The sequence below is a fragment of the Elaeis guineensis genome, chromosome 9 (genome assembly GCF_000442705.2).
Source record: "Elaeis guineensis isolate ETL-2024a chromosome 9, EG11, whole genome shotgun sequence".
In the NCBI taxonomy this organism is placed as follows: Eukaryota; Viridiplantae; Streptophyta; class Magnoliopsida; order Arecales; family Arecaceae; genus Elaeis; species Elaeis guineensis.
In genome coordinates, this window is record NC_026001.2 from 17,704,962 (window position 1) to 17,777,050 (window position 72,089).

General features: G+C 37.6%; 1 protein-coding gene across 7 annotated transcripts; it reads left to right on the forward strand.

Annotated features, from left to right (window-relative positions):
- The first annotated feature begins 5,096 nt into the window (after positions 1-5,096).
- Positions 5,097-43,901, forward strand: LOC105051395 (protoporphyrinogen oxidase, mitochondrial). 7 transcript variants are annotated; one of them, XM_019852931.3, is made up of 20 exons: positions 5,099-5,260; positions 9,063-9,102; positions 9,937-10,072; positions 10,275-10,340; positions 12,126-12,176; positions 12,292-12,348; positions 18,153-18,238; positions 27,346-27,382; positions 27,562-27,627; positions 27,936-27,976; positions 28,634-28,766; positions 29,593-29,781; positions 30,057-30,131; positions 32,209-32,332; positions 32,489-32,597; positions 32,736-32,810; positions 33,022-33,128; positions 43,068-43,132; positions 43,379-43,431; positions 43,511-43,901. In XM_019852931.3, exons 1-19 carry the CDS (start codon positions 5,224-5,226, stop codon positions 43,397-43,399), a joined length of 1,515 nt encoding a protein of 504 aa, XP_019708490.1. In that variant the 5' UTR covers positions 5,099-5,223; the 3' UTR covers positions 43,400-43,431; positions 43,511-43,901. The 7 variants fall into 7 exon arrangements, with proteins under 7 accessions (XP_073099154.1, XP_073099150.1, XP_019708490.1 ...); XM_073243050.1 differs by having other exon boundaries at positions 43,527-43,901; XM_073243051.1 differs by having other exon boundaries at positions 5,100-5,260; positions 43,400-43,431.
- Positions 43,902-72,089: the final 28,188 nt, after the last annotated feature.

Below are 72,089 nucleotides of genomic sequence, written 5' to 3' on the forward strand. Positions count from 1 at the left end.
TCAGACCATCTACTAATAAAATATTTTTAATATACTTGGAGGGAGTGATACCAATGTTACCTATATCGATGATCTTTCCTTTGTCATTGTCTCCAAAGGTGACCATCCCTCCATATTTTGCATCAAGTGTGATAAATTAAGATTCATCACCGGTCATATGTCTTGAGCACCCGCTATCAAGATACCATTTTCAATTTATTTCTTGAGATGCAAGACACACCTACATACAAAAATCAAGTTTTGACTTTAGGTACCTAAGTTTTCTTGAATCTTTTTTGGTTAGTCACAATAGTTCCTTTTGGAACCCATATTTTTTTCACATTAGAGTTTTCAGATTTGCTACAGAAACATGTATAGTATTTGTGTCATACTTTATCATAATTAAAAGAAATAATATTTAAAAATTTATTGCTTGATGAGTTCACAAAGATATTTTTCTAAAAATTTTATTTCTTTAAGAGATTATAGCCAAGACCAGCTTTGTCATAAAAAGGCCTTTTGATTGTCAAATATCATTTAAAGTTTATTTTAACTTAGAGTGAACTTTTCTACCATAGATTTTAACTTAGCAATTTCATTTTTCAAGTTCAAAATTTTTTGTGTCAAAACCAATTTTTCATTTGAAATAATCTCATTTTTTTTAGTAAAAATTAATTTTTTGATTTCAATTCTTTATTCTTTACCCCTAACTTCTTTAGATCATTAACTAGATCATAAAATACCTCTAGAAGTTCTTCAAAAGTAAAGTTATCAGGGGTTTCAGCGTTTACCTCATTTTCATTTGCCATAAGGCACAAATTGACTTACTCTTGTGAATCTTCTTCTTCGAAGCTTGACTCATCACTGTCACTCCATGTAGCCACCATAGCCTTTTTCTTGTACTTCTTGGGGCCCTTCTTAAGTTGTGGACATTCGGACCTAAAGTACCCCGACTTCTTACATTCATAACAAATAAGGAACTGCTCCTTATCATTCTCTTTGCTATGCTCTCCTTTTGTAGGTGGTCTCTTCCTCATCCCTTGTTTTTTTTTCTTCAAAAATCTCTTAAACTTTCTAGTGATGAGGGCTAATTCTTCATCTTGCTCTTCATTTTCTGTTTCATCGGATTCCTCATCGAGTTGAGTAGTGAATTTGTGGGCGATTATCCTCTTCTTTTTGACATTTTCTTCTTGATGTTATTTCATGCTTAGCTCGTGCATCATTAGCGATCCTAGAAGCTCCTCCAAGAGTAAGACATTCAGATCTTTGACTTCTTGGATTGCAGTCACTTTAGCCTCCCAAGTCCTTAGTAAAGATCTAAGAATCTTTCTCACAAGATCGCTGTTAGTATAAGACTTACCAAGACTTTTTAGACCATTAATAATATCCGTAAAATGAGTAAACATTTCAGTTATTGATTCATCATGCTTCATTTTAAAGAGTTCATATTTGTGCACAAGCATGTTAATTTTTGATTTCTTAACTTGATTAGTATCTTCATGAGTTATTTCTAACCTATCTCATATTTTCTTAGCCGACATGCATGTTGAAATGTGATTAAACTCATTAGCATCTAAAGCACAATATAAAACATTCATGGCTTTAGCATTGAGTTGAGCCATTTTCTTGTCAACCTTATCCCATTCTCTTTCAGGTTTGGTTGATTCTACACAATCAATTATCTTAGTGGGTATGTGTGATCCATTAACTATGATACTCCACGTATCATAATCAAGTACTTGAATAAAATTTTTTATCCTAACTTTTCAATAGGTGTAGTTTGATCCATTGAAAAGTGAAGGTCGGTTTGTGGACTGCCCCTCGGTTAGTGAAGCACCAACTTGAGTTGCCATAGATCTTTAGCTCTTTGATGGTTAAATCAAAGTAGGGCTAGAGCACCGTGCTCTGATACCACTTGTTGTCTAGCTATGCAATCCAAGAGGGGGGTGAATTTGGTTTTTAAAATTTTAAAGTTAATTTAGAACCACAAGGATTAAGTAATAATAAGTAAATTATATGTAGTAAGTAATTTAAGCAAGATGTAGAGATGAGATGCAAGAGTGCAAGAAAATAAAGAAATTTAAAAAGAGAGCAAGTAAGCACAACACAAACAATCAAGATTTATAGTGGTTCGATGCCAACCTTGCACCTACATCCACTCCTCAAGCTCCTACTTGAGAATTTAAATCCAATAAAACATATTTAATCAAGAATACAACGTCGGTACCTCCGACTCTAGCTATCCTAAGCTAGAACACTTGTTTCTCGAGTACAAACCAACCCAATACAATTCGATTCAAGATTCGGACAAACTTTTCTAAGTTTTGGAACCCTTCCAAAATTAAAGATCAAGACAAAACAGAGTATATGAGTTAATCACACGAAAATACAAGTTTAGCTCCTTTAATGAGCAAATAAAACTTTAAATATACTTTACACAATACGGAGGAAGCTTTTCTGATTTTTCTCAAGATTGTTGAAGACTTGAATGAGCTCTTGAGGGGTTGGTGAACTTGAATTGAAAGCTTCTTTTGCTTGAAGAGGTCTTTTTGCTTAGGACTGAAATGAATGCTTGAATCTCTTTTTTTTTTCCCTCCTTTAAGTGTCTTTATATCTTCAATGGATGGTAGATAGTAATCTGGACAGGATTAGAGCCATTGGAGTGCATTAAATGAATATTAAATGCAGTCAAAAATGAGTTGAAAAATTAACCATTACGGAGATTTTTCATCGCTATGAGTCGACCTCTGCACAAGGGTTGACTCATAGGATCGACCTCTGTAGCGCAGAATAGAAAGTCACTGTTCTGTATCTTTGGCTTGCACAACAACAGAGGTCGACTCATAGGGTCGTTTCCTTTGGGTGTATCAGCCAAAAATAGCATGCCGTTCAGCCCTTTTGACAGGGATCGACCCTAGGAGTCGATCCTTTTCTTTAAATTTGATTTTCTCTCAACATACACATCCAAAAAATGTGAAATTGTCTCCAATAGATCACAAATCTTCTGTTCTTGCTCTTGAAGCTTTCGAATTAGAACTTAGTAAAATTATGATTTTGCCTCTGAAATACAATAAATCTTTTTCCAAGCCAAAATCATTAGTAACCCCCTCAAATATTTTGTAATCATCAAAATCAATTCAAGAAGCAACAAATACTTTTTTATCAAAGAGTAGTTTAGTAAAAATATCATTTATCCTCTCTTTCATTTCTCCTATACCAAATAGAAAAGGTAATCATTTTCATCCATCTTTCTATATTTACCAAATAGACAGATGGATGATTTTTCATCCATCCATCCTTCCTCTCTCCCATCCATTTTTCCTTTCTCATCTATCCTTCCTCCAATCCATCCTCCATACCAAACAAAGCATAAGTCAAAAATCGATCTTATTAGGTCTAATATGCCTGTCCTAAGTTCTTTGAGCCTTATTATACCGGAGTTGGGCAACATGTAAGAATTAATTTCCAACGGTTAGATTTGGAACAGAATTTCTTGATTCAACATCGTTCTACCATGTAATATATCCTGCACTTTTATGTCATGCTTTTGACGGAGCTCTTCCTGAGTTTCGTGTCTTCTAAATATTACATTTATTTCATTTCTTCTTAGCTTTTAGATTTGAGAGTAAACAGGTTAAGCCACTCTTTTCCCCAAAACCTCTCTATCTCTTTTCCTCTTCTGATTTCCTGGACTCTGCATTTGTTTTGGATCAAGTGGCATCCACCAAATCCAGTGGTTCATAGGCGCCAAAGTCTGAAATTAATTGCCTTGGTCATGGTACCTTTGAACCAACTGAAGAGTTTTCTGATGTGCTCTCAATGGGCTCAATTGGGCGTCAATTTTTTAAATATAAAGTACAAATTATATGTTTACGCTTCAACTAACTTCACATTTGACTAGACTGCTGGTCCCCCTCCGAAAAGAAGAAGAAGAAGAAGAAGACCAGACTTTTGGTCAGGCTGAGTTAGGTCATGGGCAAGTTGCTCATGCTTAGCCCAAACTTACTTAGAGCCTTAAAAATCTCACTTGTTCTGGCTCCAATATCTGCATCTCAAATTGGGTTCTAGTAAGGACCAAATCTCAATTGGTAGCAGAGCAAACTAAGACCTATTATTGCTTTATTTTTTTCAATATATATCTCTATATATATTTGGGGGTAACATTATCATTGATACCTATTGGTAATGTCTAATTGGCAATACTTCATTTCTCCTATCTTACTTTATGGTGGCAGTGGATCTTTTAAAAGTAGTGCTAAACTAGCAACTTATTGTTCATTGGAGTAGGAAATGATGTTGAGTAAACATGGAAAATAGGTATTTAATCCTAAGTAGCACCAAACCTTATAGATGAATGGTGTTGGAAACATATGAAGGCAAATTAGGCATCTAGGGCTCTCTGGGCTCCCAGTAGAAACCTTAATCTATCTTGATATGATTCCTCCATCATGGTTCTGAATGGCATATGTGTCCTATCTTCATTTCCTCTGCAGTTCTATGTCTTAGTTTATTTGACCAAACTTTCATGATCTACAAAAAGGTTGATTCAGGACATTAACCCATTGCCTGAAATTTGATTTTATAACACGCATGCATATATATATATATATATATATATATATATATATATATATATATATATATATATATATATATATATATATATGAAAAACAATCTAGATTAATATTCAAAAACATGTTTAGAAACTCAAAGCAATAAATTTTAATTAAATTTGCATTAAACAAAAAATACACATAAAAATATAATTTAAGAAAATAACAGTATCCATGATATATACTTTTTTTATCAAGTCTATACGTCTATCCATGATAATTATATCTTCATTTTATTAACAAAAAAGATTGGAGGCTCCCCAGCTACTATTTATCTAAAACTTTGAATCTCAAGCTGCTAACCAATCTGGACCAACCGCCGTCCGGTTCTTCTCCTGCCACACCAAGCGGCCCACCCAAACCCGGTCTTGGTTTTGCCCAACCCGGTTTGTGGGGTCCATCGAACAAATCCCATTTCATTAGTCATCACACGTTCCGCTCGAGCTGCTTGCTGTCTGAGACCAGACAGCCATACCGGGCGGGCACTTGGATTCTTCATCGGTGCATCCGAATTCCAAACTCTAGAATCAGCGCTGTCGTAATCTTCTTCATCTTCTACGGCCAAACCCAGCTCTCGCTCTGCACCGGCCTCACCAAACAAGTGGCCTCGTCAAGTCCGCCGCCGCCGCCATGGCCTCGCCGGCTAAAGAAACCAAGATAACACCCAGTAATCTTCTGCCTCCCGCTCGCTTGTTTCCAAAATTCTATTCTTTTCTTTCTTTAGAATAATATCTCCAAGTCTTGAAACAAAGGAGAGAACTTTTGATTTTACCCGAATTTGATGCCCTATTCTTCCAAAGAAGAAAAGGAGATCGAATTCTAACACCCGGTTTTTCCCTAAATCACTACAAACTATTCTACGTTTGATTGTTGTACTTCAATTAGACGAGTAGTCGACGCTTGGGCCTTGGAAGGAATTTGCTGCAAGTCTGCAACGAAATCTTCTAAAGAATTGATAGTTAGCCATGTAGAATAAACAGGAATCTATTAGGCATCGTTTGCGAAGAAGCAAACTATCCTTTTGTTAGGAGATGCGCAACGTAGATGGATCTGAAAGACATAATCTCATAACCATAAAGGAAATTTCTTATCTTGCTTAAAGATCGGGAGAGTTGATGTTAGTTTGATGGTTGGCATTGACAATTTTCGACGATTATTGAGATGAATCCATGAAAATTTGTAAGCATTGACTGGATGCGCATTTTGGATTCCCCATTTTTGTTTATCTTGAAAAAAGAATCTGCATATGCATCTGCATAAAACGATTTGTAGAACACTGGATGTTGCAGCCTCTCTTAACCTTGCTGAATGGGTTCTGGTGAAAGGTATTATGGACTTACAGTATTGTTTGGGTTAAAACAAAGGCATCAAACTTTTTAACCAATGGAGGTTTCAAAACCACTTATCATAGGGGAGAAATTGAGGGATTTGAAGATCAGCAAGGGAAATCTATAAAGGAAGATATATATTACTCATTTGCATTGGGTAGATGATACCTTTAAGTTTTATGTAATTGACCTTCCTGAGCTTTATAAGTTTTATTTTATCATCACTGGCTTTGAGTTGGTGACAGGATTGAGAATGAATTTTAATAAAATTAATATCATTGGTATTTCCTTGGATGACTGTGACTTGAAAAAGGTGTTAATCTATCAAGGTTCTACCTTGAAAAGTTGCATCACAGATACTGAGGCATCCATTTAACTATATAGAACTCCAAATATGCATGCTAAAGTTTTAATGTGTTGAGCTTCTAGGCAAGTTTGTATCTTTTGAGAGGAATTGTTTTTGTCAACTATGTGCTTTTGAATTTGCAAATCTTTGATCTGTCAAGTCCACTTGTGGCTCTTAAATTGTACTCAGAGAGACTCTTGTTGGAGAGAATGAGCATCTACATAGTTTTGGAGATTCATTAAATGAATTTGATACAACTTTTCTCTCCAAGGAGTGAGGTGGAGTTGTGCTTATAAGATTGAAGAACATGAAATTGGTCAGTTTATTAGTGGTGATAGAGGATTAATCCTTGAAGTATCTAAAAATTTATGATTGTCAGGTCTTTTCAACAAAGAGTAAATTAAATGGAAGAGGTGAGTGGATTGTGCTATGCATTCAAAAGAATGTCTTTTTTTCCTCTTTTCCTTTTTCCAGAGGGGTGTTGAGGTTCATTTCATGATTTCTAAAGTAATCTTCTCTTTTAAGGAAGGTAAATAAAGTGATAATTTGTGAAATGTACTTCTGGTGGTAAGATCTTGATTGGAAGATGGGAGATCAAGGGACCCTTCATCTTTTGGGGTTTTGGCACTGTAAACGGAATAATATGGCTTGAAGTCTATAAACTTTTTATGAAACCTTTGTATGGATAATTGTGACGGAAAGAAAAAAATAAATGCTCCAGTGCTGTGCTGAATGCCAAACTGTTTGTTGCTTACTTCCTTTCCGTGGCATATTGAACTTGGTGCTGCAAAGGACATTAGCATTTTCCTTGGTCTTTCACCACGCATAAAGCAACCAAGATAGTTTTGCCTTTATGTGTTCAAGAAGTTTGTTTTTATTTTTATTTATTTTAATTTTAAATAACGAGCAAATATGTATGGCTCATAATATATTTTGTCCTGCTAATCCTTACCTTTTGGTTGAGGGGTTGGCAATGCCTTCTGTTAGTATTATTTTCTTGATCATTGTTATTTTGGTCACCTTAGAAAAGATCCATTCATGCTAGCTTAAATCTTCCTTTTGTTCTTGATCTTTGATACAAACTGTGAGCTCTTATCCTAAAATGGCTTTGCCAGTACATTCCCTGTGATATAAGTATTGGTTATAACCCTATATTATTCTGCTTAGATTGTCACGAGATTGCTCAATTTGGAAGCAAGTTGAGGTCTAAGTGCAATAGGTGATATCGGGTTGTGAGAGTGTGCCACTGCAAGATAGTGGATAGTTTTCTGCTCCCTTCTCTCTTTCTCTATCTATGTGCTTGGATAACTATCTTGTGTTAAGTTCAAAGAGTTACAGCTACACAGAGGAGATTAAGCTACTATTGAGACTTGAGAGGTATGTGTAGGGTTTCGCTAGAGGATATATAGTTCAATTGGAGAAACTTTTAAAAACACCACATTGGGAAAAGCTGGGATGAAAAAATGTAGAAGAGAATTCTGGTTTTAGTCAGCGTACACTTGGGAAAGTCAACTGACAGTTATGTAGAGATGAGTAGTGAGATGTAACGGCATTTAAAGATTGTAGGCATACAAGGATGGTAAAAAAGGTCTATCTTTCTTGGTATTGAGATGAGATACTTCATGCAGTCAAAAGGAGACACGACATAGATATTTTTTGCAAGGAAAAGGGAATAGAGGATCAAGTAGGGATTGTATGAGATTTCAATAAACAAGGGGGCTGACCAGTTGAAGTATGTGCATTTTAATGATAGATTAACCTCTGCTAGAACTCTAAGAGAGATGCCAACACAGCCTGGTTTTTTGGAATAAGGTGTACAAAAGAAAAGTAGATATGGGAAGAAGAGCAATTTTCTGACAATGTAGACTACGAAAGATAGAGCAATTTTCTAACCATGTAGATTACATTTTCTTTTCTAAGAGAATAGTCAATGACATTTTTAGAAGAGATCAGGAAATGATGAATGTTAGATAAAGGATGCACGAGAACCCTCAATAACTGAATAACTATTTTAGTTCTAATGACTATGAAATTTTAATGCCAAGAAATTTATTTAAATTGGCTAGGAGATTTGATATGTTGTGTACATGAAGCAAGGACATATTACGCAAGTGGATGGGAAGAATATTGGTCATTGCTTTTCTTGATTGTGTCTTGTTAGTCACAACATATATACATGATAAGAATAAAATAAAACTTAGTAAAATGGCATTGGTTGGTTTATATTACTCCGGTGATCAGGGATTCAGAGCTCAGAAGGCTTTGTTTCTTAAAGTAACAAATAGCATAGAGTTTTTTGAGGGAAGGGTTTATTTTATGCCTCACTGAATTAGTAATTTAGTAGGAGAATTTGGATCCAGTTTGATATTGCCATACCTATTAGATATTTGTTGGCCTTTCCAAAATCCAAAGAATTTCTGTTCTTATTTATTATTATTGAAGTCAGTTCAAAGATCTTTTTGGAGTTCGGTCAGGAGTTTTTGGAAACTCAACTACAGAAGTTTTCAACCAAATTCCTGATGCACTGTGTTGATCGATAAATTTTGAAAGTCCAAGTTATAATAATTTGCAACTAACCACAATTGAGACAAGGTCTTTCTCTTTGTTTCCTCCTTTTGTTAATGTTCCTGTTTGGTTAATGGTCTAACAGAATAGTGCATAATGCTGTATTCTTAATTGCATGAATTATGCTATCTTCTGTTTCCTACTTAATGATTTTTGTTTATTATTATTAAGGTCAATTATTTCTTTTCGATTTTTGTAAATGCTTATCTACAAGGCAATTCATTTCTCAGGTTCCACAAAGTCAGTAGCAGTTGTTGGTGGTGGAGTTAGGTATGATTATTTTAATTATTGGTTTTGATGGTAGTTCATCATGCTTCTACTTGAATCCTGTCATAGATTTATTAGAGTGCAAAATGTAACAACATGAAGGCTTCAATTTGCTGACAGCTTGATGTCAATCCAGCAGTGTTGTCGGTTTGATTTTGTTTGATGATTCAAATTTACTCTTGAAATTTTCTTCAACTTAATTTTCTAGATTTTAACATGCCTTGTTGAGAGATATCCTTTTATTATTCTTGGCAAGTATCTTGTAGAATGCAGAGTATGTCTGTAATGTGCTACATTAGAGAATTTTGTTTGTTTGTTTCTTGTATAATTTCGAACTCTCCTCACACAAATGAGCAGCGACCCCTTTTGCTTGATTAGACAGTTTTGTCAATGACTGTCACTCATGTTTAATCAGATGAGTTGGAGGAGGATGATACCAGTTTCAAGTGGAATCTTAGTTTGACTCTTTTTTTGGTTTATCTATTTGATATGTAATCTACATGACTGTCTTGGCAAAAAGAAAAATTAGTGATATTTCAAGCAATATACTTTTGTATTAATGTGGTCTCATGGATTAATCACAGCTTCTTGTCCATAAATTACTGTGAGCTTTCATATATAACTGAGGGATTCTTATCTTAAACACATGGATTTGTGTACTTAAGAAGTCTTTCCATATCTGATGGTGGTTTATTTAATTGTTTGATGCATGCACATGTGGTCTATGGAAGCTTGTTGTAAGCCATTATCACAAATGATTTTCCTACTTGATCATTTACTTTTTGAATGCTCTTTTGGTAAGAATATTAATGTCAAGGATTCTGAGATGGTTTTCAGTGGGCTAGCTGCTGCCTATAAACTTAAATCAAATGGTTTGAGTGTCACCATTTTTGAAGCTGATGGAAGAGCTGGAGGCAAAATCAAAAGCAGTTCAGAGAATGGTTTTATATGGGATGAAGGGGCAAATACAATGGTGAGTTAAGAGCAACTCATGCCTTACTCTTGAACAAGAGATCATAATATCTATTTGCAGATTTATTTGGGCATCATACACAAACTAAATTAAATGTTTGTTTGCTGAGGTAAGGATGTTTGATAAGTGGTTGATGAGCATTTATTATCTGGGCATCATAACAATGGGGTCCACTTGACCCAAGATGTCTTACTATGTGCAGACAGAGAGTGAAAAGGATGTTGGAAGATTGATTGATGATCTAGGTCTTCAAGAGAAGAAACAATATGTACGCAGTTATTTCTTCTTGTACATCATAAGAATTATTCTAGCACATTCACATAATATCAAGCAAACTATTTTTATTTATTTTTCAAGCATACTGATCATTGTGCATGATGTAACTTGTACAGAGCTTCAACATCTAGAATTAATTGACTTATCTGCAACATCACTCTTTTCCATTTGTCAAATTAATTTTTTCTTTCTTTTGTTTAGTTCTCGATTAGTAAAAGTTGATTCTGAAATATGTTGATGTCAAGACATGGTGCGGCTAAGATTGTTTTAGATGACTTAATGAAGGTTTAAGGTGATTTGGCTAGTATTTTTTGAACTCTTTCTTGGTGTTATTGCAAGATTTACGTAGTCTTTTTTGAACAATCTGTAATGCAAGATTGATTTACCAAATTTCTTGTTTTCATGTGAATTTCTGAAGTTTAACCTTTTGGAAAATATAAAATTCCAATTATTTTTTTTTTGTTTATGTATCCGAGATCGATGCATCTTGATGTATGCAGGAAAGTTCCATAACATGCATGTTTTAGTAGCAAGAAACTACCACCTAGGATAGTGCATCTACTTCCTAAGTTTTTCCTTATTCAATTATTTTTATCAAAGACCCACGTCCCCATGTTGTTCCTGAATTCACACCTGCATCAGCACCTGCTTCTGGTAACTAGGATGCAAGTTCTGTGGTATGACAATTTAAAGTAACCTTAAAGAAGACTTTACAAATATTGTACTTGCAAGGGCAGAGTCCATATGAATCCAGCTTTACAAATATTGCACTTGCAAGGGCAGAGTCAATGTGAATCCAGAGTTTATGTCACTTGGAATCAATGTTTGCTGTTTCAAATATGGTGGATTTGGACTCTCCCTCATCACTGTTCCTCTCCACCAGCTTCATGAACATGTATTGATAGAAATTGAATCTTTTTGTTATAAGTAGGTGTAATTTTAGGTATTTTAGGCAAAAAAGTGGCAATTTGAATGTAAACCATTGCACTTTTCATCCCAAACCATGTCTATTTTGTCTTGAAAAATGAAACAAACATATGTCTCCAAAAAAACGAAGCAAACATGAAGTTTTTTGTTTTATTTCAATTTATGGAATATTTTGCCTGAAATTTGAACCCCTGATGTTTATTGAGTTTATCCTCAGTGGCATCTTTATATCTTTCTGTGCATTTATCTTCTCTTCCTCCATGTTAAAGCATATGCCTTTTTCCCTTCAGGCAGCTGAATATGCTATCCTGTTATTAGCTTCAAAGCAAGGTTTATTTTATTGTTGTTCTGATCCCTCTGTCAGGCACTTAGGTATCTTTAGGCATTTTCCTTTTGTCATGGCCATGCTTTATAAATTTCTTGATACTTTTGCTTTATCAGTTTTCCTTATTTTTGTCATAATTTGTTCTTTAATACGAATGGATGACAAAGCAAATTGTTTAGTCAGTTCTTAAGAGATGGTATAAAGACCTTTCGTTGTGGTGGTTATATGATTTTTGGGGGCACCACCATTGATTTTTCTTTTAAAAGAGAAGAGAAGCAAAGTTGATGTTTTTAATCCTGAAAATTGGCATGTCTAAGAGAACTATGCATTCTTGACCTGAAGCATGCCTGTGAGTCATCTTCCTTTTTGCCTCCTTGTAAATTGGAATTGACCTACTATTCGGGATCTTTTGTTTGCTTATTGTTTTCCAGAGAAAGCTCTATGTATTGATACTGCTTATATTTAATATCTTTAGCCTGATTGCATTATTTGGCTGATGTAATTGAATGTTGCCTTATGAGACAGCCTATTTCTCAAAACAAGCGATATATTGTGAGGAATGGAATGCCGCAAATGGTAACATATTTTTGTCAGAACAACTGGGCTTTTCCTTGTCTGTACATTCTGTTTTACTTTCATATGAATTAACCTATGCTGCTTATCTGATGCCTCTGCTTGCTTTGTATCTCAGATTCCATCAAATCCCATAGCTCTGATTACAAGTAGCATTCTGTCTCCACAATCAAAGGTTTCTTCTGCCATTTAATTTCAGATGAAAGCATTTTGCTACCCCTTTATGTTTGTTGGGTGAATTCTCTTATGGAATGATGGTGTAATGACCAAATATGTCTTATGTTAACTGTTATTTTTTTTTTTATTTTTTTTTAGAAGTTGTTTCAAATTAAATGCTGGTGCCAGTTCTCAAGCAACTGCCTTTTTCTCCTAATCAATTATTACTTTAGACTGGTGAACAATTTTAGATGTCTACAGAAAGTATTAGATAATGCTTGGTTCTTATTTAGATAATGTCTGGGTCAGTCAGTTTAACTAACAGAACAATTTGTTCCACTTACAGCAATAATTACCTGAAATCAACGTTTCATGTGCTGTTGGTATGGCCCGTATCAGACAGTACATATTGCCTATACTAACCCTACTGTATGGGCCATGGTAGCTAAACTGTCAGTGCAGCCATGTGCCATGTTCTGTATTGTACCATATTTAGGGGTCCATATAGTGTTTTTTTAGAACTTTTCTTAAATAATTAAAATTGCAAACAGAAAATGGATAAGTTCTTAGCATAGTCTCCCATTTTATGTGCAGATCTCTACATGCTCTACTATTTATCCCGCTTACCAACTGGAAAAGAAATATGCAAGCCTGCAACTACAACACTTGGCTTCACTTTCTTTGGAGACTGGGCTTTCCATTATCTGTTTCAAGAGAAATAACATGGTAGTAATCATGTTGTATTAAGAATAACAATAGAAATAATGTCTAGGTTCTAATTATGGTAATTTGATGGATTTGTAATATCACAATAATTGCTAAAATGAAAAAGGCACCTAACTTGGTTCTTTAATGTTTATATTAGTTTCGTCAATGTAGATCTTGTCCAAAATAGAGCTTTTTGGATTAAAAATCATTATATTTTTGGGGTGATGGAGGCTTGCAATCGATCAATTGGGGCGAACTATGGAGTACCACCTAAGCTGAAACATTGAGTCATTAAACAGGGTAACAGACCTTTGGGACAAAAATTTGTTCTGCCTTTATCCTGATAAAATTTTCCTTCAACAGTGCAGTATACTCCTTTTGTTCCCTAACTAAATTTACCACTGATTCACTGCTGCCTTGACATTGACTAGATCTGGATCTTTTTTCTGATCCCCTACTCTCTTGATAGTAGCTGATACTTGCTTATCTTAGAGCTGGATTTCCTGCTTATTCAGCTGAAACATCTCCTTCACCTTCCATTGTCTTTTGCTGGGCCTGGCCAAGCCTGGTCCTGTTTGTTATCAATAACCTCTAGAGCATACCTGTGTCACCTCCTTCAGGGTGCACTTCTTCTCTCTTCCCATCCCCTGAATATTTCTGCTACTGCTTTCTCATCCCTCGAAAAGGTCCCATGCTTATTATTCTCTCTCTAATTCCTCTCCATCTTCTTCATCCTCTGTCAGCCATAGCCAGATTGGTATCCAACTTCAATTTAGGAGTGGATATGGGGCCGTTGTTTAGGGAGCATAAGCCTTAGGTTATTGCGAAATAAATACAATCTCCTTCTTCCCCCTACATGAGCAAATCCAAGCTAGAACCTTTGCTACCCATTTCTTCTCTCTGTAAGTTTCTCTTTCACTCTCTCTTTGTTCCTGTTGACCCTCTTCCTCTTTTCTATAAGAACCCAATGCTATGATTTGGCAACAAGCGTGAAATGAGGTTGTCAGGGTTCACCTAATAAGAATCGTCATTGATCTGTAACTTAAGTGTAGGCTTGGTCCTCTCCCAAGGGAGAGAGGGATGAGGTTAGAGATGTAGGTGGAGGGAAGACAAAGCTGCTCTATTGAAGAGGTGAGGTCCCTTTTCTTATCCTTTTATTTTTTGTCTGGATAGAGATGGAAAAGATTTAAAAGGCCTGTTTGGCTTAGGAGGCACCCTGCAGTTAGCAGCATTCAGTGGACTGCATGCCATGTGATCTACTGAACCAAATTCAGATATTTGATATCTGAATGAAATGGGGTTTGGTACATATATATATCAGTTAATTCTCTTGTTTGGCCTACTTTGGAACTGGTAAGTTTAATAGTGGTCAAACCAGATAAAAATGTACGATACAAGCTTTTATTTTATTGTGTTTCATGTTTCATGTTTGTTATGTGTATTCAAGAAAGAGAAATCACCAACCAGCCCTGATTCCTCTGATTTGAATTAAAAGTCATGGATTGCAGGGAAAATAAGAGCTTGATCTTTTAGTCAACTCACTATACGCATCTGGATTTAATTGGCATATGTCTAATGCCTAGATTTTCTTAAATCTTCTAGATTTGGTTTTGTATAAATGTGAGGCCTGGGCTTAATTAAAAAAAAAAAATATTAACCAGTCTTTCTGCATTCTCTTATTTTTTATATTTTATCAACATAAATTTAGGGAGTGTTACTTTAGTCCAATTTTAACGTGATTAATGCTTCTTCATGCATAATTCATCCTAACAAGTTGACATGAGGCCACTTAGTGGGACCCAAAGGGGACAGAAATTAGGGAATAGACCAACCCACTATCTTGCTATCTTCTTATGAGAAATAAAGTAGACATGATGCTTTTCAATATTTGGGATAAAACTATTGGCTTAAAAATATCTGATTTTGGGTTTTAAAGAATCGGTAAGGATTGTAGGTAAGGATTTCCTAGGGTTTTAGGTCAAGAAAGGAAAAGTATTCATCGAACTGCCCCATACCGCCCAATACGGGACATACTGTACCATACCGTATCAGTACACCAAACCGGCTCGTACCAATATAAACGTACCATACTGTACCGTGTACCGATACTATAGTGAGATTTCATTGGTACGGGGTCGGGTACCAAGACGGCGAACCTTGAGCGCTATGTTTGACTTGTAATTAAATTCAAGCCAAAGAAATTTATTTCGGTAGATAATAAAGATAAATTGATGTTCAAAGAGTTCTAGGCTTCTAGCAGGCTGCGGTATTATATCTAGGGATGAATCTCAAGTTGGATGGCTCCTAAGGCCTTAGCAGACTACAAAGAAGGCTACAGATCAAGATTTTAAGTATGATACAGAAGATCTATGTTCAGGTTAGTTCAGGAGAATAGATAACTATCTGCAAATGAAGAACAAAAAGTAGAACACTCATGGTGATCAATTAACAGCAGAAGATTTAGGAAAATAGAGTGAGAAAGAGAGATTTATAGGAAGAAAGGGAGAGGAAAAGCAGCCAACCTGATTGAATCTTTTTGTTTTTCTCCTCTCTTCAAAAGAACTTACCATTGACTCCTATAACCGTTGGATACTCATCCTCTTTTTTGACCCTGCCATCCCCCACAATTCCTAGTTTGAGTCCATTGGGACTTTAGAATAGAAGGAATAAAACAAAAACCCTTTTGCATTGCTGCTGCACTACAGTGCTTTCTACAGTAAATAAAAGGAATTCCTTTGCTCAGGTGCCTATTACTTTTCTAATTGAGGGTTAGCAAAAGATAATGAATAAAACTATGATTCGGCTGATAAAAAATCCCCATCATACAAACTATCTTCTAAGTGATCAAAATTACCGGAAATTCAAATCAGCAAATGTTCCTGGACTGCAAGTGAATATTTGAAATGTGATTTGTTTTGACCTTGGCTTTCAAAATTTGGATATGATCCTAAATTCCCTGATTAATCAATTGGCCTCCCTGTTGAGCACATCCATCATTGAGAACTGCCAGCTAAAAGCGCTATTGGTTGTTCCTTGAGTATTTTCACCACTTTTTATGTCCATTGCTCTGGCCATTATCACAAGTAACACCCTCTTAATGTTTAATTTATTAGGAAAAAAGAACTTACCCTATATTAATGCATAATTTGTTTCCTTTGGTAGATTTTTCAGCTGACCCCATAACCTACAGCATTGTCCATCCTTTCTGTTGATCTACATTGGCCAGGATAAGATATTCCAACCAGCCTTAACAAGTGGTCTTATGGGTGACTGTCACACTTCAATTCGGTCCTCTTCATCATCTCCAGGATCATGGTGTCAATAGAATACTTCTTGGTTACCTTTTTCATCATTAGCAAATGGATTATACACACTTTTGTTTACCCATCGTTATTCATCTACATTCGAATTCTTAGGGATTCGTTTGTCATAAGTAGATATATTATTTCCTTGATTTTGCTTTAATCTTTGACTATTTGAAGCAAGGTTATGATACATTTGGTATGGTATAGTACAAACCCCATAAGGACACAAGGTGAGGAGACTTTTTTCTCAAGCCCAAACATGGTATTGCCTGAAACCAGCGATAAGGGTTGGGTCGGTGCAACACAAAACTGGGCAGAACTGGTCAGTTCCACCCAGTACAGGCTGGTTCAGCCTCTACACTGTGTCAAATGCGGGTGCCGTACTAGTACGGCATGGTATGCCCTGTATGGGGTGGCACGGATTGGTTTTATGAACCATGATTTGAAGAATTATCCATAGTGTATTTTTTAGGCAAAGGACCTAATGCCTCTACTTATGAGGCATTCAAGTTGTCTTCTCTTTCCAAAGGGTATCTTTTCTTGCATCAGGAGCACTCGTTAGACATGTTTAGTCGTGCATCTCCTAATAGGTGTATGTTGATGTGGTGCTTTATTTTGAAGCTTTGCCATTTTGGTTTTGACCCTATGGAGCTATACACAGAATTATTAGCTGCAACTGCTATTATAGACCTGAACATGGTTTCTTGCACCATATCTTATATCACTCATATTTTGCATCTTTAGGTTACCCTTCTTTACTTACCACAGGTCTTTCATGCACATTCTCTAGTCTTCAAGGGATCATCAGCTACTTCTCTTCTTTATCTCTTTGTTGGAACTTCTATTTTGTACTAAAGTAGATGGACTTCGATCCCATTAATTAACCTTCTATTAGAAGAATCTTTCTAGATTATTCTTTTTTATAAATGCAAGTGTTATGGCTCCTGTTGCAGTTTGAAGGTTGCATATCAAGCAATGACTCACCACCATAGAGTCCAGCTAGCTTGATATCTGAAAAGACCTGAGTACCCTATCATCTATTGTCACAATTATTATGATAAAAAAGGTATTATTTGTGTAGCTAAGTAAACATTATTGTATGATTGCTGGAACTTTTAAGATCTACCACTTTGTTTGACATCAGTAGGCCTGCAGTGTGCCACTTCCCCGTCCACTCTGCTGAGGTAGCTTAAAGATTTCTTTATAACAAATCACACCACCCTGCTTTGAATGTCTTTTAGGCAAACTCTCAATCTTAGAACCACGGAATGGAATGGAATGGGAATGGGAGTAGAAATGAGGATGAATTTGGATTGGGAACAACTGATAACCTGTTGCTTAAACGTGGCACCAAGAATTAGAACGAGGCAGGGTGCAGGAGCATGGGTTGGGTCAGTTGCAAGTCTTGCTTCATGGCAGGATGAGATTTGACCCAGCATGAGTTGAGTATGGTGTCAGAGATGATATTAGCTGTACTTTGTATGTTCACACAACTAATAATCAATATGCAAATTGCAAACAACTAATTTTCATTTACTATATATACATGTACTAGGGGCTATTCTAAATCTTAACAGGCTATCTCCCCTATTGGTGGATGGTTGCACATCACATTATTCCTGAATTTTCTTCATAACAAAATATGGGCTTCATTGGGTTTTTGCAGCACTTTTTTCTGCATCATGTCCTTATTTTTAAAGGATGAAATATTTGTACATTCTTTTGTCTATTTGCTGCTCTCATGTGTTGCTTTACTATTGTACAATGCTCTATATTGCACGTTCCATATACATGCTTCTCATGCTTGCAGTTAAAGATATTTCTGGAACCTTTTTTGTGGAAGCATCAAGGCACAAAGAGCTCCTTAAAGGTGTCTGATGAATGTTCACAGGAAAGGTGATTATACATTGGTCAATTTTGTAGAACATTTCCTGTTCTTGTAGCCACTGAGAACACCTATCTTTTTTAATGTTTCTATTAGCATTCTTTACTGCTTTTAGATACATATTGACACCTGGGTTCTTTGTGACTGCTCATGATGTAGGAGAAATAGATGGTCTGCTAGAATTGTTTGGGTTTCCCTGGGGCCTGATTGTATAAAGAAGTTTTTCTTTAGCTTGAGTGGCTTATATGGTTATTTGCTCTTCTCCTAATTGTAATAGCCAATCAATTTATACGTTGTTTTAAACTCCAAGCTAAGTGGTATTAGATTCTGATAAAAGTCGAGAATACAGTCTTAGGACTGAATGGGCTTCTAGAACGTGTCAGGAATTTTATAATGTCATTTCTAGTCTATTAATTACTCAATAATTTTTAGGGAAATTTTCTTAGATTTATAAAAGCATTCCACTTTTTGATTATGAAAATTAAAAATCAGACAGCTTCCTCCCTATGTTTCCTATGTCATCGTAAGTTTATGCTCTGTCTTTACAAAACATGGAATATTACGTGGAACCTTTTTCTTTCTCTAATTCATCTTTTAACTTTGGAAGAAAAACGATGTGTGTGCACATCTAGATGAAAAGGACTATGCCCCTGAATATTTTCTTTTTTTTTAATTAAAAAGAAAGAAAAATCTGAAAGAATCTGACACCTTAAATCACTATAGGATGCAACATCCAGATGAGTCCTGTATGTTACATTGTATTTATATCTCCAGAAATCAGGCTAGTGTAGCTTAAAAGTATTGTGGACATCTCATCAACATGCTTTAAACTATTAATAATAGTCTACTTGTTTGTCTTTGCATAATTGCCATTGATAAAATAGGAACTTAAAAACTGTTGTCTTATAGTACTGAAGCTATATTATTTCTGTTGTTATATTCTACTGGATCTTGATTTGGTGTCTTGGGTGGCCTTTCCTGTTTACTGGAATAAATTTTAAAGAGCTGATGGGATTTGTCTGTTCAATCAATGGTTATCCAGCAGTGGATCTTCAAGAATAGGATAGGAACCAATATAATTAGTTTGTGAATTGGTAATGATAGGAGGTTTGTCAAGTTTTTGTGTTATGGGAAATGTGTGGCAACAAGGTAAGTCTGTCTACAAGCAGCATCAGTAAGAAACAATTTAATAGACAAATTACAAGGATGACTTGGAAACTTGCAACAAGAGCCACCTGGTACACATGGGCACAGGTTTGGGTTGTAGTGTCTATGAAGTGAAAAGTGTCTAAGAAGTCCTTTATGGGATGTCTAAGATGGGATCAGAACAAGCTTTTGATGAGGGGCTATGGCCTTGTATAGGAATAGGTGCCAAGATTGAATTTGCTGAATCAACCCTAAATAAATTTGATGATTATGATTTCTGTCAGGTTGGTTACTGTTATACATGGGTGGGGTTGTGAGAGATATATAATATTGATTATGAAGCAATTATTTCTCTTAATATGTGTTAATGGAAAAGATAATTTTGTGTTTCTCATTATCATCTTCATGAATACAACTCTTTAAATAGACTAAAATGGAATAGCTACTATGATAGCTTTACAATTGTATCCAAATACATATGAAAGCTATACAATTGTGTCTAATAATCAAATAAGTATGGTAAATTTGATCCTGGAATCTCTATAGTAATCACTACCATAATAGCTATGATATTTACGACCATAATAACCATGATATTCTGACCATAATAGTCATGATATTCAGATCTTGGAATCTTTGAGAATAGCCATGATATTTTGACTATTATAGCTGACCATAATAGCCATGATATTCTGATCTTGGAATCTTTGAGGTCATGCTTACCATAGTAGTCATGATCTTGACAACTCATTATGATATTCACCATGATTTTATATTTTATTCTTAACACTCCCCTTCAAGCTGGAGCATAGATATTAATTATGCCCAGCTTGTCACAAATGTAATCAATCCTAGTCCAGGTAAGAATCTTTGTAAACAAATCGGCTAGTTGATCCTCTGAGTGTATGTAACTGGTGGAAGTGAGTTTTTGCTAAATCTTCTCCCTCACAAAGTGACAATCAACTTTGATGTACTTCATCCTCTCATGAAACACTGGGTTTGATGCAATATGCATAGCTGTCTGATTATCACACCATAACTTTATAGGAGAAGAAACTGTAAAATCAATCTCTTCTAAAAGATGTCGAATCCACATCAATTCACATGTTGTCGTGCCATGGTTCGGTATTTTGATTGTGCACTTGACCGAGAGACTATATTTTGCTTTTTACTCTTTCAAGATACTAAATTTTCTCCCACAAATACGCAGTATCTTATTGTAGACTTCCTATCATTAGGCGAACCTGCCCAATCAGCATCAGCGAACTCCTCAATTTGTATACCACCATGATCTCCATACAGAATACCCTTTTCTGGGGTTTCTTTCAAGTATCTCACTATATGGATTAAGGCATCCCAATGTATAGTAGTGGGTGCTGACATGAACCGACTTAATACACTCACAGGAAATGCAATGTCTGATCGAGTGATTGTGAGGTAGTTGAGTTTTCTAATAAGTCTTCTGTATTTCTCTGGTTCAGTAAACATCTCTCCCTCATCTGCTACAAGTTTGACATTTGGATCTATAGGAGTTTCGTAAGGCTTTGCTCCAAGTAGATCAGTATCTATTAAAAGATCTAGAACATACTTTTTTTGAGAAAGAAATATACCTTTCTTTGAATAAGCTGGTTCAATCTCAAGAAAGTATTTCAGTTGTCCTAAATCTTTTGTTTGAAAACTTGTTTGAAGAAACTCCTTTAGTGAAGAAATACCCTGTGCGTCGCTTCCCGTAATCACAATATCATCAACATACACAATCAACAAAATACAACCACTGTCAGTATGTCTGAAAAATATAGTATGATCACATGAACTTCTCTTCATGCCAAACTTTATCACCACATCACTGAACCTGCCAAATCAAGTTTTGGAAGACTGTTTCAACCCATATAATAATTTTTTTAATTTGCACACCTTACCATTCTCTCCCTGAGCAATAAACCTAGGGGGTTGCTCCATATACACTTCTTCCTACAAGTCACCGTGAAGAAATACATTCTTCACATCTAACTGATACAAGGGCTAACAATAAGTAGTAGCTAAGAAAATAAATATGCGAATAGATGTCATCTTAGCCACAGGAGAGAAAGTATTAGTATAATCCATACCATAAGTCTGGGTATATCCCTTAGTTACCAAATGAGCTTTCAATCTATCAACAGAACCATCAGCTTTCATCTTCACCACATATAATCTATTTACACCAAATAGTACGCTTATCTGATGGGAGAGAAACCAGGTCCCAAGTGCCATTAGCCTCAAAAGCCGACATTTCTTCCTCCATAGCTGTCCTTTAGTCATTGTGTGACAACACCTCATCTAATATCTTAGGAATAGTCATAGAATCAAGAGAGGTAATAAAGGAGCGGGTTGATTATGATAAATGGTTATTGAAAACAAATGATGAAATAGGATGGGTACAATTGTATTTACCTTTCTTGAGAACAATAGGTAGATTAAGATTAGAATTAGATGACGTGGAAGCCGGTAGGGATGAGATAGCCACTGGTGGATCTGCTGGTTGAGGACCTGTAACATCTGACTGAGGAGGTTTATCTCAACAGGTGTAGACATAAGTAATGGGAGGACGAGGTGGATCAGATGAAGCAGTAAAGATGGGATAACTGATTGTGTAGATCAGAAAGTCCTCCATAGAATCCATCTCATAAGTAGAAGGAGAGGGATTAGCAAAGAAAGGACTCGATTCAAAGAAGGTGACATCTCAAGACAAAGATATCGACCTAACACAGAAGAATAACATCGGTATCCTTTTTGTGTACGAAAGTATCCAAAAAAGATACACTTTAATGATCGAGGGTCCAACTTACTGATCTGGGATCTCATATCCTGTACAAAATAAGTACAGCCAAATGTCTTTGGAGGAATGAGAAACAATGACCGAGTAGGGAATAAAACTGTATAAAGTGCACGACCATTAAGAATAGAGGATGGCATGCGGTTTATAAGAAATACAGCAATATGAACCGCATCTGTCCAAAATATTTTAGATACTCTCATTTGAAATATTAAGACTCTAGCAACTTCCATAAGATGACGGTTCTTCCTTTCAGCTATTCCATTTTGTTGAGGGATAACAACACATGATGATTCATGGATAATGCCATTCTGTATCATATAGGTATTAAATTGATCAGAAAAATATTTTTTGACATTATCACTACGAAGAATACGAACATTGTAATTATACTAAGTACGAACCTCGAAACAAAAAGCAGAGAAAGTATAAAACAACTCAGATCGAGATTTCATTAGATATAATCAAGTACTTCTTGAATAATCATCAACAAAAATTATAAAATATCGAAAGTCAGACTTGAAAATAACAGGACATGGACTCGAGATATCAGAGTGAACAAGATCAAAAAGAGACAAAGCTCGTTTATTCACTCTTGGAGGATATGACATCCGATGGTGTTTAGCAAACTCACACGACTCACAAGACAAACTAGTTACTTAACTCAGGATACATTTTTTTCAAGACTTCTAGGGATGGATGATCAAGACGACAATGAAGTTGGAATGGAGAGATGTCAGACCTGACGGTAGATGCAATACCGGATGTGATAGTAGTAGCAACCTCATCTAGCAGATACAACCTATTTGACTCACTTCCCTTACCAAAGATCTTCCGAGTCGATAGATCCTGAAACAAACAGTAGCTAGAAAAAAATGTAACACTGTAATTTAAGACTTTAGTGATTTGGCTAACAAACATCAAGTTAAAAAAAAATTTAAAAAGATATAACACAGAAGACAAGGGTAGCGAAGAGGTAATGGATGTATCTCCACTATCTAAGATTTTGGTAGTGGATCCATCTGCTAGTGTTACGTTAAAGCATTTATCAGATGGTTTATAATGGGATAAGATACCTTGATCACCTGTCGTGCGGTCGGTGGCACCTGAGTCAATGACTCATTATCGAGATGAGGATGAAAGGTAGGTGACGGAGTTACCTGTCTTGATTAGAGTAGCTTTAGAGGAGGATGTCGACTGCTGAGATTGCTAAAACTGGATGTACCTGACAAACTCCTCATCAGACATGACTACGGTGCTACCCTTAGGGTGATGAGTAACTGAATCAATTGGATGTGATACAGCATGAGCAAATCTGGATGCTTGATACTAAGACTGCATTTGCTATGCCTGTGGAGGTTTAGGACACTGATGACGAAAATATCCTGATCCTCTACAGTTATAGCACATCCTCTAGCTCTCATGACCACCATATCCTCTACCTCCAGGTCCTCCTTTACCACCACGTCCTCCATCTCTCCTTCCTCTATATCCACCACCACCATTATTCTGAGATACAAGGGCAGATCCACCAAACATGTCCTTAGTACCTAAGGTACTCTCTTGGGCTGCACTAAGTACAGTAGTAACAACATCGAATAAGGAATCCACATTCTTGTTGGCTAACAACTATGATCGAATCACCTCATACTCTGTATCCAATCTAGACAACCAACCAAATACAAATAGTCTCTTACGCTGCTCCTTCATCATAGCTACATCAGTGAAGATCGGCATTGCCATACAAAAATCTTCTTTGACTCGTTTATACTCATAGTAATACTCTATGATACTTCGTCCATTTTAACTTGGACAACTCACTTCTTGAGCCAAATTATATAACATTTTCATATTTCTAGTCCCAAAAAAATACTGATGCAATAACTCCCATAACTTTTTTGCCATTGTAACATGCTGTATTGAGAGAGCCATTTTTCTATTAATACAATTGACAATCTAAGAAAACAGTCTCTTATCTTCAGCCAACCATAGTTTGGCTTCCTTTTCTCCCTCAGGACAACTCAGTAAGATGTTCTTCCTTGCCAAGTCTTCCAACATTGATCTTGACAAGAAAATGCTATTCCACAAAATTGGATCCATCACCAGCTAGCATCATATCAATTAATTTCTGGTGTGAGGACACCACTTTAATACTCTTAGGACCTTCTCCTGATGCGATTACTCAAACACTTCACTAAACAATACCATAACAAACTACACCTTCACACCTCCACAACTCGCATCATGCTACCACAAATAACCTAGGATCAGCCCAATCATCCCTACTAGAGATTTCTAATCCATAGGTTATTATCACACAACCTACATACCATTAAAACAAACGCCACAATCATTGCAAGAAATCTGTACTGAAAGGCATAAACCAGTAAACACATAAAGACACAAGCAGTAGGCTGTAAAAGGGCTAATCTGGATGGTAGTATAGCGGATGTGCAGATCTGGTTCTGGGCTAGATCTGGTGGTCGGCAAGGGCTGGAAAGATGCAGATCTTGTTGTCGGCAAGGGCTGGAAGGGTTAGGAGATGATGGGAGGCGGCAAGAAGATGGTGGCTGGATAGAGAAAGGGGGTGGCGGCTGTTTGCTTTGGCTAAGGTTAGGGTTTTGGCTCTGATACCATGTTAATGGAAAAGATAATTTTGTATTTCTCATTATCATCTTCATGAATACAACTCTTTAAATAGACTAAAATGGAATAGTTACTATGGTAGCTTTACAATTGTATCCAAACACATATGGAAGCTATACAATTGCGTCTAACAATCAAATAAGTATGGTAAATTTGATCCTGGAATCTCTATAGTAATCACTATCATAATAGCCGTGATATTTACGACCATAATAGCCATGATATTCTGACCATAATAACCATGATATTCTGATCTTGGAATCCTTGAGAATAGTCATGATATTCTGACTATAATAGCCATGATATTCTGATCTTGGAATTCTTGAGGTCATGCTTACTATAGTAGTCATGATCTTGACAACTCATTATGATATTCATCATAATTCTATGTTTTATTGCTTAAGGTATTTGTGGGGTTAGTATATATAAATCTTCTCATGAATACATCTCATTGCAACCTAGCTAATGAAAGTAAATCCAACATAATAGCTCCCTCGTTACATACAGCCACTGAAGGACTTATAATGCATCAAACTTGTGGAACAAATGCTTTATGAAGATTGTGTAAAACCACCTTTTTCATTTATTATTATATAATGCCCTCATTTTTTAAAATATTACATTGGCTCTTTTTTTTAGTGAGCAATTTCCTTTCACTTATTAGTTAACTTTGAGGACTTCCAGAATATACCTCTAACAACCTGTTTTGTAAAATTCCTCGGGACTATAAGATACTCATATGATGAATTGCTGATTGTTTCGTTGTTACACACATACATGGTTTATATATCTAAAATGACATACCAATGACCATGGATTCAAAAAGTGCTAGAATGGACAGTACCATCGGCACCATACCATTCCGATGAGAAACTGGCACCAGTATGGTGCCAGGACATAGGACCCATCTGTACTGGTATGTACTAGCTGTACAGGTCCATATTGGCATGTACTGATGGTACCATATGGACCATACCAGTTGGTACTGATGGTTTTTATATGTTCAGTTTCAGTGCATACTGTTGGTATTGGCACTGCTCCAATACTCTATCATTCCGATGGAAGACCATACAGACAGTCCTTCCCTTCCTTTTTTCTTGTGATCATGTAGTTATATTTGGAGCAAATAATGACTTGTTTAATGTAGAGCACTTCTTGTTAGAGAAAATAGAAAATGACTCTAATAAAGACCATGTGCTGGCATAGCAAAGGCTATTGGATCTGATATTGCCACTTGCTTCATTCTTCATTTCTTTGCTTACGGCTAGTTAAAACACAGGGAGACAATGAAGATGGAAATGCTGTAAGCAGGCCTAGTCCTCCTGTCAGTCCTGTTTCATGGTTGCTATGTTCTTTATGTGATCCTACTACCTTTGACCAATCCATTTTTTAATGAAAATAATCAACTTTGGAAGTATATGTCCACTATTAGTGGAGTAAAAGGCAATTTGAATGGGTTGAAGGTCAATTTTCTGTAGTTACCTTTTTTAAATTAAAACAATGGTTGAACTCATATTTCTGTTAAATCATCTTAATTTCACTTGGTTTTAGTGTTTCTACATTTTATTGATTAATAATTCTTCAAATGATAAGTCTGCAAGCACAAAAATGGATGCTCTATGGATTAATCCATAAAGCAAAAACTAGGAGTCTTCCTTACCATGGTTGGCCAGTTTGATAGCTTCACTAAGTTCAGCTGTTTTGGGCTGTTGGCTCATTTTGCCTAGTTATTTATGCTCATCTTGATCTGGCAGACTTTATTGACGTGTCCAATATGAGTTGATGCTATGTTGGTTACCACTTCTGCGGATTAGCTGATTTAGCTTGATACAACATTATGCTTTATGCTATGCTTCAACTTCTATTAGCAACAATTATGCAAGGAAAGAAGGGAAGTCTATGCTGGATAAGGAAAATTCTAGATAAAAGATTTTAAGATTGCTTGAAAGCCTTTGTTTCGAATGAACAGTGTGAGTGTCTTTGTAGACCCAAAGGAACAGATACTTTTTAAAGTAAACAGAGACTTTTCCTTGATCTATTAACTAAATTTATCAACCGGTTTTGCCTAGCTGTGGTAGACATTAGTGTCACCCGAGTTCTCATTAAGTTGACTGTGGTAAGCATTAGATCAAATTTTTGGACAGATGAATTTTTGCATATGGTTTTGTGTATTTAATCTCTATCAACTTAGTTGTCATTACTATACCTTGTTGGCTATCGTATTATATTAGGGACTCTTTTCCGTATCCGTGATTAAATGGAAAAAGTATACAGCTCTTTTTGTAATAGGGAAGTGCTTTTTCTGAATTATGAAAAACTTAGGCTTGAAAATCCAGAATGTAATTTGTTTCCTTTATGTGGAGTTTTATGTTTATAGCATGAGTCCATGATCTTGCAATTCATATAGTTAGTTAACAGAAGATACTACAAATTATAATATCCTGTTGCACTCAAAGTTGTATTTTGCAATGTGGAGAAGATTTTATGCTTTCACCATTTCAATTTCTGCAGCGTGGGGCAGTTCTTTCGACGGCATTTTGGAACAGAGGTGGAGCACAATGCTTTCTGCTATTTTGCCATTCACCAACTTAAAATTGGTTCTTTTTTTCTTTATTCTTTTGCTTGATCGCTACATTACTATTATTTTCATGAATACTTTAAAGCAGTAAATCTTTAGTGCTTACCATATCATCTAAAGCAATTATATTCTTTTTGATCTAATCATAGGTTGTTGATTATCTTGTTGATCCTTTTGTCGCTGGCTCCAGTGCTGGGGATCCAGAATCACTATCTGTAAGCACCATCTTCCTTATGTTGCAAAGAATAATTTTCTTCTTTTCTTTTATTGAGGGTTTTGTTTTTTCTCACATTAAAAATTATATAATCTCTTGTTGCTAATACTGCCTTTTATTGGGCCATTAAAATAATCTACAGGAATTTTGTTCAATTGTTCTAGCTGGTCCTTGATTAATTAAAATGCTGTTAAACTCTTGAATTATATATTCAGTTTGCTGCTATAGTGTTTTCTTACCTAGGTGTATTGTAAAGCTCTATACATATAGCTTTCCTTTTTATAATTATTTATTGTTGCATTCATACAGATGCGCCATGCATTTCCAGAGTTATGGAACCTAGAAAAGGAGTAAGTGTCATGTTATCCATTCAATTTCTTCCAGTGTTTGCTTGATTATTCTAATGAACTGCTTCTAACTTCAGCTTGATTTCACCTTCAACTTCTTTTTTTTTCTCAGGCTTTTTAAAAGCTCTTGGTGCACTGGAAAGTGCCATTTTGTGGTCTTTGACACCAAATTCAGATTTATGTATATCATTTCTGATTAAGAAAAAGAGATTCTTGATAGTCAGATTTTTTTTTTTTCAAACCAACCATATAAATTTAGGACTTCGGCCCATATTAGATCATATATTTCTAAGTTAACAGAAGCATGCTATACACAACCGATAGGTATTTTATTTTATGCTGTGTTTTCCATGCTGGAAATTTTTGATATCTTCAATCACTACCCCAGTTGCAGTCTGATGAATGTAATTAAATTAAAGAAACTATGGTTGTGAGATCTCATCATCTATCCCAATATTCTTTTTTTTTTTGTGTGTGTGTGTGTCATTTACAATCAGCAAAAGAAATTTTGACCTCTGCATCTCAATTTCAGCTTTCTGGAACTGTTCTATTAAATAAGAATAGATTTCTTGGATGGTATGAAATTGTTTAGGTAATATTTTTGTGGTGCTTTTGGTGATGTGGATCCTAATTGATGGGTTCATGAATTGATGTTATCAGGTTTGGTTCAGTCCTTGTTGGGGCTATCCGGTCCAAACTAACAGGTAAAGCGAAAGTTAAGGGGGAAAGAAAAACATCAGTGGAAAAGACAAAACATCAGCGTGGTTCATTTTCGTTTCATGGTGGAATGCAGGTAAACTATCACAAATTCCATGTGTCATTGGTTCCTTTAAATCATGTATGCTTTTCGGTATGATTAAGAACCATCGCATCTATAGACAGTGGATGACAGTTATTTCTAATTGCCAAGTTAATTTTATATGATTTGGTGACATGTAGCCACAAAACATATTTTTTTTCCTGGTTGGGTCAGTGTTTTGATCTTGAGATAGTAGCAGCAAAATACAACACCATTCCGTAATTCTTGTTTTATGTTATGTGAGTATTGAACATTTTCATGTTGTGCAAGGGAATACATGAATAACTGATAGGTGTTGTAGTATATCGGAGACAAAATGAGCATGACTGCTCATAACATATCTCAATACACATGACAAGCAGAAAATCCAGATTTGGATGCCACAAAATGTGAATGCTGGTGGGAAAATTCCTTATAAAACATCCTCATGAATACCTGACAACAGAGAAGTTGGGAATCTGATAATGGTCAAGGCTATGAAGCTGGAGTAGAATCTCATTTGGCATACTTCTTGGAATATCTTCCATTGCTCATTGTTGAATAATCATGATCATACCTGATTTCTTCATGAGGTTCTGAGTTGTGACTGAAAAGCAGCAATAGTTAAAAGTTTCTCATGTTAGTGGTGCTATATATTCTTCTTTATATCTAAAATCAATGAGTTTGTCTACTATGTTGTATACGATAGTCTATGCCAACTCTCAAGGACCTGAATCTTACCTCATGAAATTGAATGATCATGATCTCCTCTTAACTGATAATGAGGGCATCTAATTTTTGAAACATGTTCCTATATTTGAATTGTTTCTGCTATCTGCAGGCACTCACAGACATGCTATGTAAGGAGTTTGGTGGTGATAACTTGAAACTAAACTCAAAGGTGCTGTCATTATCTTGTAATGTTGATGGAAGCTCTCCATTTAGTAGCTGGTCACTTTCTTATGCTGCAAATGATGCCAACACTAAGGCACTCAGAAAGGATCAATCTTTTGATGCAGTCATAATGACAGTAAGAAAGCTTGTTGCATGATTCAAAACATTCAATACCTTTAATAATTGTTTTCTTTTGAGATATGGAGATTGTTTGCAACCTTGAGTTTTTGGAACCAGCTTACCTGAGTTATAATAGATATCATTGGTAGAGTAGTGTATATTATGCTGTTTACTATTTTTTCATCTCATTTCTTTGCTTTGCCAATAAAACTATATATTAGATTAGCCGTACTCTTTACAAAATTGATTACTGGAATGACCTCGATCATGTATGTGTATTCATTGTTGCAGGCTCCCCTTTGTAATGTTCAGGAGATGAAATTCACAAAAAAGGGAAACCCTTTTGTTCTTGACTTTCTTCCGAAGGTTGGTTTTGAAGCATGTTGTTCTTAATTAATGGAATTCTGCATTGCATTTGCTACTGCCTATAGGGGTGTTATGCATGTAAATTGGCTATTCATGTACTATTCAAGATGGTCTGTGGCTGAGATTCTTTGTATTAGACTACAATGAGTGTGCCTCTCCTTTCCCTTATGGATTTATGTATACTCAATTACTTATGCCTCCCAGTACTTCCCAAGTTAAATGGAATTGCACTCACCTTTCCAGGATAAAATGATAGCTTCAGAAGGTTTGAGAAATTATCGCATCTATCAGTAATCTACATTGTCAGATATAACAGATTGACAGGCTTTAGGTTTCTCAGCAAGTCCCTTACGGCTAATATGCTAGACAACTCTAGGTGATTTTCTACTGCCATCAGATATACTCCCAGAGATGACAAGGTCAAGGGGCTTTTAGTCAACTTCTTATGGAAATCAGGATTTGCGCTTGGATCCACTGTTATGATTTTATTCCAACTTCATTGAACCGATATGTAGCTTTAAAATCACCTGTTTTCACTCAGAGTCTTTTGCTGTCATGGTTGCCAAGTGCTTTTCAGAGATAATCAAGCTTCTCCTTCTGGGTTCTTTATTTTAGGTAATTGTCTATTTTGGAACCAGCTAATCCTTTCACCCACCAGCTGACATCAAAGTCAGCCTAACCTACCTTTCGGTCAGTTAAAATCCATGTTTCACACCATTATCTCAGACATCAACATAGGACTATTTATTTTATCGTACAAATATCTTATCCTCATGTTGAGCTTTTTGGGATTCTGGAGCATCTTGTTGCTCTACTGAGCTTACCAGTCATCTTATCTTATCCTTTCACCATTTTACCTGGGACCTTCAGTTTAGCCCACAGTATCTACACCCCACTTAAAACATGGGGGTTGTATGACACTTGGACATGCTCCATGAGAAGATATTATTAGATATTGAAAGGATCTGAGTATCTGACACTTAGACACACACCTCCACTTGTCAACATGAACCCAATTCCATATAATGGAACCAGATATTTTGAAGAATGCTAGACCAATTTTTCTCCTAAACAATAAAACTGCAAGTTGTAAATGTATTAGGCTTAACACCACATATGTGGCCCAGATCATGCATGTGGAGGGATAAACATGTCAAAACAACTGAAACAGGTCAAGATAATAACCGTGTGAGTTAAATAAATAACTAATATTGGGGAGATTTGAACTCATGACTTTTAGGAAGCTGAGCTCTTATTCCATGTTAGATAACCAGCTGACTGCAACAGCTTAAGCTAACAAGCAAGGTTCGCTGTAACAAGGAATAGGTCAACAATGCATATCGGTCTTAATAATAAAAAAAAAACTAGAACATTTGCACAAAGACCATGCATATGAGTATGCTACTTATCAGGTGTTTTTGCATAGACCTAGGTTTTGCTCCTGCATATCTGAAATGGAGGAAAAAAATCAGAAGCTGCCTCAATTGAGATGAAGGAATGGAAGGTGATTGAGATGGCGATCACATGTGACAAAGACCAGATGAGGCCATTGCAAGTGATGGGTTTCTAATCATTTGAAAAGGGTAAGAAAGAGGAGGATGGATTCCAGAAGATTGATATGGAAGTTTTAAAAATGGATGAAGCTGGCTTCTTGGCAGCAGATGTAGCACTAGATGGGAATTTTAGAACGAGAACTTGTAATGCTAACTCCAAATAAATGGGCCAGGACTTGTTTATGACTTGGGAAATTGAAAGGTGCAAAATTTACCGCTGAGCTTTCAGTGAGTGCTGTTAGGAGTTGGCTGGTAAGAATAACTATTTAGCTTACATGTACAATGCCTTGTTTAGGAATTTCCATTTTGCATTTGATAACATGATTATTTGGGACAGATATTTGTAAATGTACCATGTTTTATTTCCTTTACATGAAATATCAAACTACAATCGTAATCCTTTCTCTGTATTAACAATTCATTGGTCATAGGCAGCAATCTGGTTTTGAAAACTTCAGTAAGGATATCTGGCGATGCATCAGCCTCACCTAGCTATTTTACACCAGTTGCCTCTTGTGGTGCAGGTAAATTATCTACCAGTATCTGTCATAGTCACCGCCTTTAAGAAGGAAAATGTCAGAAGACCTCTGGAGGGATTTGGAGTGTTAGTGCCTTCCAAAGAACAACAGAATGGCTTGAAAACTCTTGGTAAGCCCTCTTATAGGTGAAACTATTTCTTGTATCTAATATAAGGTACCAATAATCTCAAATTTACAGTTGAGTTGTATATAACATAAATTTAATGTTGTTAGATAATGAATGCTACTGTTTTCCTCGTTGTCAGTATTGTTTTGTGCCATGTAGGTACTCTTTTCTCTTCCATGATGTTTCCTGATCGAGCTCCCAATGATCAGTATCTTTACACTACATTTGTTGGGGGCAGTCGGAATAGGGATTTAGCTGGAGCACCAGTGTATGGAAACTCTGTTGGCTACAGCATCAAACTTTCCTTTCGGAACTCATATCACTTATACTGACTTGTTTTTATAAATTTATCTTCTACTTGGTCCAAGTCATTTTTCACATATAAATATGCTTGTGCCTTATGTAGGGATGAGCTGAAACAAACAGTGACTTCTGACCTTAGAAAGCTGTTGGGCGTAGAGGGACAGCCAACATTTATCAGGTGAGGAATTGATCCTTATATCACTGCAAGATGTGTTAAAAGCAATTATGTGTATTCTTTATTGGACTCATCTTTGCATGATTTTGATTCTTAAAGTGTTGTATTATCCTCATATTAAAAGTTATCCAGTAATTTGGATATTTATGTCATAATATGCTAGCCTTCAACCATATCTAAAGTTGATGGTAATCTTTTCTACAAAAAATTGCAGGCACATTTACTGGAGAAATGCTTTTCCCTTGTATGGTCATGATTATAATTTAGTCTTGGAAGCTATAGAAAAGATGGAGCAAAACCTTCCTGGGTTCTTCTATGCAGGCAAGCCCAACAAAACTAAGTCTTCTTTTTCTGTCTAGTTAAATATAGAATCTTTTCTATATTTAAAATATAGAATCTTTTCTACGGAACGTAAGTTACACAAGCATATGTTAAATATATGACACACTGATGCATCTTATGATCTTTATGTGAATCTATATGTGCGTAGTGTATATTGACTCTATATTTAGATTCACCCTGAGGAAGTGATTTGTTCATTTGGTCATATGCATGTTGACTAGATGTCCAAATGATCAAGGTTTCTAGGCTGTGATTTTGGTCAGCTAAATAAGTTAGTTTTTTCTCAGAACTCCCTTCTATGTTATTTTAGGTATCCCGTCATTTGGGCCCTTCTATTTGTATTTGTGGGAAAACCGTGTATGGTTAGTTAGCTATTTTAGAAAATTATTTTGGTAACAGATTGTATCTTTAGAATTAATCTTATATAGCTAAGATTCCTATTCTGTTAGGATGTCCCGTAAATCATGGGATCTGATTTAGTAAATCCTATTTTGTTAGGGTGTCCCATAAATCATAGGATCTGATTTAGTAATTTATATTTTTTGGATGCTATGGTTGTTGTATATATTCTGTTGTAATATTCAGATTGAAATACAATTCCTCTTTTCAAATTTCAACATGGTATCAGAGCTTTAGGCTCTTTTCTGGGATTCTTTGTTTTTCGACCTTAATTGCCGAGTATCTTATGAAGCTTTGTGGCTTTCATTGCCAATCGATCGCCTCTGTTTTTCCTTCTGCCCCAGCCATCACCGTCATTTCTATTTCCGGCCGACATCATCATTGACTCGTTGTCGTTCAAGATGTCAGAAATCAGGGAGACTACTATTACAGCCTAATCCGAAGAGATAATCCGACTTCAACAACTAGGAGAATTACAGAGTATTCAAGCCTTCTACAGGTTAGATGGAAAGAACTACCTTAAGTGGTCTCAACTCATTCATACAATGTTGAAAGGAAAGGAAAAGATTAGCAATCTCATGGGTACAGGTCTTAAACCAGGGGATCCTAAGTTTGAAGCATGAGATGAAGAAGACTCTATGATTATGGCATGGTTGTGGAATTCCATGATTCCAGAAATAAGTGACACATGCATGTTTTTGCCGACTGCCAAGGACATGGGATGCGATTCAGCAGACCTATTCCAAAGCTAGAGATGCGGCTCAAGTGTACGAGGTCAAGGTGAAAACTATGGCTGCAAAACATGGGAATAAAACGGTCATTGAATATGCGAATCAACTGAAATCTTTGTGGTAGAAATTGGTTCACTACTGGGCGATAAAAACAAAATGCCCCGATGATGCAGCGGTTCTAAAGGACTTCATTGAACAAGATAGGGTCTATGATTTTCTGGTTGGACTTAATCTAGAATTTGATCAAGTGAGGATACAGATTCTTGGGAAGCTGGAGGTTCCATGCTTTAACAAAATAGTGGCTCTAATCCGAAGTGAAGAAAGTAGAAAAGGGTTAATGCTTGAACCACAAACCATTGATAGGTCCGCTATGGTGGCTAGTGGTAACAACAAATCAGCCACAAACATGGAGAGAGGAACAACATTTGAAGGAAGAAAAGGTGGCCAGCTAAAATCCAAAATCGTGATGGATTATGGTGCACTTACTGCAAGAAGTCTCGCCACACCCGTGAAAAATGCTGGAAACTTTATGGAAAGCCTCCAAGCCGAGAATGGAGCCAGAAAGGAGGTCAACCACGGTCGAGTAGTCTCAACCAAGAAGAGATGGAGAGGGTGAGATCATTGATCAACAGTCTTGGAAAACCTGAAGGATCTCCAGGTACTTGTTTTTTGGCATATTCAGGTGAGCTTCCATCTTCCATTGGATTAAATATCTCAGGTATAACCTTCACCAACTCCTGGATCATGGACTTAGGAGCAACCAATCATATGACCCATTCATCCAATATTGTTTCAACGTATACTCCATGTCCAAGCAGTAGGAAAATAGCCACAGTCGATGGATCCTTGACCACTGTAGCAGGTTTTGGGGATGTCAAAATAAGCCCATCAGTAACTTTGAAAAATGTCTTTCACATTCCTAAATTGTCCACAAACCTAGTCTCTATACAAAAACTCACTCGGGATTTATGTTGTAATGTGATGTTTCACAGTAGTTATTGTATATTTCAAGACAAGGACTCGGGGAGGATGATTGGACGTGCTAGAGAAAGGAATGGCCTCTACTATCTTGAAGCACCAGGCCAATTGAACATGACCAAGGGCAGATTACCCTCTTCCTTCATATCAGAGTTTGCCTTATCCAATAAAGAAAAAAATTTACTTCATCATTGCCGACTTGGACATCCATCGTTTAGGGTTATTAAAATTCTGTTTTCTTCTTTGTGTAAGGATTTAGATGTTAAAAAATTTCAGTGTGAGGTATGTGAACTTGCTAAACACAAGCGTGTCCCTTTTCCAATTAGTTATAAAAGAAGCTCTGTTCCTTTCTATCTTATTCACAGTGATATCTGGGGTCCATCTACTGTTTCTAATGTTTCTGGGGCAAGATGGTTTGTTTTTTCATTGATGATTGCACTCATGTTATTTGGATTTTTCTGCTTAAACATAAGTCTGATGTTAGTACTGTGTTTCCGAATTTTTGTTCCATGATCAAAAATCAATTCAGGGTCAATATCAAACGGTTTAGGTCAGATAATGCCAGGGACTATTTCAATCAAATTCTTATCCCATATTTTCAGAAAGAAGGAATAGTACATGAGTCGTCTTGTGTCAATATCCCACAGCAAAATGGGATAGCAGAGAGGAAAAATGGCGATCTCCTTGAAAAAACTAGAGCTTTGTTGTTTCAAAAAAATGTGTCTAAGATTTTTTGGGGGGAAGCAATTCTTACAGCCACTCATCTGATAAACCGTTTGCCTTCAAGAGTCTTGGGTTTTAAGAGTCCTATGGACATACTTTCAACATTTTATCCAGACCTAAACACTACAAACAACCTTGTCCCTAGGATTTTTGGGTGTGTATCATTTGTCCATATTCACAGTCAAAACAGGGGGAAATTAGATCCAAGGGCTCTAAAATGTATCTTTGTGGGCTATTCTTCGACTCAGAAAGGGTATAAGTGTTACCACCCTCCGTCAAAGAAATTCTATGTCTCGGTGGATGTTACATTCAATAAACAAGAGTCTTATTTCACTAATCCTTATCTTCAGGGGGAGAATTCAACTAGGGAAGATAAGAAAGATTTTTTTGCTTGATTTATCATCAATTCCTATGTCTAAAATCTTGGATCCTGTACCTGCACCTCTTTGTTCATCCTGTTCCAACCATGTGCCTAGGAGTCCTTCTGAATCTGTGCCTGAACCCACACCCAGACTTGAACCCGTGCCTGAAACACCAAATGAATCACAAGAAAAGATCGATTATGCTCTTGAAAATGTGAGATTTGGTAAGGTGTTCACAAGGAGAAAGATGGCTGCTCCTGAACCTGTGCAGGTCCAAGAATTCAACTCGGATTCTTCGAATAAGGTAACAATTTCTAACCATCCATTGCAAGATGAAACTGAGTTCATATTGATAATGATGACCAGGACCTTCCAATTGCCATTAGAAAAAGAACTAGAAGATGCACAAAGCAACCATTATACCCTCTTGCACATTTTTTGTTGTTTAAGAATTTTTCACCATCTTATAGGGCTTTTCTTGTAAGCCTAAATACCATCACCATTCCTACCACCTTATCTGAGGCTTTGTCCAATGAAAAATGGAAACAAGCTATGAATGTGGAGATGGAGGCGTTGGAAAAGAACAAGACTTGGGAGTTGGTGAAGTTACCGGCAGGAAAGAAATCGGTGGGTTGTAAGTGGGTGTATACGGTGAAGTATAGGGCAGATGGGTCAATTGAAAAATACAAGGCACGGTTAGTAGCCAAAGGATATACTCAAACCTATGGAATTGAATATTTAGAGACCTTTGCTCCCGTTGCAAAGATGAACATAGTCAGAGTATTGTTATCACTAGCAGCTAATTATGGTTGAGAGTTGCAGCAATTTGATGTCAAAAATGCTTTCCTACATGGGGAACTAGAGGAAGAGATTTATATGGAGGTTCCACCAGGATATGGGAAGAATTTGGCTGCTCATACTGTGTGTAAATTGAAAAAAGTATTGTATGGCCTTAAGCAATACCACGGACATGGTTTGGGAGATTTACAAGAGTTATGTTGGCTATGGGATACAAGCAAAGCCAAGGGGATCACACATTGTTCATTAAAGACTCTTCTTCAAGGGGAGTTACAGCCCTACCGGTGTATGTTGATGACATAATAGTGACAGGAGATGATGTTAAGGAGAAACAGGTCTTGAGTCAATATTTGGCTAAGGAGTTTGAGATTAAATCGTTAGGGAGACTGAAGTATTTTCTTGGGATTGAGGTCGCTCACTCTAAGCAGGAAATTTTTATCTCTCAACAAAAGTATATCATAGATCTTCTCAAGAAAACTGGCAAGGCAGCATGCAAACCAGCAAGTACTCCCATAGATCCTAATCTTAAACTTGGAAAAGCAGAGGAAAATGCTGCAGTAGACAGAGAAATGTATCAATGCCTAGTAGGAAGACTCATTTATCTCACACACGACCAGATATAGCATACGCAGTAAATGTGATTAGTCAATTTATGCATAACCCAAAGGAAGTTCATCTACAAGCAGCTCATAAAGTACTACAGTATCTCAAGGGAACACCAGGGAAAGATATCTTGTTTAGACGAAATGGAGGATTGATACTTGAGGCATACACTGATGCAGATTATGCTGGATCAATTGTTGATAGAAGATCAACCTCAGGATATTGCACCTTCCTCGGTGGGAATCTTGTGACGTGGAGAAGTAAAAAACAAAGTGTGGTAGCTCGGTCAAGCGTAGAGGCTGAATTCCGGACAATGGCTCAAGGTGTGTGTGAACTACTTTGGTTGAAGATCATCCTTGAAGACCTGAAGATTAAGTGGGATGGTCCTATGAGACTCTATTGTGACAACAAATCTGCAATCAGCATAGCTCACAACCCAGTACAACATGACCGGACGAAGCACATTGAAGTCGACAGACACTTTATCAAAGAGAAATTGGAGAGTGGGTTGATTTGTACACCTTACGTGCCTACACATGGTCAACTTGCTGATGTTCTTATTAAAGGTTTGAGTAGCTCAGTTTTTCAGACTATTGTATCCAAGCTGGGAATGGAGAATACCTATTCACTAGCTTGAGGGGGAGTGTGGGAAAACCGTGTATGCTTAGTTAGCTATTTTAGGAAATTCTTTTGGTAACAGATTGTATCCTTAGAATTAATCCTATATAGCTAAGGTTTCTATTCTGTTAGGATGTCCCGTACATCATGGGATCTGATTTAGTAATCCTATTTTGTTAGGGTGTCCCATAAATCATGGGATTTGATTTAGTAATCCTATTTTGTTAGGGTGTCCCATAAATCATGGGATTTGATTTAGTAATTTATATTTTTTGGATGCTATGGTTGTTATATATATTCTGCCGTAATATTCAAATTGAAATACAATTCCTCTTTTCAAATTTCGACAGTATTCAAGCACATTTTCTTAACCACGGCTTTCTTAAATTTCTTCCTTTCACATGTAGGGTTGCAAATGAGTCAAGCTGTTCATGGATGACTTTCTCAAAACTCCATTCTATGTTGTTTTTTGTCTTCTCTCTTGCGAGCCCTTTGATATGTAATCAGGCACATTTAACCAGGCTTCCTTGAATATTCCTCTCACATGTATGGCTGCATATGAATTGATCTTTCCATGAATGACTCTGGCTCTGCCTGATAATAGGCTTAGCTCATTCCATCAGGAAACAAGCCAAGCTCAAGCTTCATTTAAAGCCCCAGCTCATAAATGAGCCAAGGCTGGAAAACTTGGGAGTCACAAAAATGAGCAGAATCTGGAGTTCAATGATAGGCTTTTTTAGTTAGGAACTGAATCTGAACCGTACCTGTATATTTCTAGTTTAGTGCAGCTCAAGCTTGGCTCAAATCCGAATACCACTTTCATATATCAAGTGAAGCCTGAGCACCCTAAAGCTTGACTCTCAGTGGTTTGTCTCTTTGTCCTTGACTGCTTTCACACTCATTTCTGACTATGTTCTACATGGTCTAAAACATAATGTAGATTTTTTGATTCACTCCAACTGATGATCAAATTCAGTGGCGTTAGAATTTTAGATATATGTTCAAAACATTTACATTCAGATTTCAAAGGCCTATTAAAGATGAAGGCCTGTTTGATGTAGGATACTGGGGCTAGGGCTGGGTGCAAGCAGTGGTAGGCAAAGAAGTATAAAATTCTTATGATTTGAAAGTTCTGGATGCTTGCTGTCTAGGAGTGAGAAATAGGGCAAGATCCGAATTAGATTCCACATATAGTGGGGAAAGGGAGCTTATGTATTAGCCAAGGTTTGCCATCTTAGCACCAGGCCCCATACCGTGGCAATTTGTTACTGTGTGAGTACGGGGCTAGTTTGGCGTACCAAGTGTTGGTACATCTTTTCTACTGTATAATGATACCGAACCCGTATGGTACGATATGCTCCATACGATTTGCTTCGGTACGGTATGCCAAAATTTATTAGCCCTAGGGTTTTTGGAGGTCTCAAAACATACTAGATGGTATGGCAAAACGTTATTAGCCCTAGGGTTTTTGGAGGTCCCAAAACATAAGCTAGAGTTTCTAGGGTTACACGAATGTCAAACTAAGTGAACTCTAGATCAAGATTTGTTTGAGATAAGAATAAATTAAAAGGAAGTTTTCTGCAGCAGATCAAGGTCGAGCAGAAACATGATCCAGCTATGCGACAATTCACCTGTCAAGAAAACGACAGCAATACTTGACAAGGACATTGAGAATGATGAAATTTTAATAGATCAGATTTAATAACATGCAGATACCAATCTAAAATGCAATAATCCAGTAAAGAAGAGGAATAACCGAAGAATATATAAGAAAAAGCGATAATAGCAGCAAGTAGAAGAAATAAGCGAAGAAAGTAGTTGTTCCAGGTCTTTTCTTTAATCTCCATCAAATTTCCACATACGATCTATTGGATGCCTAATGCAGTCCATATATAAAAGCCACCTACTATTCCTTCCTATTTGGTGTCTTAGACTCCTACACTTCCAAGATTCTTATGAACCAAGCTGATAAAGAAAGAAAAATAACTTTAGTTGGGTATCACTGTTCATGCAATTGTAGCATGAAACAATGCTGAACAGGAATTTTGCTATCAGTGTTCATAGTACTGTAGCATGAACAGTGCTTGAAACCAACCCCTTTATTTACCATGAACTAACTACTTGGGAATCAAATCAATGCCATCAGATGAAGTTGCAGTGACTTCTCGCCTCATGATGGTTCATGATAGCAGGGTGGGGCCTTAAAATGCCTTGATAGCCTTTCAATCTTGCAATCTCAATCCTTCCTTGCTCATAACAGTGAAAAGATGCTTATAATGCTGAGATTTGTAACCATTCCGTCCACCTTAAGCCATAAAAGCCTCTCTTCAATGGCAATCGCATCACTAGACGTGCCAATCCAATAGTTACATTAAATCCCTGATCCTAGACACACGTTCTCTTAGCCTCAGCATCTTAGTTTGTCCATTGTCATAATTTGGTTTGTTTTGTTGCTAGTAGCTAAGTTTCAAGAAAACCATAAGTTGAAAAATACAAAGATTGTTTAGGAGATCTTTGTGAACTACCTAAGTTTTTAATTCATTGAAACTACATCTAACTACCAAAATTCAAGAAAAAACTACATGTAAAATAACTATTATTGCCATACTTAGGAAGGGAATACCATTTACAATAATTACTATATGACTTTAATCGGAATATATAGTATCAAAGAGTATGAAGCACCATCATTAAATAATCAGATGTGAAAAAAAGTATGAAAAATATTGGCTTATAATTTGTAATGATTGTAATAACAAATGGGTATCAAGCTAGATTAGCATGCCTTAAAAGCCATATAAGGTATGATTAAATGACAAGGAGTATGGCATTTATTAAGATAAATCTATTAATAAAAAAGAGAACAACCAATGCTTTTGTGGGATTTTAAAAATTAAAAAAAAAAGCCAATTAGAGCAAAGAGGGAGCAATTTATTATTCTCACTATTCACAATGAAAGGGCAAAAATTTGTTTTGATTTTCATTCTGCTTCATAATAAGAAGAACATATTAGTAATATATACACACACAAACACATGCATGCATGTGTACGTGCGCGCACAGGTATATATAGGAAATAAAAACACTAGATTATATCGGATTGTGGGCCTCAACTCTCAAGTCTCTTCCTTGATTAATTAGGGTTGACAAAACTGGGTTTACAAATGGCGGACACAATTAACTTTAATAGGGCCAATGGTGTTATTTTTGCTTTATTTTTCTTTCTTTAATGGAGAGAGTAGTCTAGTGTTTGGGAATTGGGAGACACCAATCAGCACTGCCCTTTTTTGGCCCCTCATTCTGCTGAATAAGATGTATGAGCAACATGCGATATGGAAAACAACAGCTTGAGTTGGATATAGAGTTCACATAACCCTGAGGAAATTGGAAACATGTCTGAACAGGATCACATGTGCTAGCTCTTTTTCCTCCATCTGATTAAGGTAGCGGAAGTCCAATGCTTGATTTTTAGCGGGGCCAGCATCTAACAGCATTTTTTTGTTTTTTTTGCGATCTAACAAGCTTCAAAAATTTTACAAGTTCCCTCATTGCAAGACCTCACCTCAAACCTTTGAAGTTTGAACTAATATCAAAGAGGGGGATGGACCTCTCCAAGCTTAGAAAGGGAGAAATTGGGACCTGACATAAATCTAGAAGGTCAGTAAGTAGAAAGAGAATATTTTAGAACTCATATAAAAATGGAACGACCCTTCCAAGTTATTGTAAGCTTTGAAAAGAAACTATAGGAGGAAAGGAGAAGGCAAGCTCTAATGGGGAACTGCATCCATCTGCGAGGCACATATTGTTGTCAAAATCCAAAATCTAACATGGTCCACTGGGACTTCTAACTAATTCTCACCCGATTCTATAGAATCTTAAGTGCAAGGTTTGAAATATCAAGGTACAGGGGAATATAGATTGGGATGGAACAGTCCATGTCGTATTGAAGATTGCACCAACAAAGGGTATTGATGGGTATGCGCAGATTTGATTGATACAGACTTCGCATGGATTTTTTAGTTCAATGTTTTTGAACTTATACATTTGCAGTGTAGATTTTGGGGATTAATCTAAAACATATATATGATGATTAAACAACATTTGGTCCTTGTGTGACAAAATTCTCATGTTACTTTTTCTTAGAGGTAAAATTCTACTCAATTTTTTGGAGAACTAAGTCAAAAACAAGAGGGGGATTTACCTAGATAGAATGATTTTCTAGTCTGAAAACAGAAAATCAATCTTCCGTCTCACAAGCCGATCTCCTTGGACAGTCTTCCCTTCTCCCTCACTTTGTTCACACCTTCAAATGGTGGAGAACAATTCTAAACAGAGGTTGTTTTAGCCATTCCAAGCAATTCCTTTCTATTTGGGGCTGGTACGAGCTTGGTTCTAGGCAAGCCATCCATTCTCTCCAACCTGCTCAATCCGAGTTCAATTCAAATAGTTCAGTTGTGGTTCAGGCAGTATTTGCCTGAACTAGACCCCCTTGTACTGCCAAGATGTCAATATGGTATATATTGATGGATACATACTGTACTGATTAGAATTTCAAACATCATTCTAATATTGATTATGTGCACTAGTACCCAATATTCCCTTCTTTTCTTTCTTTTTTTTCTTTTCTCCTTTTTCTGCAGAACACTGCTACCATTTGCAAGGTTTATGTATTGTATTATTTATGTATTGGTGCTGCAATTTTGCAGGTAACCATAGGGATGGATTGTCTGTTGGGAAAGCAATAACATCAGGATTCAAAGCAGCTGACCTTGTAATTTCTCATCTTAATTCCTGTAGCAAACAAGATGCTTGATGGAACATAATATATAAACTCTTAACTGCCAATTCATTTAATAAATCAAATATTCACCAGCTTGTTCTTTGTTGTTTCGGTGTCTTTTTGTCTAACATTCAGAATTAATTTCATTATGCATTGGATGGCTGGATGAATTATGGTTATGCTTTAGGGTCTTCATGACCTTTTTCACATGGTCTTTACTTGTTTTTTCCTTGCAAGGCTCATTGTGATCAATTTTAGGTTTGACTTTGGTGTCATGGTGCTCAGTTCCGGTATTCTTCTCGTTCTTATCCTATTCACCTACAAACCATGTTGGCTGGATTACTACTACAAAATTTCACCCTCCTCCAGGTCCATGTGGTTACAGGATTTTGCATTTTCTGGAACTCGGAGCAAACGATCAATGATAAACAGTTTTGATCCAATTTAGTTACGGTCCATGAAGTGCCGTAGTGGCCTAATTATTAGAACTTCTTAGGCCAGTGGCTATAACTGAGGAACAACATTAGTCTCCTTGCCAATTATGTTCAGCTCCCTTGGATGATGAAGGTCAGTGTATTGGAATTTGGCAACTGACAGAAATTTCTTAACGAAGAAATTTATACTCTTAGCCTCGTGACGACAGATAGTTGAGTTGAAAAGGTTCTATTTTTTGGGATTTTTGCATCTATGCCGCTGTACATATTTGATTTTGCATGTATACCCCTATTATTTTTTATATAGAGCAGATACTTATCGATTTTTTTTTTTTTTTTTTTTTTTTTTTTTTGTGAGAATGCCCTGCCATTTGCTTTGATCACCAGCCATGGCGCACGTGCGTGCGCGCGCGCATATATATATATATATATATATATATATATATATATATATATATATATATATATATATATATATATATATATATGTATATAACCAGAATATAAAATGGTTGGTGGAGATGGATATGCCTTTCGTTCCATCTTTCCTTTTTTTTTTTTTTTTCCTGTTCTATCTTGTGGCTCCTGTAACATTGAAGCACTATTAAAGCTATACTTCTCCATGATATGATTGTAATGCTCAATGAAAATGACCCTCTTAAATCTTATTTCACAAAGTTAAACTTTGCAATTGAGAAATGACAAGAAAACATACTTAGCAAGAAGAAATAGAGAACCGCACTAGTTATGCAAGTTTGACGGGATATATGCAATTTTTTCATGTGATGCGTCCGAATTATGTCATCTATGTGACACAGATGCCTCCATGGATGCTATAACTAGAAGCTATTTTGGAAATTCTTACCTCTTGATAGATTCTAGAAGATATAACACATATCAAGGAGAAAATATGTTGATAAACCGACTCTTAGTTTTTCTTCTCCGAAATTTCTCCATATCTTCCATGGATTTTTCGGATTGTTTGCAGTTTTTACTAACTGAATACTTCCCAAATGTTCAATTTGTCACAGATCCCTTAAATAAAAGCCTGTGCACCCACTTTTTACTGACATATTCAATACAAGGGAAATTCCAAAGAATATCAGCTTATTAGTCTCTAACAAGTTTTTCCCAGAAATATCATATCAGAAATTTTTTTTTTTTTGTGTGTGTGTGTAAAAACGGATCGTTCATACAATTATTATGTGAATACATTCTGAAAAATTAGATAATAAAATATCTCTCTAAGGACAAGAGGTCAAGTTCAAATCCGATCAAAGAGTATCTCTGAAGTGCTCCACTCTAAATGCTGCCATGTTCACATCACTTTAAACAAAGCAAGCTGTACCAAGAAGCTAAGAAGTATTAACTTGGGACAACACGGAGACAACCTTAGCCTAGCCTATCCCAGCCCAAGCTGCATTTCTAATGGTAGTCATCATACCATCATATCTTTTTTTGGTTGGAACCATCATAACTGGCTTTAGCTAAAGGTCCTGTAACCTTCACCAAGGTCACTAATATGTACTTTTGTTAGTTTGTGCAAGATCCACATTTGACCCTCTCTTTGCGGTGGTTCTTTTCTTTACACTAAAGATGTTGAGTGGAAAGAAACTAATGATGTAGTGTTGACTCTCTATGCCCAAGTTTTAACCATGTCAAACTCAAAACTTTGGGTGAAAAGAAAGAGTAAACAAAAAGTCTTCCACAATGTCGCTTTCGTATGAGCACGAGGATTAGATTCTCATCGGAAAGATCTTCATTAAGATCCATGTTTTTGACAGCTGAGAATGGTGGGCCTAAATGAGGTAGGTTTGCTCTTCCACTTATTTTACTTCAAATATAATAATTCCAATACATGTTGCACCCAAAAAATAAGAGAAATCCAATACATGCAAGCACTACGTATACATCATGACCTCTGAAACTTTTTCTTTAGTTAGACTTGAAAACACATCATACAAGCCATGCAATCGCACTCTATAACCACTTGAATATGACAAAATTATATCTTGTAAGCTTAGGTTTGTGTACTTCTAGTGTCTTATTGAGCTGTATCTTTGTATTTCAAAAAGGCATTCATCTCAAAAAGCTTCCTCCACTCAATGATCTCTTAAGATATTGGCATCTGTCTTACTTCTCTCCCATCCTTTTTGTTAGGAAAATTATGTCTGCCATTTAGTCCATCCACTCCATGACATTATTTCCTACTCTAAAAGAGGAAGACAAAAGAGGACCACCATCTCAAAAGAGACAGGAGAATAGAATAGAGAGTCTAGTGCGCCACTCTCCACTTGAGATTAAAGGTTGTCTCTTGTGCGATAGTCCAGTTCCAATAAGGCGCTACCCTACAAATCCATGGTCTCACTTCCCAGCCATTAGCTGCCAAGATGCCTCCTTCGATCTCGAGAGTTGTAGGTTTTGAGTTCTTCCTTCTTGGGTCAAAGTATACTAAGCCATGGATCTTTATTGAATGGCTGCAAAAGAAAAAACAATTATTCAGAATTAGACTACATATATGTAGTGAAATGATCAATACATGCATCAAAGATGATAACCACCATGCATTAATGCATACAGGGAGATGATGGGAGAGGAGACATTCATTCCTCTCCCTAATTAGAAACCTCTTTGTTACAGCAAGCACAAAAATAGGGCACACACAGATTCGTATAATCACACAGAATAGAGAATAGAAGAAAAACAAACATAGGATTTACGTGGTTCGGCTGAAAAGCCTACGTCTACGGGCAAGACACAGAGAAAAATTTTACTATGATGAAAAGAATGATACAATCACTCAGAACTCTCCAAACCCTAGCCGCAATTTGATTTTCCAAACCTCTCTCACAAAACTGTCGAGATTGGCAGAAAGTACAATATTTATACCGATCCGTACTGCGGGGGGCGTTGTCCCTTGTACCTCCCAAAAAATTTTATTCAGATTGCAACGCGGGCTTTTCGGATCGGATCATAGTTCGAGCCTATAAAAAATATCCAAAATTCAAGCCACATTAACAATTCTTCACCTTGGCTTAAATTTTTACTATCATCAACAAAATCATCTCAACACTCTGTCTTGCCAAATGCCCTCGCAAGGGTACTACTGAGCACTACAAACACCAACCAAGTCTAGGCAATGCCTAAACTTGCTAACTAGAACTATCTTGATCATCATATCTGTCGGATTATCATGTGTAGAGACTTTCTGTACAACTATAGTACCTTGTGATACAATGTCCCAAATGAAGTGATATCTAACATCAATGTGTTTCATTCGCTCATAGTACATCTGGTTCTTTGTAAGATGAATGGCACTCTGACTGTCATAAAATACTGTTGACTTGTTCTGCATCAATCCAAAATTACTCACCAAACCCTGTAATCATATAGTTTCTTTTACTGTTTTTGCTAGAGCCATATATTCAGCTTCTGTGATAGACAAAGCAATTGTAGTTTGCAATGTTACCTTTCAACTAATAACACTACCAGAAAGAGTAAACAAATAACCTGTCAGAGATCTCCTCTTGTCTAAGTCCTCTGCAAAATCTGAATCCACATAGCCAACAACTGAATCACTCATCTTGGCTCTATCGAATGTCAGACCAACATCTATAGTACCCTTTAAATATCTTAAAATTCATTTCACTGCTTGCCAATGCTCTCTCCCAGGACACGCTATGTATCTACTCACAACACTGACTGCATGTGAAATGTCAGGTCGAGTGCAAACTATAGTATACATGCTACCCACAGCACTAGAATAAGGAATACTGGACATGTGCTCCATCACCTCATTTGTTTTAGGTGACATATCTGCAGATAACTTGAAATGGATAACAAATTAAATAATTACAGGCTTAGAATTATTCATGTTGAAATGCTGAAGTACTTTCTCAACATAAGTCTGCTGAGACAAGAAAAGCTTTCTAACACTTCTGTCTCGGATAATCTCTATTCCCAAAATCTTCTTTGCAGCACCCAAATCCTTCATCTCAACCTCATCACTCAATTACTTTTTCAGTATATTAACTTGTGACATGCTTTTAGCAGCAATAAGCATGTCATCTACATACAACAGCAAATAGATAAAGGAATCATCTGAAAGCTTTCTGTGATATACACAACTATCATATGAGCTACGGATAAAGCCATTACAAATCATGAATGTATCAAATCTTTTGTACCACTGCCTAGGAGACTGTTTCAAACCATATAAAAATTTCTTAAGCAAGCAAACATGATTTTCCATACTTGGAATGATAAATCCTTCAGACTGACTCATATAAATTTGCTCATCCAACTCACCATGCAAAAATGCTGTCTTCATATCTAATTGCTCGAGCTCTAGATCATGAAGAGCAACTATGGCAAGAAGGACTCTGATGGAACTGTGCTTCACAACTGGAGAGGATACTTCATTGAAGTCAATCCCCTCCCTCTGAGTAAAGCCTTTAGCTACCAACCGTGCCTTGTAACGAGGTGCTTCTATCCCTGGAGTGCCTTCCTTTTTCTTGAAAACCCACTTGCAGCCTACCACTTTCTGTCCCTTAGACAATGTCACAAGCTCCCAAGTTTGATTCTTGTGAAGTGATTCAATTTCTTCACCCATAGCACTGACCTATTGATCTGCATCTGAACAAGAAATAGCTTCCCTATAATTACTTGGTTCATGCACATCAACTATCTCAGCAACTGATAAAGCATACGCAACTAGATCTGCATATGCATATCTCTGCGGAGGTCTGATCTATCTTCTCTCCCTACCAGTTGCAATGCTATATGGCTTTTGTTGCTGTTGTTCAGGTGCATCCTCTTCTTGATCAGGATCCTACACCTCATCATCTGGATCATCGGATTGAACTGCTAAAGTATCAACATCAAGCTTCACCTGTTCTCTAACACCATGATCTGATTCTGATATGGACTTCTTCCTCTGACCATCCAATAAAACAGACTCATTAAGTGTCACATCTCTACTGATTATTAATTCTAGAGACTTTGTATCATTGCACCACAACCTATAGCCTTTCACTCCAGATGCATACCATAGAAATATGCATTTCTTTGCCCTCGGCTCAAGCTTACCATCCCTCATATGAGCATAAGTAGGACAACCAAATACTCTCAACTAAGAGTAATCAGCAGGTGACTGGACCAGATCTCAAAAAAAATTTTACACTCAATAGCTGTAGATGGAGATCGATTTATCAAAAAATAGGCTGTATTAATTGCTTCAGCCTAGAAATTCTTTTCCAAACCTGAATGTGAGAGCATGCTTCGTGCTTTGTCACAAAACGTTCTGTTCATGCGTTTTGCAATACCATTCTGTTGTGGTGTCCCACTACAAGTGCAGTGTCTCTCTATACCTTCATCACTGCAGAAAGCATCGAACTCATGATTACAAAATTTCAATCCATTATCAGTTCTAAGGTGCTTGACCTTCTTTTCTGTCTGCTTCTCGATCATCGTCTTTCACTTAACAAAAGTTGGAAATGCCTCGTCTTTTATTTTCAGAAAATATATCCAAACCATTCGAGAATAATCATCAATCAAAGTCATGAAATATCTGGCATCATTCTTGAAAGGAATTCTGTTAGGACCCCATAGATTTGAATGGATGTAATCCACTGTACCTCTGGTCCTGTGCACTATCTTTTTGTTGAACTTCATCCTGGTCTGTTTGCCAAACACACAGTGTTCACAAAAATTCATAGATTCTATTTTCTGTCTGTCCAACAAATCCCGCTTGCTCAATACAGATCACCTTCTCTCACTCATATGACCAAGACGCAAATACCACAGCTGAGTCTGATTCTGATTACTGCTCCTAGATGCTACTGCAACTTCTTCTGAAACTATACTTTCCTGAAGAATATACAATCCTACAACCAAACTGCCTTTCATGAGTACCATAGAGCCCTTGCACACTTTGAGAATTTCATTCTCTGCATGGTATTTGTATCCATGAGAGTCTAGTGTCCCAAGAAAAATTAGGTTCTTCTTTAATCCTGGAATATACCAACACTCCATAGTTCTGACAATCCCATCAAACATCCTTAATATGATGTTACCTACACCCTCCACAGGTAATGCATGATCCTTCCTCAGAAATACTTTACCACTCATCTGTTTGTAAGTGACAAACCAATTTCTGTGTGGATACATGTGATAAGTAGCACCACTATCAAGGACCCAGGAACTCTGTCCATAATCTGAACTCATAGATAGAATTTCTCTAGCACTATCACTGTCATCAGAATTATGAAACCTATCAACAACATTCGCAGAACTCTCTGATTGCTTTCCCCTTTTATTTTTCAACTTGAGACAATCTCTCCTGTAGTGTCCCCGCTCCCCGCACTCAAAACAGTTAGCTTTTTTCATTCTAGACTTTGATCTAGCCTTAGATTTCTTTTTGCTTAAAGAACCTTCCCTTGACTGTATTTTTCCCCTGCTCAACAAACCCTCTCCCTCAGATCTGTCTCTATTATCTGAAAAATTCTTTTTCAACTTTTTCAATTTTAGTGAGTTACTAACATCATCTAGTGAAATACTGTCTTTCCCATACAACAGAGTATTAACAAAAGTCTCATATGAGGGTGGCAACGAATATAACACAATCAAAGCCCGATCCTCACTATCCATATCAATATCTATATTCTCCAGGTCTATAATGATTGAATTAAATTCATCCAGATGTTCTTTAATGGGCGTACCTTCATTCATTCTAAGATTGTACAGTCTTTTTTTTCAGATAGAGACGATTTGTCAGCGATTTGGCAGAATACAGCTCCTTCAATTTTTTTCACGCTTCAGATGCCGATTTTTCACTAGCAATCTCTCACAGAACATTATCAGTGACGCTCATGAAAATCACACTCGAGGCTCTCTCCTTCAGATCGGCCTTGTTCGCCTCCTTCATATCCTCTGGAAAGTTATTCTCAACTACCTTCCATAAACCTTGCAGAATCAAGGAAGATTTTATTTTAATCTTCCACAGACTGAAACTCAATCCTCCGTTAAACTTCTCTACCTCATACTTCGTTGAAGACGATGCCATCTGTGAACGCTAAACTGCACGCATACAACGCTTTGATACCAATTTGTTACAGTAAGTACAAAAATAGGGCACACGCAGATTCGTACAATCACACAAAATAGAGAAAAGAAGAAAAACAAACACAGAATTTACGTGATTCGGCTGAAAAGCCTACGTCCACAAGCAAGACATGAGAAAAAAATTTCACTATGATGAAAAGAGAGATACAATCACTCAGAACTCTCCAAATCCTAGCCGTAATTTGATTTTCCAAACCTCTCACAAAACTGTCGAGATTGGCAGAAAGTACAATATTTATACTGGTCCATACCGCGGGAGGCGTTGCCCCCCGCACCTTCCAATGAGATCAGTGGTGGGCTTCAGGCATGGACCTCCGCTACTACCATAGATCTCTCAAAAAATTTCATTTAGGTCGCAATGCGGATTTTTTGGATCGGGTTATAATTCGAACCCATAAAAAATATCCAAAATTCAAGCCACATTAACACCCTTTAAAGAAAATAATGTGTAGCTAGATGTCCCATTACAGTGCATGCATGGGAGATATGAATAAAATATACAAATGGAAAGAGATTGAAAAGAAAATAAATATGAGAGTAAAAGAACACATGCATAGAGAGAGAGAGAGAGTAGTCATGCGAATGACTACTTGCCAAGAGGGGAGAAGGGGAGGGCTATTTGCAGAGTTCTTGGGGCGAATAAACTCTGTTCAAATTTAAAATTAAATGCAGCTAAAGCACATGGCGATTGCTTTCATAAAAATTAGTAGAAAGGAGATTTTATATTCAAACCCATTCGCCAGAGAAAGCCAATACAAAACAGAAATGGATACCGCTGGTCATAATATAGAAAGTGGATTTTATGATCCTCCCTTGAGTACTTAATTTTCTGAAAGGAATAGATATTTTAAAATTTTACTTAAAATGCCAAAATCTTGAGGCCTGAATATTTTGACCCTCAATTTCTAACATCCAACAACTAAAATGCTATTAGACTGTTCCACGAGATCGTCAACTATTTCAAATTTGTCAAAATTTAAAAATCTATTCGGGCACCAAAATAGTGGCATTGAAACCAAAGAAATAGAAAAATAAGTATTTTTATTCAGAGTATTCAAATGCGAGGATCTCCGACACCAAAATTTGGCATTTGAACACCAAAATGGGGTCCTTACAATGTCATGGTACAAGAAGGTTTTTATTAGAAATGATATTTGCTTGAGCTTGGAAGCTCTGGGGCACAAGCTAACATGAGTGAGTTTCTTCTTCTTCTTCTTCTTCTTCTTCTTCCTTTTTTTTTTTTTTTTTTTTTTTTTTTTTGGGTCATGTTGTTACTGCGCTTTAGGCACCATTAGACGCCTCGTGAACCCAAAAAGAAGAAGAAGAAGAAGAAGAGGGAAGGATTGGGCTTATCAACTTTGTCCCAAGGCTAAACTAAATGGAAGGTAATCAATGGGCTCTAGACTCCCCGTTAAAGAGGACAAACAGTGCCCCCACTAGGAAACATTCTACCTTGTTTTTGATTTCAACTGATACGGCAATGCCACTTGCTTAAATTGTGACCAGGTTGGGGCCCATGCACTTTAGTTCATAGGTCTAGAAGTTGATAATGTTAAGAGGCCGGTGGCCAGCGTGGGTAAAGGTTGTCCTAATAATGGACAACAATGGTGGGACTAGTGACCAGGTCCCAGTATTGGACTTTGGTGCAAATGAAAGGGTGTTTTACTTGACAAAGAAGTCCCCTTGGCCTTAAAAGTATAGTGTTGTGAGGTATAGATTTTGGCTTGCACCTACTCTTAGCTCCTTGGTATATGCTCTCAATGCCAAAGATAAGGGCTAGAGTTTAGGGTTGAGGATCTTACAGAGAAATTTTGGTAAGCTCTTGGCAAGATGACATATTGACAGGAGGGGGAGGACAGAATCTCATTATTCTAATTAGAGAGTAATCCATGAGTTTCATGTGGATGAACTATAGCCAAAGTTCAAAAGAGCCAGGCACATGGTTGGCACCATAGGGTTTTAGCTTGATAGCATCCCCAAGTCCCAAAACTGCATGTAAAACAGAAGTAAAGCTATGGCCATAATGATCCTTTGGCAGACCGTTGCAGGTGCAAGCCCAAAGAGCAGGACATGGCAAAGAATTGTTTTTCAAGTACATTATGTGGATAAGACCATCTAACTAATCCGTACACTAAGCGATAAAGAATTGCATCAAAATATTTGACCTAGGTACCTACATGCTTCAATCAACCATTTCGGATATATGTAGCAATATGGTTTCTAAAAACGAATATAGAGGGGGGGAAAAAAAATTTAGCATGTATAGATGCATAATTGTATACCTAGCATGTTATTATTTCATAACTACTTGCAAAACTATATGTTAGAGAAGATAATAGGTACACCGAAAGCCGAAACCAAGGATCTTAGAGAGATCAAGGAGTTGTTTGGATAATCGGAATTAAAAACTGGATCTCTAGCATTACAAAACATAAGGCCTAGCTCAGCCTATATCAGTCGGCTCTCTCCCAGCTCATCTCATGCCGGCAAGGTCTTTAATTTTTACCTCTTATGAGATTCGAGCCAGTCTATCCCAATGCATTCCTACAAATTCTATGAATATAGGTTTGAACCGGCCTATAGGCCTGTGAATCCTAGTGGCTCACACAGGATCCTAAAAGGTTTTCTTTTTTTGGTGATATATGTAACTATTGGTCCAATAGTACAAGTATTGGCTTGAATGCTTTGCATGAGAGTTCCATGTAGCTGCACATGTACTCATGGGCATGGGTTTGTATGCACGCGAGGAGGGTGGGGTATGATCCATATCACTTTAGGCCTTACTATCATACACTTTCTTTCATAAGGAAGAAGGACAGAAGAAAAGGATGATGGAACGTTGAGTTCAAAGTGAGCTGTGGATTTGTTTGTTTCATTTTAAAAGGCCGGGATGTCCAATGATATGCAGTCATATAAATCCACCATATAGTCATCATGTATACATGGCACAACCTAGAACAAATGATGGTGCCTGAATTAAAGCATGCCATGGATAGTGGTCAAGTTATAACAATCGTACCACTGTTCTTCTATATATTTCAGCCCCTAACACAGATGAAGATTGATGATGTCTACAATCAGCAATGATCAACCCAATCCCACTTGAATTGACTAAACCAACCGTAAGTTCTCAAAGTCTTCACCAAATTTGTCAGACCTGGAACACAAACAAGCAGTAATTACATGAGCAGGGACAGGGTCTGACTGTTGCTTAAAAACGAGAGGATGGGGCTTGACTTGGATGCAGGTCTTGACTCACTCTTAACTCATTTGTACCCCTTGGTGGGGAGCACATTGGTTAGAATGATCTATATATATATATAGGTCAAAACAGTTGGGAAACACTTTCCAAGATTTTATTTTATTTTTCTGATAGACGACGCTTTCCAGGATTAAAACTAATTAGAACTTCCCCTAGTACCAGACGATTGCAAATTAACCAATAGGTTATAGCCCAGTCTTCATTGCACATTATACTAAATTAATTTGATGGACAGCAATTATTTGCTGGAAAACAATAACATATAGAATCTTCAACTGCACAGTTTTCTAATATGGATGACTTTATTAAATTAATTTTTTTAGGGACAGGAATGATTTGATTTAAAAATGCATAATTCTGTCATTAGTTAAAAGAATTAACTAATCTCAAAAATGGACTATAGCTTGGCTAGACAAGTCAAGAGCACTATCTACTAAGTAAGAGTGACAACAATTTGGCTTGGGGGGGACTTGGCAAGAGTTGTTTCTTGGAGCAATAACTTATCAGATTGCCCACATCCTTAACTCGCAAGAAGTCGGAATCCTCTATAAAGCCAAAGTTTGGCATTGGTCCTACCATTAGTCTCCTATTCTTTCAAACTACCTTGCATCAAGGTCTATGGCAGGTATGGGAGAACAGAAGTTGGCCATTATGGAAGTGGAAGAAGCATCGAAGAAGACATAGAAGCTTGTTGGGTGGATGTCTGATCAGGACACCATCTCTCAAAATCATTTCAGTACCACGCGATGCAGCAGGAAGAAAAAAAAAATAAAATAAAACAATTAAAATACGTGGATCAGCCACAAAAGGGCTCGCCTTCATGGAGCATGCAAACTTCACTATGAAAAAAAAAAATTTACAAGAGGAGACCTCACCCTCAACCTTTGTACATCCAATTCTCTCTCTCTAGAAGTTTTCCTCTCAAAAGTTCTCTCTCTCTTGGAAGACCCCCTGAAGTGATTGGCGTCCGTTGTCCAGGAGCCCTGCTCCTCTCACAGCAGCCTCACGCCTCTCTCTCTCCACTGGATCCCGTACTGCTCCGTACAGTGTGTCTTCAGCAAAAAACTGGATCCCCTATTTTCCTCTGTGTCACAGACCCTTTTAAAAGGGTTAAATATGACTTAGATTAGGTTTAAGAGTCCTTAATCAACCCAAATCACGTCCCAGACCATTGGATTAAGACCGGGACGTCCTTGGGCCCTCCGATCGCACTCCGGTTCACGGAATAGTACCGTGGACCGTGAGAAACGTGTGGAAAACATTCACGCGGTCCACAGGCCCACCCGTGGACCGCCCGATCCATGGTGGACCGGGGTGCAGGGCCCAGGCAGGGCGCCTGGGCCTAGGCCGGCCCGCGCGCACGGGCCGGCCGCGCGTTCGCCTGGGCCGGGCACCCGACTGGGCCGCGGGCCTGCCTGGGCCCCGCGCCCGGCTGGGTCACGCGTCCTGCGAGTTGGCCCCGCCTGGGTCACGCGTCCTGCGAGTTGGCCTCGCCTGGGCCACGCGCCGCCGCCTGCGGCCGTGCTGCCGCCACTCTGCTGACCTGCCGCCGGGTGCCGGCGGTCCTCCGTCATCTCGAGTTTCGTGCTGACTTCAAAAGTTCGTATCTCCTCCATCCGAGCTCCGTTTGGACGATCTTGATCTCGTTGGACTCCATTTTTTACCGCGAACCTCGCTGTGAACTTAGTATGGACTGAATCATGAGGCATCAAATCCTAACAATCTCCATCTTAACTCGATATTCGGCCTCCTCCAAACTTCAAGAGCTTTTGGATCTTCTCGCCCCCATACCCTGGGGCAATCGCCTGCTGATCATGGATGGACAAACATGGGAGTCGAGCCAGGCTGCTCGATCTCATCTCCATCGTATGCTGTGCTCCTTCTGACCTGAGACCTGCTCGGGACATCGTCCTGCGGCAATAGGAATCTTACCTTGTGACGTCGTCTTTAGTCTTTTCGAGTCTCCTATCTCGTGTTCGATCCGCCTCCTAGAGCTCCACCTAGCTCTGGACTCCATCTGGCTCTCGAAGCTCCACCTCGCACTGGGCTCCCCGCTAGGTAATAATATCCTCTACTCTCCTTCTTCCCCACCAGTACAATCCTATCGCCGCGTAGCACCCTCAGGATTCCTCCACCAGCTACCATCCTATAGCCTCTTGAATCTAGTCTGCTAAGTGAGATAAGATTCCGTCTGAAATTGGATATGTATCGGACCTCCTCCAATCTCTTCACTGCACCGTCATGTGTCCTCCAGCTGACCGTTCCAATGCCTCTGATCGCATAACTCGATCCATCTGACAGATATATAGTGCCCTCACTGTTCTCCAGGGAGTCAAACTACTCCTCTCTGCAACATACATGATAGGAGCATGCAGAATCTAATATCCACTGCTGGGAAGAAGTAGATACCTCGTCAGATATCTTCAGGACATCTCCATCTGAATCGCTGCCGGTCGTCACTATAGCAGCCACCGTTCGATTTTTGAGTTGAGGACAATCTCTGGCTAGATGCCCCAACTCCTTACACCGGTAACACTTGATTTGCTTAAGTCCCTCCTGGACTTGGACCGCCCTTGTTGCGATCTCCTGTCGCTCCGTCTACCGCCTCCTGCTCCTTCAAAAGTCATCAAAGCTGAGCTACCGCCACCTGAGCTCGAAGCTGGGTTCTCTCTCCTGAGAACCTCATTTTGGAGTATCGCTGCAGTGACCTCATCCATCTTGATGGTGCTCTTCCCCACTAGAAGAGCAGTCACTAAGGACTCGTACGAAGGAGAAAGTGACGCCAGCAAAACCAGCGCTCTGATTTTCTCCTCAACATTTTCACCAACGCTGAGGAGGTCGGTGAGGATCTTCTAAAAGTGGCTCAGATGCTCCTGCATGCTCTGTCCCTCAGTCATCCGCAGTTGGTAGAACTGCCTCTAGAGGAAAAGAGTGTTGGTGAGAGACTTCGTCATATACAACTCCTCGAGCTTCGACCACAGCACCGTCGGAAAAGTCTCGCTCAGCACATGAATCACCACTTCATCCGTCAGGTACATGCGAATGATACTCACCGTCTGCATCTGTAGCCGTTTTCAATCCCGCACCTCCATGGTGGTCGGCTTCTTATTGCACAAGAGAGTATCGATCAACCCCTGTTGGATGAGCACGTCCTTTACTCTTGCCTGCCACAAGGAGAAATTGCTTTTACCATCGAACTTGTTGATCTTCATCTTGATTGTTCCTGTCTTCTCCATCTTCAATCTTGCTCACCACCACTGCAATCTGCGTCTTTGTACCATCTTGCTTTGATACCACTTGTTGGGTGGATGTCTGACCAGGACACCACCTTCCAAGATCTTTTCAGTACCATGCGATGCAGCAGGAAGAAAGAAGAAACAAAACAAAATAATCAAAATACATGGATCAGTCACAAAAGGACTCGCCTCCACGGGGCATGCAAACTTCACTATGAAAAAAAAAATTTTACAAGAGGAGACCTCACCCTCAACCCTTGTACATCCAATTCTCTCTCTAGAAGTTTTCATCTCAAAAGCTCTCTCTCTCTTGGAAGACCCCTTGAACCTCTGAAGTGATTGGCGTCCGTTGTCCAAGAGCCCTGCTCCTTCTCTCACAGCAGCCTCACGCCTCTCTCTCCTCTGGGTCCCGTACTGCACCGTACGGCGCATCTTCAGCAAAAAATTGAATCCCTTATTTTCCTCTGCGTCACAGACCCTTTTAAAAGGGTTAAACATGATTTAGATTATGTTTAGGAATCCTTAATCAACCCAAATCACGTCCCAAGCCATCGGATCAAGATCGGGGCATCCCTGGGCCCTCCGATTGCGCTCCGGTCCATGAAATAGTACCATGGACCACGAGAAATGAGTGGAAAATGCCCACGCGGTCCACAAGCTCACCCATGGATCGCCCGGTCCAAGGTGGACTGGGGTGCAGGGCCCAGGCAGGGCGCCTAGGCCTGGGCCGCGCCCGCGTGCGAGCCTGTGAGCGGGCCGGGCCGCGCGCCCGCCTGGGCCGCCCGCCAGCCGGGCCGCGCGCCTGGGTCGAGCGTCCTACGTGTTGGCTCCGCCTGGGCCGTGCGGCGCTGGCCCACCATCAGGTGCCGGCGGTCCCCACCGCCTCGAATTTCGTACCGACTTCAAAAGCTCGTATCTCCTCCATCTGAGCTTCGTTTGGGGCGATCTTGATCTCGTTGGACTCCGTTTTTCACCACGAACCTCGCTATAGACTCAGTGTGGGCTGAATCATGAGGCATCAAATCCTAACAAAGCTCTTTGGTGGTCTACATGCACTACAAAAAAATTATGGAATCCTCAGTATTTCCCGTATGGATTTGTCAAGTGCCCACCACTGCATGCTTCTTTTTCTTTCCCCATCTCATTGATCTGTCATCAACAAAATAATATAAAAGCCAGTTCATCCCATATACCAAAGAAAACCTAGGGATGTGCTCTCTCTCGTTTACAAGCCTTTGCACGTAGTAATTACAAGTAATGAGGTTGCGAGGCAATTAATATTTGGACTATAGTATCCTAACAAATGGTTACAACTCCTCAGTCACAGACAACCAAGGTGAAGAAGTTGAGAGGATCCCCATGCTTCTTGCCAGATGTAATAATGCCTAGCATTACTCATTGCTCAAAAAGTAGTGTGAGAGGTACCTTTGGTGGTTATATTTTCAGTTTTATTTTTAGCAGAGAAGGTCATGTAATACACACATCAAAATGGCTTGTTGATTAAAAAAACAAGCTGTTGGGTATTGTTTAATTCAGCTATGCAGCCTGAGTGCATAGCTGAACTAAAATAAAACCTAAAATAAGTCCCAGTGCACATGCTGTGGTTTGACTTATCTGTGTTATCCAATGACAATCTTCAATGCAATTAAAGTATATTAGTTACATCTAAACCAAACACAAATCTTTTGCACCCAAAATAACGTTTTGGGTGAGTAGCAGATCGAAGCTGCGCCATCATATTATGCCACAATTCTATCGTCATTTTCTATGTGTCAGCAAACGTAGTCAAGTTTTATCTTTCGATGGCATTCCCCTAATAAAAAATATATATAATATATTTTTATATAAATAATTTTTAAAAAATTATAATAAATAATTTATAAATAAATATTTATATAATAATAATAAAACGATACACAGATGTAAAAATGGCATTCTACGTTGATACGTAAGATTATAGGATAATCTTTCGTAATGCCAACGGTGGCATTCCATGTTGATACGTAAAATTATAAGTTAATCTTCTACAACATTATGTATCAAAATTTATTTTTTATTTTTAAATAAAAATTAAAATATAAATAATATAATAAAAAATAAAAAATTTATATAATAATAATAAATTATTAATTAAATTTTCACACTACAAGAGTTGAATGCTAGTTCCAAAAGTAAGTCGAACCATGCATGTTGCCCAAACTATCTTATGATTTGCACGAAGGGTTTCAAATTAAATGTCCACCAACTGAACCAAATTATGTCGCACATTAAACAAGGCTACAAGCATGTACTCAAGAAAAGTTGAATAAAATTATCAGTCAGCAGTAACTGGTATCCTGTCTGCCAATGAAGCCAATTTTCTTCTGACAAAGGTTGATACATAGGTGCCAAGCAAGCACAGTCCCGTGAGTCTCATCTTCCAAAGCAGTCTACAGTAGTTGACATATATATATATATATATATATATATATATATATATATATATATAGGTCATCTTCAGCATGTTGCTTGGCACACGATTAAACGACCACAATACTAGGAGCCAGATGTTGCTTGAGATATTCGCAAGCACACTTTCGCACGTACGTGAGTCCATCAATCCCTATAGCAATTTAAACACGATTACAGTACTAGCTCGCCAGGAGCAAGATTTTGTGTGGGATCTTGGCAAGCATATTTGCAGACCGAAAAACTATTAATCCCAGATTAAAAAGGATGAAATTTTATTGTTAATTGACATTGAGATCGTCCAAGTTATGTAGTCTTTGCCCTAGAAACCTCTAACGTGGCAAATCAAACGCATTTAATATTATAGCGTAGAGACGCATGTACTAGTAACACCTGTGCTTGTACGTTTGACTGGTTATGTGGGCATCTTGGCTTACGGCGTGAGGTACGTGCCTCGAGAGAGGGTGACGGCATGCAGACCCATGCAAAGATGGCCAAAAATATTGCATGAGATCCGCTCACACGCTGCACGTGAACCTCAGGGAGTAAGGCAGCGTTTGTTCGTTTCCCGGAGTTCTAGATGCCATGAGATCATATTCTCGGCAACTTTAACTCTGAAATAGGTCACAAACTCATAGGCCAGATCTCTAACGTACGGGGAGGGGATCTGGTTGGCCTACATGCGACAACTGCTACAAGTGGACTACTAGGAAGTGGCTTTGGTTTCACATATTTGGTGAAATGGATCTAATTAGATCATGCTGATCTAGAGTTTTGTTCTTTCACACTGGGCTCGAGGTTTTATATATGGAGATTAGTATGAGCTATTCAAGTTGATGAGCTTGTAGGCCTCATAAATAATCAAGGTTTTGAGCTTGTCTATTTGTTGGTGCTAGCAACTAATGTTCGAGATTTCAAGGTTGGCTTGTTTATATCTGAAACTCGGTGGATGAAGTTTGGCTCACCTACCAATTGTAAATGAGCTTGAGCCAACCTATTACTTAAAAAGTTTGAGCTGTTCATGAATAGCTCATTTATAGAGCTAGCATCAATTAGTTGGTTACTTATTTGAGTGTTCTACATTTCACCAAAAGATGAGAACATTTAGATGGTTGGAGATTGACATATGCAGAGAAAAAGGAGCAAGGAACAATAAATTACCAGCACATCTTGGGGCCTATAGCCCCCTGGTCTTTAGTAGAATACATGTTCTTGTGAAACTAAAAGAACTCAAAGGGAAGTGCATGAAAACTAGAAAATGTGTATAAATAGATGAAAATAATAGTGCGAGAAGGCAAGTGGATAGGTGGTAGCCAAACTTAATAAAGAGTGTGCAATTAATTTATTATGTTGAAGGTGGAGTTTAATTAGGTTCCTAGTTCTCTCAAAAATATATACTTTAAATTCTTCAAAATGGAACAATGTGGATACTTTGATAACTGATATGGCATTAAATTGAATGAACATGGTCTGCTATAACCTTAAAAGTGGTTTCTAAGAGGTGAGATAAGGTGAGATCTTCATTCTTTCCACTATGGCGCATGAGATGTGATGCACAAATAACTTCAAGATTCTTGCTCAACAAATGGTCATTAACTACACCAATTAACCTATATATCCACTTTCAATTTCATGAATTCATTAATTTCCTGCTAAAGCATCTTAAAAGAAGAGCATGCATGGTTCATCAACTAAACTAACATCTAATTCTAATAAGTTGAAACAAGGATAGCCACTTCCAAGTACTTTCAAATCTAGAATTGAATATTCTGCAGGTACTCCATAAGCCCTTCAGTGGTTGTTCATTTTTCTTCTACAGAAATATGGTAGGAATGTCATCTCCAGAGCTCAAACCAGGAATCTCTACTGCCAATGACAGATCAGACCTAGACCCCATGGGCTTTTACTCACTCATCAGCTAGAGTGATATAATTGACTACAGTTGTTAACCTGCATCACTGTACATCAAACCTACCCCCTGCTTCAACCATTGCATCAAATTCACAAAAAGCTGTTCTTGCCAACTGTGAATATCTCCAAACCTCACGCTTGTCACCTTCAGCCAGAGCTGTGTCATACCCTGGGCCTGCATGGTGCTGAACAAAAATCTTTGCTGGATCCTTGATCCCATGGCCCCTAATTAATCAACCAGAAGTGGGATCACCTTTGTCTCGCTAGGGACCCACTGGCCAGGAACCATTCACCTCAACAGGTCGATCTGGGCTGCCTAACAAGGAACTTGACAACATTGATGAGAACAAAACCATGCAACATTCCTAGTCTGATACAATCCCTCAACTTATATCTCTTCTTTCAAATAAAAAATTAAATACAGCCTAGCCATTGTTGCTCATGACTCTAATCATCATAAATAAATTAATCACGGGATGCAAAGTCTAAGATCTAAATAGGGAGTCCCAGTTGTCTCGGACCGTCAAGTTGTATATGAGTGAAAGACAAGGGAGAGCAACAAGAAAATATAACATTTATATATATATATATATATATATATATATATATATATATATATATATATATATGTAATTTTTTTGGTTGGTAACAGTTAGATATAATTTTTAACTAGCGATGTCCCCAATGTCACACTTATGTTCTCGTTAATTGTTATTTATTTATTTATTTTTGGGGAATAGAACAGTTCATGATAAAAAGGTATTTAGATTGTTATTTTTATTCTCTGTTTTGATTTTTTTATTTAAAGTTGATTATTTTATATTTATTTATTTTGGCGTTGGTTTTTCTGGGTCAGAGGCGGCAGCAGGAACAGGGGGCTTTATTGGCGGCAGCGAATGAATCCACGTGGCCATATACCATTACACGCCACGTGGCACATCACGTGGGTATGGGTTCGGCTTGTCCTGGTTGTTTTTCTCGGCTTGGACCGGCAGCGTCGGCTCATGCTCTCGTTTGTTTGTCGTTGGAGGAGGAGGGAGGGAGGGGGGGGGGGGGGAGAGAGAGAGAGAGAGAGAGGTGGGGAGGGCGGAGTGAGATGGAGATTAGAAAGCTCAAGTAATCTGGACAAAGTTTCCAACAAAGTCACGTGGATAATCCAATTAAAATTAAGAGAAACAAAAAAAAACTTAAGGATCTATGCAGCTACGCTGCATTGAAATGATCAAATCAAAATCCATATAAACTTCATTCATCATTCATCCGGCTCCTACCTACAGAATTGTAGAATTCAATAAAAATTGATAATAACACTTTTCTATCATTATATATATAAAGTTAATAATTTAATAAAAATTAATAATAATATATTTTAATTATATTTAATTATTTTTATTTCATTTTAAAATTGAAGTTGATATAAAAATTTTTTCAATCAAATAATTAGAACGAGATCCATTCATTTTCATTTCAATTTCAAACACTCATTATTTTCATTCAAATATCTCTTTGATACATTCTAATTATAGTTAAGAACCCAACCTAAGCAGTCAAAATCCAAGACCAAACAATGTCAACACATGAGCTGGTGAACCAAGATGCCTGCAGTAAATATTTTTTTCCAGTAAATGTGGCTACAATACTCATCGTTGAAGTTGATTTCACCATCAGACATAAAAAGTAGTGCACCTACTGGAAACGTGCACGATTACATGATATGACTATGGGTTAAAGTGGCAAGGAAAGGATGTGATGTTGGAGTCACATTACATTACACATACAGTCCAACAAGCCAGGGCAAATTTGCCAATTACTCTAACAATGAGAAGTTATTCAATCTAATCAATACAATCCGTATGGTCTCCTGCCGGAGGGTAGGATACGAAAGCTTCTATTTGTGTTTGGTGTTTGATCGTGTCATACTAATGATTGATTTAACAAGACAACTTTCTCGTTGCTTACAATAAGGAACATACCTTTTCACTACAAGCTGATAAATCTCAAGGCAGTACTAGCAGAGTTAGAAAAATAACTGTTAAGGCACAACATTCCATCCTTCCACTCCAACGTGGCTCTAGCCGGTCAAAGGTCTCTGCGTGAGATGAAAGCGAGCTAGAAATGATGAGTAGATACGTAGTAATACTTGGTTTTAGAGAAATGCATACCAATTGGAGAAATCATTTAAGATTTGATTATATTCACAATCGTAAAAATGCAATTCTGGTTTTACATGAAAATATGTTATGGATAGATCTACCAAGCCTACCTCACAGGATTCGATCAAAACTAAACACCATAATATGTAGAAGATAATTAAGCTCAGATTGAGAATTTTAAATTAGGTCTACTGGTTGATGCCTCTCCTCAATATGTGCATTCATGGAAAGAAATTTTGAATTTGATGAAGAAGAGTAGCATTTCTATCGTAACAAAATAAAGAAATAAGAATAATTAGTTGGTAGATTATTTGAACACATCCGTTTTCTAAAAAAGATCACTAATTCTTAATTTGTTGAGGAATCCTTCATTATTGATTGTGAATCACAAATTTTTTCAATCCTTTCGACCTTGGTTCCATAGGAGCATGAGATGATCATCTTAGGGTTATCCTTTCATCAATAAATGCTTCAGTTATACTCGTAGTATGTGAAGGATAAGAACTAACTATAGGAGTTGGTGTGGTATTCCCAAATCTTAAAAGATTATGAGAGAAGCCATGGGCTTGACTCCGGGATGCTAGGACTGGTTTGTGATCTAGGTCTAGAATGGATTCAGTCCTACGGCGAAGATTCTATTTCTGCCAGCAGAGAAATTGACTCAGGTTGCTGTGAAGTCGACTCGGCTCAGGTGAGTCAACTTGAGCCTGAGACCTCAGCTCGAGGGGACCCGACAGAGAGCAATATTTTGAGGCTTTTGGCATGGCATGCTAGTGGCATCAGTCAAGTCGATTTGAAGTTTGGTCGAGTCGACTCGGGTCTAGACAAGTCGACTAGAGCCTAGGATGAGTTGACTCAAGTTGTGGGAACAAAACTGCATGGGTTTTCTGTTTGGGACTAGGGTCTGGCTTGATCCTAGGGATCTTAAGGCCTAGTTTGATAGATCTTAAGGGGGCTAATCAAGGGTTTGGGCTGGGATTAAGTCTAAAGGATGAGAGCATGGCAAGACTTGGACTTGGATGAGTGCTTTCATATATGAATTAGCCTAGGAAGTTTTTTGGACTCAGATTTTGATCCATGTACATGGTATATATACCTGTATATTGTAAACCTTAAAGCAAAGAAATTAAATAAGAGCTTTTTCTCCTGAAAACTCTAGCTGTCTTTCTCTCTTCCTCTCTCTCAAGTTTGCATGCAACTCCTAAGGCATCACGCGTGCCCCCTTTCCCTAGAAGGGGGCATGTGGTATCAAGAATCAAGCCCGGATCTAGGGATGGTTGCTGTCCTTGAGAAAGATGCATCACGAGTTTTTCTCAGGTCCACATGGATAAAGGTGGTCCTTCAACAATTGGTATCAGATCCATGGTGATACCAAGATGCTGTTGGTCTCTAACATGATATCAAAGCCTGATTAAGCATAGCAGCGAGGAAGGAGTCACATGGGATGAATCAAAAATCTACAGATCAATTTCACGATATGCCTCAGATCTATCTTCATATTTTTTGCTGTGGTTTGGCCAATCAGAAGCAGCGGATTGAAGGTAGAGGTTGAAAGGCTGGATGGAAAGGAATTTTCTCAAGATAGAAGGTATGAATGGTAGATTTTCTAATCCGATCTTGGAGGAAGAAAGATCGGAGGGTGTGACAGTGAGGCGATGAAGTTCTCTGGGGAAGATGGATAGCAAGAGGCAGGTTTAGCATATTGGAGGAGAGATCACCCAAGGGATCATTGTCGAGGTAGGGCTGAAGAAGCAACTATTTAGCCTTCAGATGTGGGAAGGTTGGAAAAGTAGTTGGGGTACATTCAACATTTCGATCGATCAAAAACTTTAGGGGTAATTGGAGAAAGTAAGATTTGATTCCGAAGTATCGCTGCTGGTTCAAAGGATGGTGAGTTCCTCTTGGATATTTCGTAGGGTCCGTGGAGTACGAAAGGTCCAAAACGGCAGCTGTGACGGTGGAGGTCCAGCAGGGTAGTGCTGGGCAGCTAATCTCGGATCAAATTTTATCTTCTGCAAGGACACTAGGAGGAGTCATGATTCAGGTGGAGCACCGGCCAGAGGTGCCTCCATAGATGGAGGATGGTTTGGCACAGATTTAGAGCTGAGGGGTGCAAGAATGGATCCCAATTCCAGCACCAGTAGCGGTGACGTATTGCATGAATTTATGCGAGATTGCGGGCATCGTGGATCGAGGCTTTAGGGAGACCACGTTAGATGGATTTGTTTGCAGCAAGAGAGGATCCATATACCTATGAGGAGGCTGAGGTGAGTTTCGGATGAGATAGATGGGTCTGAGCCCAAATAAAGTTTGAGCTGCAGTTTTTCTAGATGATGCTGAAGCAATGATTGGTGCAAGAGCAGAAAAGGATAAAGTGCTAGGATGAAATTTTCTAGATTCAGTCGCTAGGTTTAAAGAGTTGGTGAGCTCTTGGATTTCGGAGATATTCACGAGGTGCAGTGTATCCGAGATAGCTTTGGAGGGATCCATAGAGTATGAAGGATTCGAAAGGGCAGCGACGGTGATCGAGGTGCTGCGGTAGGTCTAGTAAGGCAGCGTTGGGTGGTTGGCCTCGGGTGACTCGGATATAACGTCAACTTCTATGATATCAGAGAGACTTCGAATTCAGATGGAGCACCAGACAGAGGTAGCTTCATAGATGGAGAGGGTTTTGACACAAGTTCAGAGCATAGAGATGCAAGGGGAGGACCGATATCCCAGCACCAGCATCAATTTGGCACAGTTTCAGGTGGAGCGAAGTGTGCAAGGGGAGAGGTAAGGCTCTGAGAAGATCATGTCAGGGTATGCAGTGAGTGCCAGTATAGGAACGCTGTGATTTCTCCAAAGAAGTTCAAAGTAAGTGATGCAACTGCCAAGCAGAAGGGAGTCTATAATATCCACGGTGGTGCAAAAAGCAAGCCAAGGTCTTTAACGATGGAGGCGGTCATCCCAAAAATCTCCAAGGGAGCTCAGCAACTGAAGAAGGTTAGCGATGGCAAAATTTGCATAAGGAGCTGTCAGGAGATGCATCGACAGTGAGATCATGCAAAGGAACATTGCCAGGTGTGCCAAGACTTGAACGTACCAAGATAGAGATTGTAAGAGTTGGTATGGTGCTCCCAAACTTTGAGAGACTATGAGAGGAGCCATGGGCTTGACTCCGAGATGCTAGGATCGATTTGGGACTTAGGTCTAGGATGAATTCTCTCTTAGGATGAAGATTCTACTTCTGTTAGTAGAGGAGTCGACTCGGATTGCTGTGAAGTCGACTCGATTCAGATGAGTCGACTTAAGCCTGAGATCTCAGCTCGAGGGGACTAGACAGAAAGCAGTGTTTCGAGGCTTCTGGCACGGCACGCTGATGGCATGCAGTTGATTCGACTTGAGTTTAGGTGAGTCGACTCGATCCCAGGATGAGTCAACTCGAGTTGCGGGAATAGAACTACACAGATTTTCTATTGGGGGCTAGGGTCTGGCTTGATCCTAGAGATCTTAAGGCCTGATTTGATAGGTCTTAAGGGGGCTAACCAAAGATTTGGACTGAAATTAAATCCAAGGGATGAAAACATGACAAGACTTGAGCTTGAAAAAGTACTTTCATGTATGGGTTAGCCTAGGGAGTATTTTGGACTCGAATTTTGATCCATGTACATAGTATATATATTTGTATATTGTAAACCCTAAAGCAAAGGAATCAAAGAAGAGCTTTTTCTCTTGAAAATCCTAGCCATCTTTCTCTTCTCCTCTTTTCTAGGTTTACACGCAGCCCTTAAGGCATCTCATGTGCCCCCCTTTCCTAGAAAGGGGGCATGTGGTATCAAGGATCAAGTCTGGATCTAGGACTTGATGGTTGCTGTTCTTAAGAAGGATCCATCATGGATTTTTTTTAGGTCCACATGAGTAAAGGCAGTCCTTCAGCAGTTGGTATCAGATCCAAAGTAATACCAGGATGCTATTGGTCTCTAATACCAACTATGTAGTATCTGCATCGATAATTCAAGTATTATATATATCATTAGTTTGATCCAATATTGAGAGCCAATTAGAGTAAGCCAAGATTTGTATGATTGACTAGTCAATTTTGTATGGTGAACCAATCTAAAGTTATAGACTCATGAATAACATTTGGATATCAAATCAAAAAATAATCTGCCAATGGTTCCTAGTTCATTTGAGCAACCAACATAGGCCCTATCATTGCCTTGCATGCATGATTCAAAATCCGAATGGCTGGCGCAAGGCAACATCCTACTATTTGTTTGCCTCTTTGCTTCAGAGGAAGCATCTAGTTTGGACATTAGGACACATTATTGTCTATGTTTGACACAAGTAATACTTTCATCATAGTTTCAATGATAGTAGACACTATCTTTAGCCTTCAAAATTCCACTGTTATCTCAAATGGGACTTGATGTAGTATGGACCCTTTGGATATATGGTAGTCTAAATTTTTTCAAGAAAAAAAGGAAAAACATTTTACTCCAAATATAACTATCAGGATGGCCATTCTTAGTTGATCAATGTCATAGTTTGCTAGGGTTTTACTTCTTGGTGAAGTAGTCTGGCTTATTACGTTGATTCAATTACATCAAGATGTTAATGTGTTGCATGGGAGCCCGACATTGGAATACATTCACCTAGTAAAATGCATTTGTTATTTTCAAGGCATTAGACTGTGATTCACCAAGTGATTGGATAATTGGATTCTTCACCATAACCCCATCTCATTTATCCACATCCTAATGCAATTGAAGCTGTTAGTCCTAGAATTGAATTTGATGATATTAAAAGTATTTGAGTACAAATTATGTTCACTAATAATATTTTTGAGAATGATTATAAAATTTCTCAATATACTCAGTTGATTTACTCAAAAAGAAGTCCTCTCAAGAAAATTTACATTCCCAAGTTTAAGATTTTTGGTTGAAAGCAAGGAAACTAAGTTTTCAAAGAAAAATCTAGTATGGAAGTATCTCTCAGTAAGCTTATATTTGTCCAAATTAAGTTTAAGAAAACAAGTCTAGTCTACAATAAGATTGATCAAGAAAAGTTATCTAAAATACTTTGTGGTGCGCTTGGCATGTCACTGAGTTGACCAAGTGAGGAGCTTAGTGGTCTAATCATAGTCTGAGGAAAAGATAGAAATCAAAAAAAATTAGAGAAACTCTCTTAGCCGATCAAGCCTTCATCTTAGTTGACCAAAATAGGATCTTAGCCGACTCAAGCTTTTGAATAGCTGACTAAGTCTCAGACTCAGGATAAAGACAGACAAGTGAAGATTCAAAGTATTTTTCCTGAGCTAATCTAGCTATGATCAAGTTAGCCGATCAAGACTGGAGCTTAGCCAACTCAAGAAGAAAGATAGCAAATTCAATCTTAAAGATAAAATAACATAAAAAATAATATAAATCATCAAGTCTTCTGAGCCAATCTAAAGAATCAGTTAGCTAATCAAGTAATCAAGTTAGCCAATTAAGAAGAGATCTGAGCTGATCCAGTCTCAAAGAGACATAATAGATAGAACAATAAAATTTTGACATCTATTATTGATCTATCTTAGAGTTTTCACTTGGTTGACTTAATATTGATGATTAGCAGACTAAGGGTCGGGATAAGCTAACTCACAGATTCTGATTAGAATAATGACTAATTTTTTAAAATTTTTAAAAATATATCTAAGATACTATTAATGGCTATTTTCAAGCTTCCAATAGTTAGAACATTAATTGTAGACATTTTTTAAGTCATAAATGTGATGGATTCAATGAAAGAATAAGGTTTTTAAGCTTTTGAAGTTTATTGAATCATTCTTCAAATTAGTGAGTAAAATTTAAAAAAAAAAAGGAGGAAGGAATTCAAAAGCGTATTAAATTTAGTCTTTCTTACTTTCATTCAATTTGAAAGAAAGAAAGAGAGCATTAATCCAAGTCCACTACTCTTGAGCAAAAGTATTGAAGACTTTCTCAATCTTCTCAAACATTCAAAGAAGAAGTCCAAGCATTAAAGAATTATCTATCTTGACTTCTTCAGAGCTTAAAAATTTTTATTATTTTTAAACTTTATTTCTATATATCTTTATTTATTATTATTATGATAAATTTTTTGGATATAGAAACTTGGAGTTAGTTCAAGCCTAAAGTTGGACGGTATAAGATTTTAAATGATATCTCCACAAAAATCAATCATGGTTGATTGTGAGTCCAAAATAAAACAATCGGTTGTAAGATTGTAATTGGTAATCTAGATAAAACTAATTAGATTGGATTATGAATCCGAGAAAATAATCGGACTATAATCTTAAAGAGATTATAGTTGAAATTTTCAAATAAATTTAGTTGGAGAGTGGACATAGATACTGAATTTAGTACCAAACCACTATAAATCTTTTTATATTTATGATTGTGTTGCTTTGCTTACTTTGTTATTTCTGCTACTTTTTTTATTATCTACTAATCACTTCACAAATACTTTTAAAATTATTATTGGGCACAAGTAGCTTAAGTTATTTTTAAGAAACTCAATTCACTTCTTTCTTGGGTTGCTATCTTTAGAAAACAAAAGTATACTGTAAACTTATTGGCAGAAATGGTTACAAATTTTTCACTACCATTGACAGATCCTAACTCGACAATAGCACACATTATGTTACTCTCAAGTAGCTCAAGGCTGCGAAAGCACGGATTCTCTGTAGTGCACGGTTTGCATCTAGAGTACTATGCAACGCTCAACCAAAACCATTAGAAGATGGGCAGCCATCAAACAAAATGACCTTACGTTTCGTGCATAGTATATTTTTTTTTTGATGGTCATCCATCTCCTAATGATGGTTATTGAGTACCATATAGCACTCTTGATTTTATGTTTCATATATGATATGTCTTATTTAATGGTCATCCATATAATAGTGGTTATTGAGTACTTCACAACACTCAGCGGTACAAACATACATTGCAGAGGATCCTTATCTAAAATAAATGCATCAATTCCTTGGCACGTGAGCAAGGAGAGAGCATTGAAGAGTCTTAGAAAGCGATTATTTTGAGCCATGACCATTTTGTAGGGGACAAAAACTCCAAGGTCGTTGGATTTTTGTGGGTAATGAACCGAATGAACCAGGTGCAGGAATCTATTACCCATCAAAGTTTGGGCAGTGTTTGGTCAGACGGACACGACACAATGGCAAAACTTGTTGGCGTTTTGCCTTTGTGCCTGGCCTAAATTTGGTGCCATAAGTTGATCTCAGACTAAGTGTTTGGCATGATTAAATTAGCAGAAGAATAGGATAGAGTGTTGCCCTACCATGGTACGTACAAAGAAGCAGCACATCGCGTTCAGTATTCCACACCACCTCTCCATCCCATAAGCTTTTATCTAATTGCAGCAAAGCAAAGGTTGATATGCTGATGTTTAGATATATTTGTGAAGTGGATGCCTTCTCTCTCTTGACATTTCTTCAATAACTCTTTGAAGAATACATAATTCTTTTTAGGATAACAGTGAGAGAACTACCAATCATTTCAAAGAAATGTCGATGAATCAAAGTTGTTTCAGGTTTTGAAATTCTAGATCAAAATTTTGCAATATTTGAAGTCTTAAAATTATAAGGTAATTGTGGAAGAAATATTCAAATTGGACCCAACTTATAATGTTGAAATCGCACTGCAAGTATATTACTTACAAAGTTAAGATTCACTCATGCAAGGAGAACAATTTTAAACTCTGTTTTTGAAAACTATGAAAATTTTCCTTTGTTGGGTTTCATAAAGCTGGAGTTTCATAATTAAGAGCTAGAGAACATGGGTGCAGAGATTTCTATATTTGGGACTGAAATTTTGAGTTATTGCGGAGAATTGAGTTTGTTAAATTTTTGTTTGTATATTAGTTTTAAAAACCCAAATCCCACTTTTCTTTTGCATTAGATTTCTCTTTACCTCTGTCCAGTAGTCCAACAGTTTAATCAAACTATTAGAAAATGATAAAATGGGGTGCACCTTATGGAAAAATGATGCCAACATTTTACAAATTTCAGTTAGGGATCCAATTTATTCATTGGTAACATTGTCAAATGGTCAAACAAAAAAAATAAAGGAAGAAAGAACAAAACTTTCGCTCTCCCAATTTTTAAATTTTAATCTGAAAAAAATGGTCACTTGATATGAGTAATACAGTTCACTACTATATGGCTATATCATGAGAATACTAGTTTGCCATATGTACCTAAATGATGCACTCGTTTCTCTTCATATAGGTTTTATATATAATTCATTCTAAGCCAATAAATATGTTTAGACAAGGGAGTAGTTGGTTTAAGCAATTCCAATTCATCCCTCTTACATTGAAATCAAAGAGTCATGAATGGATGTAAGAGATACGTGAGCATCA

Excerpts from the sequence above, each read along its gene's own strand:
- LOC105051395 (XM_073243049.1), top strand. The coding sequence starts at position 5,224 with ATGGCCTCGCCGGCTAAAGAAACCAAGATAACACCCA. Across the intron at positions 27,628-27,935 it reads GGGATCCAGAATCACTATCT|ATGCGCCATGCATTTCCAGA; the intron begins GTAAGCACCATC and ends GCATTCATACAG. Across the intron at positions 33,129-43,067 it reads TCCTGGGTTCTTCTATGCAG|GTAACCATAGGGATGGATTG; the intron begins GCAAGCCCAACA and ends GCAATTTTGCAG.